The following is a 72,089-nucleotide window of genomic DNA, read 5'->3' as shown; positions in this document are numbered from 1 at the left end:
ACGAGCACATAGAATTGTAGCGTCAGAGTTGATCATACTACATAGTAATGTTCCCGGAAGCAAATTGTAATAAAGATCGGCTAGTGAGACATATTTCTATTATGAATTATGTTTCTGAAACAGGTACATTTTGCCATTTTGCGATTGTCATAGATTCCAGATGTCATAGATTCCAGATTCCAGATGCCAACTGACAGATTTTTTAATCGGCAGCTCCAGCTACTTGTGAACAACTGGATGTGTTTGACAGTTTTTTGGGACAATCGGCAAGGGCAGATATGCCCTTACGCTGTACTAGCGATTAGGAGCAACATAACATCCTTTACGGTGGTCTAGCCTCAAGTTGATGCACAAGCCCTGGAATCCACTGAGCGACCCAAGCGTTTCTTTTATCCAAAATGAACACCTTGTGTACACAAAAGAACAACGCGTGACTCATGATAAAAATTTTGGATTGCGAGCGAAGAAAGACATTTCAAATTTGATTGAATATGGCTATAGTCGGATGTTGTTGGAGCGTTTATTGTGAAATAAAAGTACTTTACAAATTGTACAAGCTTGTTGTTTCTTTTTAAAGTACGGTTTAGTATTCCAAATTGTGCTGTGCTGTGTTGTGAGAAGTTGTGTGTTGATTTTCGGGTTCTGCGTCACGTCACGTAGGTGATGACAGGGTGCATTTGGGTACACTGCTCAGGAACGTCACTGAGAAAGGCAGACAACATCACTAGGTTTTGTGATGTCAGACTCAGGGGCGGGGCATATGATTAAGTGCCGTCAGTGCAGTTCACCTTAGGCCAATGGTCTTCAAACGTTTTTGGCCGGGGCCCCCCTGAGCAAAATTTGGGCAGGTCGGGACCCCCCAGAAATGCCAAATGACAGTATATATTGCGCTACGTCACCTGCTCTCATCAAAGTCGCTGGGCTCCCTCATCCCACTCCTACCCAGTCCCTGGTCTCTGCGCACCCCAGCACACACCCTGGGCTCCCCCCACTCTGCTCCCACCACTATCCCATGGTTCCGCCCATTGTGCTCCCACCATAGTACGTGGGTTCCCCCCATCCCGTTTCCAACACAGTCTGAGGGCCAGTGGCGGCTGGTGATTTTTTAAGTGGAGGGGCATAACTATTTCCCCCAAAAATGCCATAGCGTCCGAGCATAGTGAGGGAGCCAGAACCAATACAGGTGGGTTGGGGGGGGGGGTTTCCCCTTGTGAATGTTTTTTAAATAATGGGTTAAAATGTTGCATTGTAGAGCATACTTTTAACAAAAAAATGGGCAAATAGCCAAACAGTTTGCAATTGGTGCTGGGGGTCCAGGGGGCAGGCATGACATTTTTTACTGGACGTCCAGTAAAAAGATACCATCCCTGTCCCCTGGGCCCCACTGGGCCTAACACAATCAACATGATTATGTGTGTATGCAAAGCGCTGCACATTTATACAGCAATCACTCTATCATTGGCTTGAGCATCCATCACCATACATTCACTCATAACATAAGCATACACGCATCCATACACATGATTAAATGAAAACAATGAACATAAACGTACCTTCTGCATTGGCCTGCATGTGGGGGATGAAACGCCCTGCTCCAGGCTGCTCTGTCCGTATGTGCGAGGAGGCGCAGGAGCTCCTCCTCGGACATACAGACATGCAGTGCCCCAGCGAGCATTATCAATGAGCTATGCAATGCTGGCGAAGCAAAACGCCCCAGCACTTGTATGGCTCAGTGAGCATGTGCGGCTGGGGAACTAAACTGAACTGTCAAGGGAAGCAGTTTTCCCTTTGACAGTTCGGCCAGCCCAGGAGCACTCCATCAGCTGGAAAAAAACATCTGAGGGAGGGCTCACTGTTTCACTGGGCTGGCTCCCTAGCTCCTCCATAACGGATGAGATGCCAGGCTCGGACTGGGCTATAGGGGAATGCCTGTACCAAAAATGTAAAATGCTAGTGTGGGCCAGTCAAAATGTGCCACCAATTTGGCCAATATGGACCAGTTTGATGAGTTACTTAACTATGCAGTTAGTCATTTTGACCATTGTTGCTGAATATATAACAATTTACGTACATTTTAACACAAAGCACCCCCTTGGGTACTATTGAAACAGTGGGCCTTATTCCAACTCTGGCGGTAGCTGTGCCGGTAAAACCGGCACGCCTGCCGCCGGAGTTGCATTCATGTCCGGCACCCGCGAATGGGCAATTACCGGGTAATGTCGAGTTAGGCGGACCTGATAATTGGCCTTTTGCGGGTGCCGGTACCAGTAGATCCCCATTCCAATTTGAGCCCCATCGGATGGGGAGCTCGGATGCACTGGCACCGTTAATGACCTGGCAGGCCGTCCGGCACCCGCGAGCACGACTTTTACTATGGCGGTACGTTAGTTTACTGGCACCGTTGTTACCGTACCGCCATAGTTGTAATGAGGCCCAGTCTGTGACTAAAGGAATTAATATCCATTTACAACTTCAAGCCACTTTTTCATTGTTGCCTAAGATAGTTTCATGCTTCAGCCCGAACATGTGAGCTCTCAGGGCACCCCAGTGATGCACCCGCAGACCCCTGGGGGGGTCGCGCCCCACAGTTTGAATACCGCTGCCTTAGGCCGATGCAGCAACGGGTAAGATTAGTACAAGATGGCTGCACCCTGTTGCCAGATTTCGCATGTGTACAAAAGAGGAAAACTAAGGTAAGGTACATTGGAAATGTTTGTGCGATCGATCAACGTATGTATAAAAATACATGCCTGAACCCCTCGGAACAATAATATTTTCTGAGCATTGCTCATCTCAAACTTATCAAATAATCTCTGAGGAGGTGAGGGGTGATGAGGATGAGATGGTATATTTGTGACTTAATTGCAAATGAGTTTCCAAAGTTTGGTGGGATTCTGTCATGAGGGGGGAAAATTAGAACGGGGGTCCCAAAATAATGTAATGGCTTATAAATGAGGTGACATTTGATGGAACTAAACTTTTTTTGGTTAACTGATAATCGATCTAGATATATATGTTTTTGCAAATTTTGGTGGGATTTTGTCAAGATGGGGCAAAATTAGAAGGGGGTGCCAAAATAATGTAAAGGCTTATAAATGTGGTGCCATTTGACAAATCTACACAAAGGTTTGGAAAAAGATTATAGATCTAGATTTAAATGTTTTCATACAGTCTGAATGGATTTTGTCAAGTGGGGGCGAGGTTAATGATGATTGTGTGTGCATCCATTTGACACTTTTGAAAAATTAAAACAAGGGTGGATTTGCAGCAAACTTGCGTAAGGAGCATTCGCAAGGACCTACAAGCATGGTTTTGCCAATGTGGCAGTATTTTATTATTTGCCAAGTGTCATAATGTAGCTATAAAAAAATAGCAGTATACCTTTAGTGAATAAGGGGTAGCCTGTGGCAATGTGCAGTGGCCAGATTGTCTGGTTAATGGAATAAGGTCATGATCCAGACAATCTGGCTACTGGCTATGACCACAAGGGAGAAAACAGAGGATTAATGTGGCCATGTCCACCTGGGACTGGCTTTGTGGAGAAGTTATTCGAAATTAGGATAGATCTGAAAGAGAAGACAAATTTGATTGTGGTGATATGGTAATAGGGTTCTCTTTTTGCCTTCTGCAGGCTGCCATGGAAAGCGAAGCCAGTGCACAGTTGTGGCGGAATTTATGGTTGCTTACCTTACCAGAACTAGCGAATTTCAGGGATTTTTCGGTTTTACTTTGAACCATAACGTCCCTTTAACAAAGTTTTTTTACTGAATTTCATAGGTTTTTAGTAGCAAAACTTAACCATAACGTCCCTTTAACAAAGTTTTTTTTACTGAATATATATGTTTGCAGGCTGCTCCACCTAGGCGTCCTGCTGTTGTTTTGTTTCTAAGTGCTGTTCATGTGTTGTGCATTTGTTTCTGCACGATGCATTTTTTTAATTTTTGTAAAACATTAAAGACATCAGTAATCTTTCTACTGTGTCCGGTGTGTTTTGCCCGACCATTTTTTAACTTGGCACTAGTTTATGTGCCTGCGGGAGTGCGGTTCGCCTTTTCCTCCTTCTTTTGAAATATATATATATTCAGTGAAAAAACTTTGTTACAGGGACGTTATGGTTCAAAGTAAAACCGAAACCCCCTGAAATTCGGCAGTTATGGTAACATAAGCAACCATAACTCGCGCCACCGTGCACTGCTAACACTAACACCCAGGACATCAAAGATGACATCACAAATGTCATTGATGACATCACTGATGACATTACATGTTTGGCTCTCCCTTTTTATCCTTTACTGACATATCGAAGCCACATAGTTTTCTTCAGTAACAGTCAGGAAGTAAAAATTGAAAAGGTACTATATTTGTAGACTTAGGGTCAAGTCACATCATATGAAACATATAGATAGCGGAAGACAGAGGCTTGAAAGAGAGCAATCGTTTCTGTGCATGAAGATAATCATTAGGGTTATCAGCACTTTCTCATAGTTTTATTTTTATTACTCTACCTTCCCTGTATATGCTCATATTTGTATACATTATACTCACTCTCCTTTCCTTTGGGTGCAGTCACATCATGTGATACACATACATATGGTAAGTAGCAGCTTTGAAACAGAGCAATAGTTTCTCTGCATAAAGACAATCAGTTAGGTTATGAACTCTTTCTGCTACTACTTCTGCTTTTTGTTTACTTCACTATCCCTGTATATACTCATATTTGTATGTGTTGTTGTCTCTTTGTGTTTTGTCTGTAATAATTATGTATTAAGTGGGTTTTATTATCTACTTATTACATGTTTCACAGTACGCAAAACTCTAATAAGAATGCAGTTATCATTTCAGTATTCAACATGGCAAGATTATGAATATGGAACCTTCATCATGTATGCTGCACACACTGCCTATGTTTCTGCATGAGTAGCTTAGTATACTGGATAGAACTTCATAATAGAATGCTATTTATATCAATGCATTGCTTAATGCACTAATTAGCTCATGATATTTATCCCAATGATCCTTGACAGTTTTTGGTCAACATTATAAGAATCCCTCCTACAGAGTTTTCCTGAAAAGTAAATGCACATGTGATGTCATCAGTGATGTCATCAATGACATTTGTGATGTCATCTTTGACGTCCTGGGTGTTAGTGTTAGCAGTGCATGGTGGCGCGAGTTATGGTTGCTTATGTTGCCATAACTGCCGAATTTCATGGGTTTTTCGGTTTTACTTTGAACCATAACGTCCCTTTAACAACATTTTTTTCACTGAATTTCATAGGTTTTTAGTAGCGCAACTTAACAATAACGTCCCTTTAACAAAGTTTTTTTTACTGAATTTCATAGGTTTTTAGTAGCGCAACTTAACCATAACGTCCCTTTAACAAAGTTTTTTCACTGAATTTCATAGGTTTTTAGTAGCACAACCTAACCATAATATCCCTGACTTCATATACATGTAACATAGAACATACTAACCCCCTCGTAGTGATTTTCATGTCCACGGACTACTGCCATGTCCGCGGACACATCGAAAATCTGAGCGTGGTGAATGTAAATTTAAATAGGGTGCCCCATTTCCCCTTTGAAGTTAGCTCTGAAAAGAGCCGTTTTTTTTTTTTTTACAGATGCTTGACAGACACCTCTTATTTTGTATTTTTTTCTTGTTTTTTTTTCTTACTTTACTCCTAAAATCTTCACATAACCTTCTCCAAAGCAACCCTTACATTCCAAAATAGAAAGGCATTTCCCGTAAAAGATAAAGAAATGCCATCTTCTTTAAAATTAACAGCATTACTGGCATCAATATTCTCATTGTTACAGAAGAACATACCAGCTCTAAGCATGAAGGCACACATGCCTCGGTTGATGACACACCTAGCAATGTTTTGCTGATGACAAAAAATGGAACTATTGTCCGATATTGCCCTAGGTAGTAATCCAGAAAAAATTACTTTCGCATTTGGAAGGATCTTCATTACGGCTTGAACCAAGCGTTCCAAATCAGCCAACAAAGTAGGGGCACTGACGTTGAACAAATGGAAAGCACCATAGTGCAAAACTACCACATGCGGACTGTTCATCGTGGCCATATCCTCACAAACTTGTACAATTCCCTGTACATTGCAATGAGGCACAGTGATCCACACCACCTCCACTCCTTTCACATCAAAGTTCTTTGCAACATGCCTGCATTCAGCGTACTGCTGTAAACCATGCACAAACAAATCTCCGAGCACCAACACCCTGACTTTCTCCACTTCTGCCATCTTCACCACACACAGTCTCTTTCAACACAAATCCACAACCTCGACATCTGATTGGCTGATCCGTACAGTCTTCTTTCCATGTTTTATTTCCTGGAAAAACCCGGATGTAGCACGCCCTGTCCACGAACAGCCGCGGTGTCCGCGGACGGCGTCCACTTTACTCTCTGTCCCATTCCCTCATTGCATACAGCTAAGCAATCACACAATACGAATAACGTCCTCAGAACACCCCCATTTTGTGAATTTTCGAACATTTCAGGACAATTATCATTTCATTATTCAACATATTAACATTACAAATATTATACTTTCATCTTGTACTCTGCACACAATGCTATGTTTCTCCATTAGTAGCTCAGTATACTAGATAGAATCCCATAATACAATGTTATTTATATCAATGCATCGTTCAAAGCACTAATAACGGTATGATATTTATTGCAATATCCTTGACACTTTTTTCGCAACATTATAATAAAAATCCCTAGTACACAAATTCCATGAAAAGTACATACACATGTGATGTCATCAGTGATTTCATCAATGACATTTGCAATGTCATCTTTGATGTCCTGGGTGTTAGTCTTAGCAGTGCACGGTGGTGGCGCAAGTTTTTTTTCATAGCTTACCATAATAGCGATTTTCAGGGGTCTTTCGGCTGTACTTAGAACCATAACGTCCTTTAAACAAAATTTGTTTAATATCACGCAAACAATATACAAACATGGCGTGCAAAAACCAACTTCTACAGATGGCTTTACACAGAATGTTGCAAAGTAAGAATTTATGCTCGTTCACAGTGAAGGTCAGCTGCTTCCATTTTTTTCTCGGGCCCCGGAGAGGCTCACGAAGCGGACTATAAGGTTGTATTGTGTTTTGACCTTGACAGACAGAGATTGTGATGAAAGACTTCTCTTGAAGGAGTGTTGCTAAAACGTAAGAGAAGATAAAGATGAAATTTCATCACACCAGCCGGATTTATCGTTTCTTTAGTGGACAAAAAGTCAGTTGACGCCCATAGGAAATTGTACTATTAGCGGACAAAAGGAGTGGTCTTAAAACACTTTCACCCTGACAACGAACAATACAAACAACGTTCTCAGAACACCCCCATTTTGTGTAATTGCAACCATTTCGGGACACCGCGAGTGTTCTTAGAACACATTCAACTAGACAGATTACAATACAGACAGCGTCCTGAGGACACTCCCAGTTTGTGTATTTACGAACAATTAAGTACACCGCGAGTGTTCATAGCTCATTTTTACCTACCTTGCGAACAAAAATGACACATACTCCGTCCTCTAAACACCCCATCATTTAGTTTATTTACAAAATGTCAGAACAGCCGTGTTCTCCGCGGACAAATCGAATGCAACAAAAATGTCTAGCACATAAAAAAACAAAACATTGAACCTATCTCATACTCCCCCACCCTTCCCAAACACTCTTACACACCAACACACGGCACTAAACACAATTTTTTATCCACGTTTCACCGCGCTGTACGCAGTCGACAGTGAATACAAGATGGCGGGCGCCACAGAAAATCTGACGCGCTCCACGCCCCTCGCCGTCAAATCAGCGAACACGTCGCATGTCCGCGGACATGACGCAAGGCCATGGGCCAATCGGGGTGCTGTCCGCGGAGTGACCAGGGAAGTCCGTGCGCAAAGCGAACACAGATATCACTAATATTTTTGCCTTACATTTTGGTCATTTTTTAAAAAACTACTGGAGGGATTTACACCAAATTTGCAAAAGCACGCTTTTGGGACCAGGCCGCCGCTCCTGCCGCAAATTTGGTGTAAATCCGTCCAGCGGTTCGGGCTGTAGCCGTGCGCAAAGTTTTTTCCCTATAAATTTCCCCCCCCTGGACGAATCCTCACCAAACTTTGCAAAAGAATTCAGAGTGGGCCATATACTTTTTCTGCAAAGTTTGGTGAGGATTCGTCCAGGGGGAGTGAAGTTATAAGCCGCCCAAAAAGTGCTCTTGCTATGGAAACACCAACTTAACCATAACTACATGGCCACTACCGTGGCCATGTAATGTATATGTGTATATATATATATATATATATATATTCATGCATATAGATAGATATATATTTATTTATTTTTTCCACTATGATTTTCCACTGAATTTCATAGGTTTTTAGTAGCACAACTTAACCATAATGTCCCTTTAACAAAGTTTTTTTTTAATGAATATATATATATATATATATATATTCATGCATATAGATAGATATATATTTATTTATTTTTTCCACTATGATTTTACGCTTTTTCTGACTCCTTGGTTTGTTGTTTTACTATGTATTTAATTGAGTTGGGGGGGGGGGTTTTGTCTGATTTGTTAGGTTTTTCATTATTCATGGATAAGACCTATTAGTAGAAATTACGTAGCAACATATTTGTATGGTGGTAAAATGAATAAAGTAGTTTATAAAAAATAACAAGTTGTGCTCATTTTTTAGCTCTTAGAAAAGGTTAATGTCGTTTGATGTGCTGTAGAGCTTTGGTGGGTGCATTTGGATGTTTCCAAACTCAATCTTTGTGTGTTTCTTTATGTGACGTCTTATGCATTGTATATATTGCGTGTTGAAGGAGTGCTGAATTCAGATATGGCGCCTGTTGCTGAATATTCAATGTAGTGTAGGGCTGAGTGTCCTTCATTAAGCAGGGGATATGGAATATCCTGTGTACTACTGACTGATATGTGATCAATTATCCCACACACACACACAGCTAATAGCTCCATGGCTACCGCCAAACTCGTAATGAGGCCCTATTTCTTTTAAAAATAAAACTGAAAAGGGGGATTATTAGTCACTAGGGTGCAAAACGTGGACATGGGGGACAGTGCTTCTTGACAGTACCTTGTTCTTGGTCTTAGGCAATCCAATAGCATAGAAGTGGACTTCTCAGTTCTCTTCTATTGGACAAAGTGGGTTTGAGATACGTCGAGTTGCATTTATCCAGTGGGCGAGTTGGTGTTGTGTCAGCTATGAGATGGTGCTTTGAGTCAACGGTTGATGCAGTGCTTTTCAAGAGTCCAAAATGTTCAGATCGGCAGTTGAGCTGGTCCAAGGCAATGCTACCAGCTGTTCAAGTCGGATCAACACAAGGGCCTGTTGGTTAGATGCAGTGTTTAATGATGCAATGTGTTCCATGCTTCCGCAGTGCTGAGCTGGTGTTCAAGGCGAGGTTGTAATGTGTACAACTGGTGAGAAGAGGCGTCAAGCTGGTCCGAGGATGCAGGCGAGCAGTTCTAGGATGCAAAGTGGACCAAAAGGGCCATGGCAGGGGCTGTTGGGGCAAAAGGCATTGAACATGGTTAACGCTGTGCAAGCAGGATTTCAGCTTCACTTGGGCTTTCTAGCAGCAGGCTGTCCCAATGCGGAGGCACTAGCACATGTTAAGTCCTTTTGTTCTGAACCGCCACTCCAAGGAGCTTGACTGGCACCTTTAGGGGATCTTTCACCTCCAGTGATGAACCTGGTTCCAGTGCAGCTGGCACATGGGCATGCTTTATTACCCTCAGTGTTCCCTGGGGATTATAGGAGACAGAGCTCTCCTCTTCTGTGTCGCCTCTTATCTTCACCTTACAGTTGAAGGACTTTGGAATGGACTTCACTCCCAATAGAGTAATTTTGAATTCTTCTCATCTTCTTGAGAGTCCAAAATTAATCAAGAAGGAGTGGGACACCTCTTTTTTATATAGGCCTGTTGTCAATTAATTTAGCAAGTGACCCTTGCCTTCTTGCATCATACCCAGAGAGCCATTTTCTTCAGGGAATGGAGTGACAAGATGGGGAAGAGCCCTAAAAGAAAACCAATATGGTGTATCAATTTCTCAGGTCCACCTTTCCCTCTCTGAATATATTAACTCTGCCCCTTTTCTAAGCCTGTGGACATCAAATACCATCTGGTGGGCAGTACCCTGGTGTGAGGCTGGCCTTCGTAATATGCGTGCCCCTTAGAAATCAAGTTCCCAGGAGATTTCATGTTGAGAGCCCTCTGCCTCCTCCTGGGGACACAAAGAAGAGCAGCATCCTGCCTATTGTCTCAATTGCACAAGTGAAGCCAGCCAGAGGGTCATGAATATACATTGCCCTGACATAGAAGGTCTGAGCCCACAGTGTTGACACTTGTATGATATCATTGTGTTGTGGCTTTAATAACTGTGTGCTCTATTCAGTCACCACCCTATAACAATGCATGGCTTAATATTAGAGTTTAATCTGCCAACAGATTGCAAAGGCAACAATTATTACATTTTGAATCAGAAGTGAAGAAATTGAAATGGCACTTCTGGCTGTAGTCACAGCAGGCGTTGGGAATCCACATGTTAACAATGAACCGGCCCTGTGACACTGAAGAGAAAGTGCTGAAGTTGTCAGGGGACTGGTGCTGCAGGGCACAGGTGTGCACTATACTTTTGACATGGAGCTGTCTGAAAGGGGGGGTTTGATTAGCAGACCGCTCTTTCTGAGATGGAATTATCACATCACACCCATCCCAGATGGCAATTCCTCATAGACACTGAATGGAACAGCAGCATCTTTCAGTGTAGGGTATTCGTCTGAATACACTTTCAGAGATGTGCCACATTGTGAGCATAGGAAATTCAAGAGTATAGGAAAGAGGAACATAGACAATATTTCATCTCTATTACTAGAGGCTGATTAACAATGTGGGAACAATCGTCTAAAGGACCACAACATGTATCAATGTAACACAAGTGTAACATTTGTATGTTTATTGAATCTTTACTTTGTTTCCCTGAAGGTGCATGAGGTGTGAAACATGTGTACATGAAGAGTTAGATTATTTGACCATTGTATTAATAATGTACCTATGAAAACCTTTGGAAGCGGTTGCATTATAGTTAGGTAGAGACTAATGCAAGGCTAATATGCACTTTCAAAGAATTATTTGGCACCTCAATCCTGAAATAAAATAACAAAAATATTTGATGGGCAGCAATTACCAATAGGCAGCAGCCATTTTTTTGTTCATCTAACTCCTCAGTGACTGGCGTGGTTTGTGTGTGGCGTGGAGATCTGGAGGTGTCACCTCTCTCCTTATAGAGGAAATCTGCTGTAGTGTAATTATTCTTCTCTCCTTTCACATTAGGTTATTGTGGAAGGGGGGCTATTTGAGGACTACGATGGGTGAAGAAATTCAGTGATGTATTTACTAACAACTTGATGCACCAGGTGTATCATACCCCCATCTAGTGGCCTTTGTATCTCTCTCTCTCTCTCTCTCTCTCTCTCTCTCTCTCTCTCTCTCTCTCTCTCTCTCTCTCTCTCTCTATCTCTTTCTGTCCCTCTCCCTTTTTCTTTCTCTCTCTCCCTCTCTCTCTCTCTCTGTCTCTCTCACTTTTTCTTTCTCTCTCTCTCACGCTCTCTTTCGCTGTCTCACCTGAACTCCCTCTTTCTCTTTCACGCTGTCTCTGCCTCTCTATCACACTATCATCCCATGTCTCTATGAATGCACATATGAGTGAGAATCATGCTGTCAGGTGTGTGCATACTAAAGCCACTCCAATTGCTGACAGCTGCATGACCAGCTGCAATAAAAACAAACATTTTGGCGGGTGAGAAAGTGGCATCTGTGCCACGAATCAAAAACAAGGAAATGATTTCATTGTGGTACTACTGGAAACTGGTTATGTTTCAATATTTACAATGTTCATTTCTAATAGTTACTTCGAGTATTTGTTTTCCTTTATTGTTTAGGTTAAATAAATCAACCTTCCAATATAATAAAATACATTCAATACATCACAACATTAGAATAAAACAATTTTCATTATTCATTGTGTTTGATGGATCTTCAGATGAAAGAATAAAACAAATTCAGTATTTAATGTTAAAACAGATAAAATTAGTGATCTGCCTAAAAATATATCCAAAACTTTGTACAATGTATTAAAAAGAAACCCATAAACCGAAAACCCCCGGAAATTCACCAGTTATGGTAAGCTAAGCAACCATAACTCACGCTACCACCATGCACTTCTAAGACTAACACCAATGACATGAAATATGACATCACAAATATCTTTGATGATATCACTGATGACATCACATGCCTGGCTCCTTCTTTTTTGTTCACTGACATATCTAGGCCAGGTGGTTTTCTTCACTGACAGTCAGAAACAGAACATTCAAAAGGTACTGTATTTTCAGACGTTCCCTTCCCATATGTTCTTACAGTACTTTCTTTAGGCTTCACTCGCTTCTTGTGATGCACATACATAGGGGAAGAAGCAGGCCTAAAACACAGTTATACTTTCTGTACATCAAGATAACCATTAAGGTTATGAACAGTTTATGATGATACTGTTTCTCGTTGGGTTACGTCATATTCCCTCAGTATGCCACAACTTTGTATACATTGTAGTCTCTTTATGTTTTGTTTGTAGCAGTACAAGTGTGTAGTAAGTGATCCATTATTAGCTTGTTAGTTGATTTTGCACAGTATGTTAATGTTAAAGGATATTTGTACCGCGCACTATCACCACCAGAGTGGTCCCCTGGCGCTCTGTATGCAAAAGTCTGATACGCAAGCATTCACCATTTTAGTATGCAACATTACAACATTATAAATATTGTACCTCTTTGGTGCATGCTGCAGGCAATGCCTATATTTCTGTATGAGTATATTGCTGTACTAGAAAGAACACTGCAATGGAATATTGTTTATATCAGTCCATTCTTTAGTGAAGTACGTGGTTCATAATAGATCTCGCAATCACCCCTCACACTTTTTTCCAACATGATACTTACAACTCCTTGTAGGGACTTTTAATGAAAAGTAACTGCACATGTGATATCATCAGTGATGTCATCAATGGTATTTGTGATGTCATCTTTGATGTCATGGGTGTTAGTCTTAGCAGTGCACGGTGGTGGCGCGAGTTATGGTTGCTTAGCTTACCATATTGGCAAATTTCTGGGGGTTTTCGGTTTTACTTGTAACCATAGTATGGATAGGTTGTTGTTAGTGCAAAGTAACTGTAATCTTCCTGTAACAAAAGGTTTTGCACTGAATTTGCTAGGTTGTTCTTAGGATAACTGAAGCATAACGTTCCTTTAACAATGTTTTTTCACTGAATTTGATAAGTTTTTAGATGGGCACTGTAACCAGAACATTACTTTAGCATAGTTTTTTCAGTAAAGGGGATAGGTTTTTAGTAGTGCAACTTAACCATAACGTCCCTTTAAAAATGTTTTTTGTTAGTGAATTTCATAGGTTTTCAGTAGGGCACTGTAACCGGAACATTGCTTTAGCATAGTATTTTCTGTGAAGGTGATAGGTTTTTGGTACCTCAACTGAACCATAACGTCCCGTTAACAACATTTTGTCAATGTTTTGTCACGGATTCCTTGGCTGCCCTCATGACAAACTTGTTGAAAGGCCCAATTCCCCTGTGTATGTATCCATTTGTGCCACCCTTTCCCTTTGCTAATAGTTTCAGTGTAACTTAGAAATGAAAGGTGTATATTTTAAGTGTTGGTGAGTGTGTGAGTGGTTTTTCTTTTTGTGTCAACATTGCATGATGAGTCTGTGCTGCACATTACTGTCTGAGATGACTGCAGGTAAGCAATATGGAGGTTTCCTACAGAGACTGCACCTGGCCAGCATATGTGCCATATCAAGGCAGGCATCCATAGGACTCCAGTACTGGCTGCATGGCCGCGTGCTCATCTGTCCGTTGCACAGCTATGCACATGCATAGGGTATCCTTTGCGTGCTGGTAACATCGTCCCTGTCGCCAGTCCTACTGATTCATACGGTAGGCTACCACATTTCAAGTAGTCCTGGCGACTACGTGGGTTGCTGTGCAAACCTACCATTTTATGGTTGCAGCACGCCTGGCTGTATGAGGCCCACTGGAAAACAAGGTACAGCAACATCCAGTGTATGGTGAGCATGTTAAAATGCATTACTTTGATTGATGTGCTGCTTGCTTTTCCATGACCCATGAAACAGACACGCCATCTCTGCACTGAGCGCTGGGACAGAAAGTGTCAAGGGTTTGCCTGCGGGTCGTAGAGTTGAAGAAAACATTTAGCTGGAAGTGTCACAGTTTGTAGTGAGTCTGCAAAATGGCAAAGCTGGTGTGGCTTGGTCACTCACATACTAGTGCATGTAAAGAGAAGTAAGCAAACAGCAGATTTTTTGGAGCATAAAGAATATCAGTGGTGGGTAGAAAAGTACTGTAGCCGCATGGGTCTCGCTGAATAATTACTTCCTGCTCCAGGTAATGAAGCTGCGTTTTCTTGTTGTTGAAAGCATTCTTGTATTTCAGAATGTATTCATCTCTGTGAATGCTGGTCCTATGGCTAATTCCGTACCATGAAGTGTCCGTACTGCATGTGATAAGAACTGAAAGCAAAGCACAAGGGACCAGCGGGCACAGTACTGCCCTTCCAACAATACAGTAGGGTAATTTCATGTACAGCATTCTCCACATCTGCTGTGGCCAACAACAGGGCCAGTCGTGTAGGGCAGCAGATCTTTCCAACATCCTTCCAGACCATTTGAAGCATTGCAGATCCTTACGGGGCAAAGGGCATTGTATTGTGCATGTACTGTGATGTGCTACTCTACAAAGGGAAGGTACTTGGAGGGGCTTGGAAAGGGTTGGTTCGGGAGCATGACAATGACTGCCGCCTATTTAAGTGAAGACCACCCAACATTTCCCTCTCTTTGCACATCCCCTATGTTATCCCTGTGGGTTCAGCCACTTTCATACTGGCCCTTGCCTTCCGTTCCTTCTGTGTCGTGTGTTACAAGACCACAATTGCTACAAAAATTCTTCCTGTACTCCCAAGAAGGGCAGCAAGGAATTTTGGATAGTGTGTGCAGAAATTGGAATGGCAGGAATAGCAAGATGAACACTATTTTTGGGAATCTTTCTTCGTGCTGTGAAACGTCATATTCCCAACTTGTGAAGCATATGTCGTAAAAAGGCAGAAATAGACTTCTTCACAATGTACTACGCTTTCTCCATTTCCGGACCAAAGGAAAAATAATGCAGCCACATCTGTGTCTGCGTAATGCTATAAACAATTATGCAGGAGATCCGAAACAGACGCATGACCTGGGCAAGTGCCTACTTCATCGCAAACGGCACTGAAACTCATGTAACATGTTGTGACATGTTCCCTCCACAACGAAGAACAGTAATGTCGGCATAATCGTGCATCACCAAAATCTCACAAAGACAAACCAAAATCAGCCACTTCATTGTAGGTACTCCATAGCAGTACAAATCCACGTGTAGAATCCAAAAGGAGCAGTCACTGCACAGTGTTTTCCATTCACTTTCAATATATGTATTCAGAACTCCCCCAAAAACCATACGCTGTGGCTTGTTAAACACACAGCCATAACCACATCTTCTGCATTTCTGTCGACAAATACACTGTGTACCACAGTCTGTGCGTACAAACCACACCCAGTAACCTTATTGAGCAATCCCATAGCCTACACAGGTCCATTTCTGTGACCGCCATCTGCAAAAGACCTGTATGTGACAGCTGCAACCAATCAACAATCGCAATGTCCACTGACTTTTCGTGCTGTGGATGCGCGGTAGTGAGGGAAAACAAGTCAACTAGGGTAGGGGACTTTGTTAGTAGTGGTGGCTCTGAAAAGAGCCTTTTTTTAAGTGCTTCCATAGAAACACCTTTTTTCAGTTTTTATAAGTATTTTTGTGTTTTGTAGTTCAGCTCACATTCTTACAATAGGGTCTTCAGAGCAGCCTGCAGATTGTAAAACAATATATCTTTGCCATCGGTCGACAAAGAAATGCCATTTGCATTGAAAAGGTGTATATGTCGAGAACCAATGTTGTCATTCTCACAGGAGAACATCTCAGCAGCACTCAAGAAGTCACATATGCTTCTGTTGATAAGACCCCTTCTGACCTCTGGCTGGCGACAACAATCATTGGTATAGTCCCATACTCTTCTTGGTGGTATACAGGAGAAAAGTACTTTGGCAGTGGGAAAAATGTGCTTCACTGCTTTCATCAACTTCTTCAGTTGACGGTACACATGGGAACAAGCTATGGAACCCAAATGCAACGCTCCATAGTGCATGACAACACCATGTACAGTAAAGAAAGTGGCCACTCGTCGAAACTCTGCGAACAGAATGGCAAAACTGCACACATCGCCACAGCACCACAAAGCCTCCACTCTCTCCAAATCGAAATTGTCATAAACGCCTTTTTCGACAGCCATAAAGTCATTATCAACTATCAAAATAGTGCATCTCTCCATCTCTGCCTGCCACCCTCACTACACAGAGTAATGAAAAAAAAAAGTTGCTGCCTGTTCCTGTGACGCACACCCTGAACACCTGATTGGCCAATCCCCAAAGTCCCATTTCCATTGGCCAGCATGATGAGAAGCACAGAATGTGGTGCGTGCGCTTCCCCAAGTACTGCGAGGGCCACGCCCCAGTAAAGCAGGAGCAGTCCTTCTTCTCTGTCCACTATTATTTGTCCATCGCTACCTCATTGGATACTGTTAAATAGTCACACACGCATCCACCAATGGCATACAAGACGTTAGCATCTAACACTGTCACTTCTGTACAACACTTCATATGTACCATTGCACATTAAGCCTCCAAGAGTTGTGTCATTGGAAAACACATCCAATAGAAAGTTCAGTAAAAGAATACAAGATTTGTGCATCAAAATTCATCCACATGAGCACTCATGAACACAAAGTGGAGGTATGAAAACTTTTTTTGCAGTATGTTTACAACTACGTTATAAGTGCCTGTGCACACGGTATCTGCCAGTGAGTGTCCATTATGTTCTTAAAAAGGTTACTGTTTTTTTCTCCCATCCACTACCGTCAAGTGGTACTTCCATTGTATATGCTTGCAACGTTTTAATTCATCACCCATTGTAATATCGAAACAGGAACTCTCTTCTTTCCTTCCGACAACACTACAAATGTATTTCCCCACTAATGCATCTTCTACATAAATTGTAAAAATATGGCACCAAAACCAGCACTGAATGTATGTTACCAATCTAAAGCAACGTCCGTAAAGCTCACTGTCCCCACAGCTGTAGATCTCTCTAGGCTAGACTATTGCAACAGGCTCATTCTAAATGTGCCTGCTTGTACTCTTTGCCCTTTGCAACTCATCCAGAAGAAGGGTGCGCGAATTGTGCTTGGCCACAAACCCAGGGATCGTATCTCTCCAGGACTGAACTGTCTGCATTGATTCCCAGTAGCTGCGAAGAAGAAGGTCAAAACCCTCTGCATTATTCACAAGGCCTTCTGGGCCCTAGGGCCTCAATACCTGCAACTCTCACTTCCAAAATATCTCCGCGCTGGAGCTCTTCCCTCATCTGCCTCCAACGCCCTCAATGAGCAAGCAACCAGCTGGTGGGGCCGCCCTCTGCAACAGCCTCTCTGCCTCCCTAAAAACCATCGCCAGTTTCGGAAGCACCTCAAAACCTTTCTCTTTGCCGCTGCTTTTTCTCCTCCCATCCCCTGCTGACTTCCTGGCTGAAACTGATTCTGCCCTGGTTACCTGGCCACCCTCTGATCTTGGGTCCAAGCAACCTCCCCCCGGCGGTCGCACCCCTGTACTGCCTTTCTGGAAAATCCTGCACTTGGGGACTGTTTTCTGTATCCCTAACAGTTCCAGCACCACCTGATGTCTGCACTTATCCTTGCACTTGCCACCATCGGGCAGTATTTTTACTTATTGTCATTGTTTCTTCTTCCCATGTACTGTACTTTATCCTCCCCCTCCCCATGCACTTGGGCAATTTGAGTGTCATCTGGCCTTGTAGGTTTATCTGTCTCCACTCTGTTCCCCCTCTCTTGCCTCGGTGCACCTTTAAACACTTGTGTATATGCACAGTATAAATGTCATATCATATAATATGACATCATATGATATTATATGCACATTGCATTCATTACAACAGGATTCCTGGCACACTTCACAAAAAGAAATTCCACAGCACCCCACTTACTGCAAACGTATGAAAGATTATCGCAGATAAGCAACACTAAGTGTATGTTAGCAACTTCAAACAAGTACATACAGTGCATGCATACACACAGGATGCCTGCCACTTAACTTGCACACTTCCACCATAGTCTTCTGCATTTCTCTGTACAAAGAGACCTTCTGCCACAGTGTCTCCATACACACCACAACCAGAAGCCTTATTGAACAATCCTGTTGCCTCCACAGTCCCATTTCCATGGCTACCATCCTGAAAAGGGCCGGATGTAGAATGTTTAATCCTGAAACTATCGTGGAATCTGCAGAGTTATCATGCTAGGAAGGAGAGGCGTGGAGGAAAGAAGTGTGAAACAGGTTAAGGTATGGGTCTTTATTGGTCCATCAGAAACAATGTTTTTTTGTTTTGTTTACGTGCTTACAAAGAATCCTTTTTGTTTTTGCTCTTTATCTGAGTTTGTCTTTTGATTGCCTCCTTAGATTGCTATAGGATTGTCTTCAACACTTTTTGCACAGTGTAAAACAAACCAGCATTGCCAATGTTGGTTAAAAAAATGCCATTTGCATGCAACCAGTGCAAATTTTGCTCATTAATGATGTCATAGTCTGTGGAGAACATCCCAGCAGTGGACATAAGCTGACACATGCTTCTGTTAATGAAACACCGTCCGACCTCTGGCTGGGGACACATTACACTGACATGGTCCCATACTCCCCTTGGTGGTATGATTGAGAAAACCACCTTGGCAGTGGGAAAATTCTGCATCACTTCTTCCATCAACTTCTTTAGGCAACGGAGTAAATGTCCACATGACATGTACCCCAAATGTAGAGCGCCATAATGCAGTACGACAACATCAACAGTACCGACAAAGGCCACACATCTGCAAAGGTCAACCATACCGCCAAAACTGCCCTTATAGACAATGCCCCAGAAAGCCTCCACTACTTTCAATACAAGGTTAGCAGCCATGCCTCTTTGCACGGCATACCTGTACAAACATGTCACCCACTATTAGGACTCTGTGTCTCTCCATCGCTGCATGCTACCCTCACTACAAAGACTGATGGGGAAAATTAGTACCAGCCCTTCCTGTGAGGCACACTCTCAACACCTGATTGGCTAATTCCCACTGTTCCATTTCCATGCCCACCATGCTTAAAAGGGCAGGATGTGGCACGTGCGCTTCACCCAGCTACAGTGAGTGCCATGCCTCAGTAAAGCAGGGACAGTCTTTCTTCACTTTCCACTCCAGCCATGCATCCAAGGAGCTAGGCCCTCATCACAGAGAGCACACCGTAGTACACACTATGTTTAAATGCTCATGTCATGTGAAATGCACTCTCCATCTGCAATTGAGCCTGCCACTTTTCACCCTGGCCACTTATTTGCATGGATGGCTGCATACCGTTGTGTTGGGTGTGCTGAATGGTATTTAGCTGTCTGTGTACGTTGGACATATTTTACATGTGTGCTGTTGAGCACTTCCTTTCATGCTGCAATATCTTAAAGCACTTCCTAAAGCAAGGGTCTTATAATGGCCTAACCATAGCAAACACAAATGATCACATGTGGCTCCCTATGGCTCCATATGGTGTAACAAGGGCAAGGATTTACACCATATGCTAATCTACGCATAGCAGCTCACTTCTGCTGTTCTACCAAGTCTAGAAGTCCTCCACAACGATTGTGTAAAAGTCACCAACTTCAAATACATGCAGAGTTACAACTACATGCCTGCATTATGTTGTGGTGGCTGTGCTGAAGGCCTAGGCTGTTGGGTGCATAGCCTAAATCCTATGGCCTTTGGCCATGCACCCAACAGTTTAGGCCTTGCCCACACCACCACAACATAACAGAGCCATGCAGGCGAACATGTAGCCAGGTTCCAGAATTCACAAAGGCAACATAGGCAACGGCACCTCTACCCAACCGCATACCACACTGGTTGGCACCCTTACCCACTTCCATTCAAAAAGCATTCTATTACTGCCACCAAACAACAAAATCTTGACAACATTGGTCCTGCTCCCAACACTCTAGTAAGTGCATAGAAACAATACTGCATAGTGCATGACAACACTTACTAATCTGCGCAATGCAGATTACCCAAGGACACATAAGAACCAGTTCAACCGCACCTCCTTCTATATGGACACTATTCCAACACTGCACCCAGTGGACATGCTGCAGTTCTGCTCACTGCAGCATCTCCACTCCATGCAGCAACAACTGTAAGAAGTAACTGCATACAAGCAATAGTGCAGAGTACAGTACAATACTTACTAATCTGCTCAATGCAAACTACCCAAGCACATATTGCATCCACTTCAACCGTACCTTCTTCTATATGGACAGTATTCCAACACTACATCCATTGGACATGTTGCAGCACTGCTCACTTCAGCATCTCCAGCCATGCAGATACAACTGTAAGATGTTGTAACACGCACCACACCCATGGAACCAACAGTGTATGCAATGCTGCCAAACCACACACACAAAGCAACAATGTCAAACCTACTTGCAACCAGTGGACATACTTGTTGTTGCAAGGGCTCCAGCCACGCATCCAATGCAACATTTGAAGGGTCTTATAAAAGGCAAAACCTAGCAAACACAAGTGGTCACATGTGACTCCCTAATGTGCAACACTTGCAATGACCTATACCATGTGCTAATGTACGCATATCAGCTGACTTCTGCTGTTCTACCAAGTCTACAATGGTGTAACGCTCACCTGGTATCCAGGGGGACGTCACTGAGCCTGTTCTGACCTCTACTCGACTGGAGACTCGGTCTGAAGCACAGGATTGGTAGAGTTTAACTCTCTATTGTCTCTGCGTGCTTGACCCCCTTCTTTCCCGGGGCCCAATCCTTCCCCTTAGTCCACACCTCACCTTGTTTTCTTGTGTAGTGTGCTCTCCGTCCTGCTTTCGGCGCAGGGGTGCGTTGATTGATGCAGGTTTGAGGCTGCCTAGTTACTTCACTGGCGAGAGCCCGACAGTAAATATAACGAGTCCTGTGATCAGTTCTCTAACTTTCGTTCCTTTCCTTCCTTAGATGTTGGCCGGCGTCTGGGGATGGTGGCGTGCTGCTGAGGTGAGCAACACTGAAGGTGAGTGAGAGCGCGATGCACGGTACGACCTCTTCGTACTTATATTGCACTGAGTTTGTTTTTCTGTGTCTTTTAGGTGCCGCAATGTTTTCAGCATGGATGCCAGTTAAGAAAAAGAAACGCGTTGAGTAAGCGTGATATGCAGTGCCTCTGTATGCTTTCCACACTAACATGGTTTGTCTTTTCCCTCTTGCAGATTGACGAGGAGCTCTGGAGAAAAAGATCCCCCCAGAGTGGCTTGGATTCAGGTAAGCGTTTGAATCTAGTACAGTCTTTAAAGTAAGCGAAGATTTGCAGAATGTTCACTAATGTCTTCTTTTCTGTTCTTTTCCCTTTTCTTAGGGAGCGGCGTGCCGAGATGAAAATGACACTGCCGTAGTTGCCCGCAGAACTGAAGGGGCGATGGATGAAGAGCGGAAGCTCTGCTAGGTAAGGCTATTCTTAATGGTGTTCTTTTTCTTGCAGGTGCTGGGTGCAGAAGAAAGGTACAGGGCTTTTGGAGACCGATCCGAACTCGGTGAGTGTCATGCTGCAGGTGCAGAGAAACGCAAAGTGTGTTTCTCGGCCTGGGCGTGGCTTAAATAGTCTCTGGGTATCCCAGGTGTCCCTGGACTGAACCACACCCAAAAGGCTAGACTGCATATGCAGTTCTAAGAACCGGAATATGTGGGGGCATCCATCTTGTCCCCACCTATGCACTACAAGTCCAATGCTCACTGCCATCCTATGGGAGTGTGTGAGTCTGGTGCCACAAGCGTCAAGTCTGACTCCAAGTGGGTCTTTGGAGGGATGGAGAGGCCCTTAAGGGCCATTTAGGTGATTGTGGCCTGGCTCCAGCATGACATCTTGGAGGGCTGGGGGCATGAGTGGCAGGAATCATGACAAATGTCCTCCACAACCATTGTGTAAAGGTCCCCACCTTCGAAGATATGCAGAGTTACAAATGCATTGCTGCATTATGGTGTGGTGGCTGTGGTGAAGACCTATGCCTAAACTGTTGGGTGCATGGCCTACGGCCTACAGCCTTCACCCATGCACCCAACAGTCTAGGCTTTGCCCACACCCACCACAACATAACAGAGCCATGCAGACAAACATGTAGCCATGTGCCAGAATCCACAAAGGCAACATAGGGACCAGCACTTCTACCCAATTGCCGCACCATGAAGCATGGATGCAAACACACATTTTCCACTTACCATAATGCACAAACATACCACAGTGTTTGGCACCACTACCCACTTCCATTCACAAAGCATTGTATTAATGTCAACCAAACACCTACATCTTGACAACATTGGTCCTGCGCCCAACCTGTACTACATGCATAGAACCAATACTGCATAGTGCACTACACCACTTACCAATCTGCACAATGCAGACTACCTAAGCACATATAAGAACTAGTTTAACCATACCCTCTTCTATATGGACACTATTTCAACACTGCACCCAGTGGACACACTGCAGGATTCTCACTGCAGCATCTCCACCCATACACAGACAACTATAGGATGTTCTAACAATCACAACACCCATGCAACCAACAATTTGTGCAATTCAGCCAAACCACACATAAAAAGCAACAATGTGACACCTACCTGCAACCAGTGGACATACTTTTTCAACCAATGGACATACTTTTTTGTGCAAGTGCTCCAGACATGCATTGAAGGGGTTACAGATTTACCACACACAACACACCATAGTAAATGATATGTTTAAATGGTCATGTCATGTGGAGTGCACTCCCCTTCTGCAAATCAGCCTGACCCCACTCATCACAGAAAGAGATCGACACTGGAGCTGTCATGCCATAACAAAGGCTGCCTGCAAACACCAAACAAGGTTGTTGCCTGTTGAGGTAAACACAAATCGGCGTAGTATGCATGGATACTGCTGGCACACCACCGTCTTCTTCTAATGAGATATACCAGATGAAGCACTTCTCACTCCCCCACCCTTTCCATCCCTTCTTCCCACCCCCAGATGCCGTAAAGTATGTTTTCCAGGCCCTTTAACTACCACATTGTCCTCGGATACAACATGCCGTCGTTATCGATAACTTATGACGCACATCACGTCACCGCACACTGCAGTGCAATCAAGTTCTTGACCGCGCAGCAAACAGGGAAATGGGAAGCCGGAGCACAGCCAGATATGACACATTTTAGTGGCCACACTGTTACGTAAAAGAGCCCCAGCCATTCACATAATGCCTTAGGGGTTTGGCACACACACCACAAAACTATCCTCTGATACACCATGGCAGCGTTTCCCAAAAACTTTGATGCACAGCACGCTTCCCTCCAGCCAACCACCGGCCATGTCCAATGTTCACCGACATCACTACGTACTGCAAGCCAATGACACTTCTGTCTTCGGAGTGAACAGGGAAATGGGTCCACAGAGTGGAGCCAGATATCGCTAATTTTTTGGGGAGTACATTTCAGTTCTTTGCAACAAAAATACTGGTTGGATTTCCACCAAACACACAAAAGCACGCTTTCGGACCAAAGCCCCGCTCCATCTGCAATTTTGTTGAAAATCCGTCCAGCCGTTCCGCCTGTAGCCATGCGCAAAGTTTTTCCCCTTTATGTCTATGGAAAAAAACATGTTTTGGGACCCCGCCCCTTAACTTTGCCCCCCTACACGAAACCTCACCAAACTTGCCGAAAGTTTGGTGAGGATTCCTCCAGGGGGAGCAAAGTTGTAAGACACCGAAAAATTGGTCTTCCTGCGGGTTTAGCAACTTAACCATAACTACACGGCCGCTACATAGGTAGACCACTCACGATTGACTTTTAAAAGTGCTATTGTAGTATTATGAATGTAGTTAGATACTTTTTGGTGTATTCTAACTGTTGATGTGCTCCAGTTTAGTGGGTACATTTGGGTTGAAGGAATATTAAGTAGTTATATGTTAGGTTTACTGGTAACCTATGTTTTGGAGTAACAGAGGTGTTGTTACATTTGAACAAAGCACTTATTATTTTGACATAAGCAGTATAGTGCCCTGAAGTGGTTGTGGCACCAGTGCGGTATATTATGCCTAATATTGTGAAGGTTTATTTGCTAAGAGATACTTGGCTGAGTTTAAAGCTAGTGAGCTTACAGTTATTTTTGGTACCATCTGCATTGTATCTTAGAAGACTTAGTATGACATATTGGGCCTCATTACACGGTAGGCGGTAAAAAATGTGATTTACCGTCATGGCGCTATTAGCGCGTCCGCCATCGTAGGAGGCCGCTAATAGCGTTCCATTACGAGTTAGCGGACACGCGCATAGGGCCATGCCGGTAAATGACCCTACCGCCATGGCGCAAAATCACCTTACCGGCTCCGACCAAAGTGCTGATAGCACCTCCGCCCTCATGCTGCACGCTATTAGCGGTCACTGCTATTAGCGGTCACCATAAAACACCGGAACCGGAAATAGCGTCATCGCACCGGAACGGGAAAGAGCCCGGCGGCCATCTTTAAAAACACAATCCATTGCCATCCCCTGCACTCAGGACCTGCAGCAACACCACGACTGGCAAAACCACATCCCACAAGAACAAACAATGCCCAAGGCCCTAAAGAAAGCCGATGCGCGCCAGCGCAAAGAACGCTTCTCAAACGAGGAATTGAAAATGCTGGCAGACACCCTGGCTGCAAATGCAGACGTAGTGTTCGCTAGCGACATGCGGCGCCCGGCACTCCTGAGAAAAAAGGAAATCTTGGCTGAGGTGGCGCAGAAAGTCAGTGCGGTGGGCTCCACCCCCCGCACCGTAAAGGACGTGCGCAAGCGGTGGGATGATCTGCGCCTCCGTGTACGCAGCATTTTATCGGCCAACAGGAATCTGGCCATGGGCACAGGAGGCGGAGGTGGATCCCCGATGAAGATGCAGGAGTGGGAGGAGACATGTGCCAGCACCGTTGGCATAGAATCCATCGAGGGAGTGGGCCGAATGGAGTGTGGTGTGGCAACAACGTCAGGCGGAGGTGAGTGACCACGCAAAACACAGCAATGCTAAGCATGAGTCCCTCCCCCAAATGTGAAATGGGAATTAGCTAATGGATGGGGTCATCACACACACATGTACACAACCCTGCATATATGCCCTGCACATCCCCACACAACCACATGCATGCAGCACCTCACACACGTGTCACCCTGACACATGTCCGGATGACCCACCCATCTGGCCAACAACCTGCAGGCCCAAACTAGATGTCCAAATCCAAAGAACTGCAGCAACAACAACATATGCATGATGCACGTTGACCCATCACTGATGTTATCCCTGTCTTGCTCCCCCACAGGGTCACAATCTGACAGTGAGGAGCTGGACTCTGCAACGCAGGCCCCACCACCCAAAAAGCAGGCCAAGGGAAAGGATGCAGGCACCAGGCCCAGTACATCGAGGGGCACTGGGATATCTGGAGTGGCCCAGCGTTCCAAAGCCACACACTCAACGACCACACCAAGGGTCGAAATGCCATCCGACACTGTGGCAGCCCCCCCACCACCCACCCCCACCACTCAGGAGCCAGTGCCAGAAGGCACGCCGTCCGCAGCCAATAGCTCCATCGGGGAAGCAGCAGCCACGGCACCTATGAGTGATGTGGACGACCCATGTCCGACACCGGAAGGGCAGCGTACACCCAGCACCCAGCTGTCCCCACTCCACAGCCCATGCAACACATCCAATGGCAGCATCCATGAGGTGCATGCCGGAGATGCAATGGATGGGTCATTCAGTCCCGTGGCGAGCTCACCTGATGTCGGCCACATGCAGCAAGCTGCGCCGAGGAGTAACAGGGGCAGGGCCGCAGACGACACCATGAGCCTGATACGCCAGCGCCAGGAGGAGCTCAATGCCCTGGTTGCCCGGCAAGTGAGCGAGGCTTCCTCGACCAGGGAGGAGATCCGGGTGTTGTCAAGGGACATGAAAGCTGCCATGGACAGCAACACGACGCGCCTATGTGACGAGATGGCCGCTGTGAGGCAGGTCCTAACGCGCATTGCTGAGGCGATGGAGAACATGCGTCACTCACAGGGAGCAGATGAACCAGCCACCCCCTCGTCTACTAGCTCCGACCAGACAACCATCCTGCGCAGGTCCAGCCGGTCCTTGCGGCGGTCAGACTCACAACCCCCCAATGGTGGTAGTGGAGGAGGGAAGTAGGGCCAGCCTGTCCCTGTTGACACTTGGGAACTGATGCAGCACTGATGTGCACACCATGTTCGGTGGAGTTGTGGGGGGAGGGGGGTGAGGGTGTTTGGGGGAGTTGTGGGGGGAGGGGGGTGAGGGTGTTTGGGGGAGTTGTGGGGGGAGGGGGGGAGGGTTGTTGGGGTGGAGGGTACATGCACGTTTGAATGTCATAATGCTCAATACACACGTAATGGCATGGATAATCACATGACTGGACATTGATCGTTGTGTATGTGTGCTTTATTGTTGAAGGGTGCACTGTGTTTATGTCTTCCATACACCCCGTGCCCTGAGCTGAACACCAATTGCACCCTCCTAATCCATGTGCATCAGAAACAATGGTCTATCAGGTGCTGCCGCACAGCACGTCCCTCATGGGCATCGCCACCTGCATGACCTGCAGCCCCCTCTCCTCCATCCTCATCCCTGTCATCATCCTCAGACGGTGGTCGCAGTTCTATGTCAGGGGGCATTGGCACATTCCGTCTGATACACATATTGTGAAGCATGACACATGCCATGGTGATCTTGGCCACCTTCTCATGCCCGTACAGGAGTGCCCCGCCCGACCTGCTGAGGCACCGGAAGCGTTCCTTCAATAGGCCGAATGTCTGCTCGATCACCACGCGGGTACGGGTGTGTGCATGATTGTAGTCCTCTTCGTTGCTGTTCTGTGGGTTCCGCACAGGGGTAAGGAGCCACCTCTTCAGGGGATAACCTGCATCACCTGCATGGGTGCAACAATGGGTATGTGTAAGTGTCTACATAATGTGGAGCGTGCACATATCACACAAACAAACATTGCATATTCAACGACATCCACAGATCCAAGCACGCATGGCAATCAGGGTTACTGCAATGTGGGAAGGTGAGGTGGTCCTTGCAAGTGGACATGCACCATGCATGCATACGGCAGGGATTGCCATGTCCCGCCTGAGTTTAAGTGATTTGTGTTTCCTGGCCCTGGCAACGTTAGTGCCACACTGCTAGTACACTGCCATTCCTTAGTTGATGTCCCCATGCTTTTTGATGGCAATTCTGTGGTGGGGTACGGGTGTGCCTCACCACAATGGCTACAGGGGATCCATTTGTATGCACTCATGTGCGCGGACCATTTCTGATGTTGTTCAGCGTACATTTCAGTTGTGATTTTGATATGCATGTTGCTGATTTGTGTAATTGGGGGAATGGTGTGTTGTGCGGTGTGCATGTTGTTTGGAATGGCCTGTTTGGCGTTATGGATTGATATGTTTGTCGTGGCACTCACTTCCAGCATGTGGTTTTGTCTCTGGTCCATTGTGGGCTGCCTCACTGTACAGTGATGCAAATATGTATGTCCATTCTTCTCATGACACCAGTTTACGCCCAGTTGGAGTATGCATCTCCCCCCCCCATTCACGCCCAGTTGGAGTATGCATCTCCCCCCCCACTCACAATCACGCCCAGTTGGAGTATGCATCTCCCACCCCCATTCACGCCCAGTTGGAGTATGCATCTCCCCCCCCACTCACAATCACGCCCAGTTGGAGTATGCATCTCCCCCCCACTCACAATCCACATCACACTGACATGTGGTCGGCCTGCTACTCACCAAGTAGCCACGAACGTTGTCCAGCATGTCGCTCCATGTATCGTGGTATTGTCGAGTTCCGCAGGACCATTGCATCATGGGTTGAACCGGGATATCGGGCACAGCAATGTGTGATGATCTTGTTGGAGTCACATACCATTTGGACGTTGATGGAGTGGTATAGCTTTCTGTTACGGTACACTGCCTCATTGGCATGTGGGACCACCAGTTCTACATGGGTACAGTCGATGGCCCCGATGCAACTTGGGATGCCTGCCAGTGAATGGAAGCCAACTTTGGTGTTGGAGATCTCCTGGGCAGTCCGTGGCATGTATATGTGTTGACTTGTGTGCTGCAGGAGGGCATCGAGCACCTGGTTCAGTGTGCGTGAGAATACTGGTTGTGATATGCCATGCATCTGACCTACCGTATGCTGGTAGGTGCCTGTGGCCAAGAAGTGGAGCACTGTTACCACCTTCAGTAAAGGGGGGATGGCAGTACGGATGAAAATGAGACTCACAATGTCGTTATATATCATGTCTACTATGGTGGTGATGGTATCCCAGTCCAGACAGTACAGGGTGTGTATCTGCTCAGGGGTTAGGTTGACTGGACTGGCTCTGATCCTGGGAATTGGTGGCTGCCTCTGTGGTATCACTAGGTGCACTGGTGGTGCTTGCTGCGCCTGTCTTGCCCTCCTCCTCCTCCTCCTCCTCCTGCGTCTCCTCTGTGCTGCCTGTTGTTGTAGCTGCTGCACTGCAATCATGTCCTCTAGCCCATGTAATGCTGCTAGTATTGCATCCATCTTGGTGTGGGAATGGGTGTGGGGAGGGGTGTGGTGTGCTCTTTTGTGCTGCCAGTCTCCATTGCCTCCACCTGTGCTGATTTTGTCCACCTGTGGCAGGTGGGAACTCTGCTGTGCTCTTTTAACGTGTGGTTCGCGATGCCGGTATTAGCGCCTTGCCGGTAAGGGTTCTTTGGGTCTACTACATGCCGGTATTGCCATGTACGCATGGCTCGTGATGCCCTGATATTTGCGCTATGCCGCTATTTCCGGTCTGAGGGGCGCGCGCTCACGGACTTGCCGCTAATAGTGCCACCGTACTTAGCGGTGCCGCTAATAGCGGTATGTCGGGGTCGTGATTGGGGAGGGGATTTACCGATACCGGTAATCCCTTACCGGTAACGGTATGTCCCTACCGCCTACCGTGTAATGAGGCCCATTGGCTATGTGAGTTTATTTGCATGCTAGAACGATTGTCTGAATTGCAAAAAGGTCATAATATGCCATGATTTGCATTCTGCAGAAGCTGGTGAAATGGAATGTATTCGCAATTTGGTATGGATACATATGCAAATGGTTTGTTAGGGATGTGCTCTTGTGAAACATGGTTGCAGAGAGTACATGTATGTTTCCACATGTATGAAGGGATTATTTTGGTTCCAGTACTTGTAGTAAAAACATAAGGAATTCATAAGGATCTTCTTGTGTGTATGTGGTCAATTTTACCATTCCTGCATATTAGTCCAATTCTTGCCTTATAACTGAGACACTGTAAGTGATGTCAGGATTATTTGTGGCATTTCTACGAAGGACGAGCATTTTCAAACACAACTGGTCTGAGTCGTTTAAGTAAATGTTGTGAACAATTGGTGGCAATTGGAAGAGAAGATTGATTGTTACATTCGTATAGCAATTTACTCCAGTTGTTTTGCTGAATTTAAATGGACCAGAGAGTTGTGTCTCTGCATCACTTGATGGGCCCGCAGATTTTCTTAATAGAAGAGATATTTGTGTTTTCTCTACTGATGTACGTGCAGTTAAATTTGAAGTAGACAGTTTTGTGGTATTATTATTTGATGGAGAAGCAGTTAGCCATTGTTTCTCTAGAAGTATTTTGGGAGATCTGTTGTAGATTCTGTTTGTATTCATTTTCTTTTTAAAGGTTCTATTTTTGAGGTAAAGGGTACAAATCTAGATGGGGTGTACAGTGCACGTAACCAGTTGAATTATAAGATGCAAGGAATGTCACTGTTGACTTTGTTTGCAATAAAGTTAACTAGGAATAGACCATTGCATGTACACAGACATGAAAGTGCTACGTAACTCATACCTTCTTTAAAGACTGTACTGCAAATGTCAATTAATGCGTGATCTAGGGTTAGACCTTGCAATTTGTGAATTGTGACAGCATATGCAAAAGACAGAGATAATTGTTCTCTGTGTATGTACATATCTTTGAAAACAAGGAAACGTTCTTTTGGGCAGACAATTTCTTTAACTTCTGCAAGTTTGTCAAAGTTGATGTTAACAAACTGAATGTTGCTGTCATGTGGGATTGTTTGGAAGCCAACAACAGTACCAATTGTTCTACATCAAGGTTACATTTTATAATGACTCTGCAGTTTAGGCACAATGTTAATCTTTCTCCAATCAGCTGCTTTGGAGATAGATTTTTTAAAGCTATTTAGTCATGATGTTGTTTGTTGACACATAGGGAGTGTCATGTTATACAATTCTATTCTGTCTGTGGAGCTGATTTGCAGTATGGGTTGCATTTCCTTTTTTAACAGTGTCTCATTGAATTGACTACAGCTTGCTTGTTGGCATTAAGGACATGCATTTTATATTTTGCTGAGATAATTGTTCCATGACAGGAGGAGCATGGGTGTTTCGCCAATATAGTTAATGGATTACTCTACTATTTAAGATGGATTTTGCAACTTTAACAAGCAAACCAGTTCTAAGGATTTTAAAAATGTTAGCATAGGTGAGGTCTGCAGACTGAGGCATGTTTTAATTAGTTCTCTGTGCTGGAAATGTTGCCAGAGATTTACATTTCCAATGCTGCTGAGCATCTGGCAGCATTGTTTGTGTCCAAATGGTATGAAAATACATTGACTTTTTACTGGTGTTAACTGTAGGAGGTCTCCAAAAACAATAATGTGTTTTCCTCCAAAGAGTTCATTGTAGTCGGTTTTTAGGACATCTTGCATTCTGAGGAGAATTGAAACCAACAAGAGGTTGGAAGCTATAATTATTTCATCTACTAGGAGCACTTTCATTTGTTTCAGAATTCTACATACTTCAGTAGCAGCTTCTGCAGGTAATTTGTAGTATTCTGATTTGTTTTGGTGTTCTACTGGAAGGAGCGGTAGTTGGTGCGCACCTCCTGTGTTGTATGCAGCTAAACCTGTGGGGGCTGTTACAACAGCCAAAAGGTTATTGTTTCTTACATTTTGTAGCAATGTGCTGATTATTTTTATTACACATGTTTTACCAGAACCAGCTTCACCACTTAAATACAGGAGCAGAGGTGTATAACGTTTACAGCTACAAGTTTTATTTTCATGTTTAAAACCATGTTTCATTTCTTTAGTGACTTCGAGATACATGGTGAGTTGTTCATCATTTAGCTGTAATTTGAGTACTGATAAGTCATCTTCAGATTCTTTATACTGATACATGGCATTTTCTATCTCAGTCATGGATATTCTGCTTCATTTAGAATGTGTGGTTTTCCAGGTGTTTCTTGGCTTCCTGTGAGGGAAGGTTGACTGCCCCCAGGAGTGCCTTGATGTAGTTGAACTTCAATGTCTTCCTCTTGTTAGTGTTCATTGTCCAAAATGTATTTGCATTGTTTGAAATTTACATGTGTTATACTGCTTTCATTTGATTTGAATGCAACTTCAAATTAGTCATAGTCACCTAATAATGTTTCTTCTTGTCTCCAATATTTAGAGCCATGTAATACAGTTGTCTATGTTGCAGAAATGTAAGTGATAACGTTATATGACTAATTAGGCTGGGTTTGGTAAGTTTTACTAGGCTTCTTTCACAAGTTTGACATTGTTTTTGTTGGAGTAGTTGTTGTAGTTGCACATGTAGTAGTAGTACATGTTTTGCAAAACAGTACCTCTGTTTGAGTAGTATATGTCAATTGAATTGTTTTTTAAAATGTCGTAGCTGTTTGCATCAATTGTGGCTATTGCTTCTATCTATTGGTAGGATTTTAGTACTCCTTTTCGGGATGAATCTGGACCAAGGTTTAGCCAGCCAATGTGTTCAGATTTGCCATATAAAGCTGTACCTGTTAATTGGTCTGCAGCTTCATAGCACCTGCATTCTCTATGCAAGAGCATTTTTATACCCAAGCTGTACAATTTTGGTGACAGTGTTTTGTCAGATGATAGTTCATCCCAGAGGTCTTTTAGCTCTGTTTCTCAGCTTTGGCTGTGACATATGTTGCAACCGCATTGGATGTGTCTGCAATGCATTGTATATCTATGTTTTCATTCCACAAGAGGGCAATAATTGCATTATAATAATTGATGTATTTGAATGCTTCATCCCTTTTAATGCTTTATGTGTTTTTAGGGGATGTGCCTTTTACACTGTGTCTAACAAAAGACATCAAGCTATTTACTTGTCCTTTATTGCAAACTGCTCCAGGGAAGCCAAATTGACATTTGGTATAGTATTTACTTTTGTTGTTATACCTACGTCGGCAAAATTTGAAACACTTATGTTTATGGAAGCATAAGATTTGTGTACGTAGGCCGCTATCTGTGGTTTCTGAAGGGATGTCAGAGGTCATGTATTTTACAATAAACTAAAAAAGTGGCTTCACTGTCATGGGCAAATTTGGGAACATCTTCTATCCATGTGGATGTGTGGTGCTCCTCTGGATAGATATTATTTTCTCCAAAAGAAGTGTTGCACTTCTTCGAGCAGAGGGGTCGTTTAATTGCAGTTGAAGTGCAGTATGGCAATGAAGTGATGGTGAAAGTATCTTGATACATTGACATGGTCAAGAGAACACAGTTCTCCTGGTGTTCTTATATCTATTTCATCTTTATTTTGGTTTGCAGTGCATAAGAAGTCATGCAAGTCCTCCCATTCATACTCTGCACAACTTAAAGTAATAAACCATGTGGTTGGGCCCAGGCTGCTTAGCATACAATTTACATCAGCATAATGTTGGGGAACCAGTATTCCTTTGTACCACGCATGTTTGCCAAGAGATTTGTGATACTTGACTGCAAAACATCATCTTGGTCTTTTATTTTTTAAAGCAGTTGGGTAGCGGGCATGTTTGAAAAATGAGAGCCAGTTTTTAACGTGTGTGCAGCTCCATAACATAGAGGTGCTAGTTGACTTTCGAACAGGAGTTGGAAAATGTATTCTACATTTTGTCTGAATCTGGGGTATTGAGAATACATTTCTAAAGTGCAATATTCTAATACACTCAGTTATGTGCACCTTTCATCATATCTTCATCCTTTTCCTGTAGGAAAGAATAGAGGAAAAGAACATGCTTCTACACCTTTTTTTCGATATGCTCATTGGGGATCCTTTGGCTTGATGCATTTGTTATATTTCTAATGCATCTTCAATAGTGTCCTTGAAGTGTAGTGGGTGAATTGTATACTGGTCTAAAATGTTGGATGCAGTAACAGGATCTATAGTTGCTGGTGAATCTTGAATTATTTGGGTGGTTTCTCTTAAGTTTACCTCTACGTTTATATCTTTGTAGTATTCATTGTATTCATTCAGGTATTGTAGGGCTTGTCTAACTTTGTTTAAGTTGACTAGTTGTTGCCAAATGTCTTTATCTTTTGTTGGTACACCATTAACTAGTATAATAAAAGATTGATCTATTGGTCATTGTACTTCTAGAGTTTCTACATTTTCTTTAAGATCTAATGGCAAATATACTACTTTGCCACAGATGCCCTTTAGTAACTCAGTTGGAGGTAATTTGTCTGTTTTCGGTTGAAGGCATATCATAACTTGAAATGGGTGTACTGTTTGGATTATAATGCTCTCATACAGGTTAAGTTGTTGGAGAGCATTTGGAAATTAGATTATTTTTAAGTTAATAGAGATAGCACGTGGCACATTTGGTTATTGTCAAGCTTTGTTTTGTGCAAACTATTGGTGAATCGTGACAGCCATAGGAAATTCAAGCAATGAATTTCTAAACACTTTTGAACCATGTGATGGATTTAGCTGAAAGTTTGCAGACCATTTTGTACACACATGTACCCCCTGCACCCTCCTCCCCCACTGCTTGAATGTTTGGGAATGATTCATTAGAAAATAAGAGATATTAATAAAACAAAACACAATTGATTCCATTTTATGTTCAGAATTTTTGGGGAAACAGCCTGTTATGGGATTATTTTATGCCTTAAGTGTAATGCAGTCAAAACGCTTGAGATCATTGGGCGTTGTACCAAAGTTGCAAGGAATCATAGATTTTGCGGTTTTGCAGTGAACTAATTTTGGAATCTGTTTGCCACCTTCTGTTTGACTGCAGTGCAATGACAGGACTTTGGCTAAAAGTGATCAAAGTCTTGTGCCTTGAGACAATAGCAAACTCCAATGAGCTATGGGCCATATTTATGTCTGGGAACCATGAGGGATGCATTCTATACTTTACTAGGCTATGGAAAGAAATCCATGCGATAATAGCTATCATTGATGCATGATTGAGTAGACTTAAGACTTAAGGTCGATATACTGATATCAGTGATATGATACACTTTTCTTTTTTATGATGTGATGTATGTGATTATATAGTCAAAAGTCATTAATTTAACTATACAATCACAAATTAAAAAATGTTTGCTCCAGCGCACCGTGAAAACCACACAATGGATTAGAACCAGGTCTGAAACATCTTGTGCATGAAGCATTGACTCACAATCCTTTTGCAACGTGGGGTTGTTCTGTCCAGTAGTTGAAAAATAACCTTTAACAGAGAAGGGGGTAGCCCTTCTCTCAAAAAAAATGTGATATCCCCATGATGCACTGGGGGAGAGAGACTTTTCAGAAATGAAAAATCACCATCTTTTTTTCCCACGAGAGGGATAGACGTGGCTATAGCAAAGAATACTGTAAATCGAAAATCAGAAAAATGACATTTAGAGGTGGGAAAACAGTGAAATGGCATCAGGCTAGGAGTGGGGGGCGCCATGTGAAATTTGAGAGTTGAAGGTGGTTTAGGGACCGAGTTTGTAGCACAAGCTTTTTCCAGTAGTCAGGGTTATTCGGCCTAATAATCACAGCTCCCAAAGAAAATGAGATTGGCCAATGAAAGTGCATTATATGGAACAACAAGTGTTTGAGTCGGTACGGGAGAAGGCTGGGGAGGCAAATGGGAGTTTGTGGGAGTGGAGTTGAGGGGCACTGGGTGAGTGAGCGGAGAGTCACTGTAGGTATTTTCACATATTTAGACAACCCTTCCTTTCTACATATGTAATATTAGCATTTTTAAATAGTACATAACAATGAGTACATTGTATAAAAAAGTAAGCAGCTACACATGCATCATATCACTACTAGTGAAGCTTTCCTTTCTAGAACTTTAGTAAAAGATGATATGTGAATTATAAATATGTAATATTTTACAACCATGTTTACTTTCTTTCATAGCAATATAGTTAAACAAGTACGCTACTTAGAATGTTCTTGTGTGCGCAAAATATATGTAAGACATGATCACTAGAATATAATATGTATATCCAGTTACAAAGTAGTTGAAATAAATATAAATAGACACATGCTGAATCTGAAGTGCATTAAAACAAGGAACAATTCTGTATTAGGATATATTTTAAGATTTTCATACATGGGTATTGAGAAAAGAGATGATTGATTTTGATGACATGTTCCTGCTTATCTATGCGCAATGGGACTTGGTAATGTATATACTGTTATATCATTGTTTTACAATGGTTTATGTTACCCCTGTGACCTATGCCCTTGATCCCATATGCTTGGGTATTGGTACCTTAATGCTTATTTTACAAATTACTGTACCATGTGTATATATGATTTCATTTTTTGATATTATAACATATTTGTAACACACAGAGCTTTGCCTTGAAAAAGACCTGTGGAGGTCGAAACACGTGTTGCCAAATTACTCTGGCAATTGAACGCAAATAAAATACCCATCCAAGTCTCTTTTGAGAACCACTCTTCTATACTGTCATTGGCATTTGTGATATTAGGAATCGTTTACTAGTCATGCTTGCTTTTACCTTTGTGAGCTAGCAGCGCATCCAACAGGTGGAACAATTACTGTTCTTTGTTTCATTTATTTTGAGTGTAAGCCTTTTAAATGTCCAGTCATACTATTATTTCAAATAATAGATAGACAGTAAAAGGTTCCCTGACCTCCCAACCCTTATATACCCTTACCAACAACCCTCCATATTATTTGAAGAGTTTAAAACAAAATTGAAAAAACCCATCGAAAAAAACATCTGATGAATGAACATCATACCCTTGGGGAGTAGTTATTCCAAGGGCCTAGATGAGACATATGTGTTGCCCATTGAGTGGTGCTTGACTATGGCGGCCATCTTGTTCCATATTGCTGATATGTTACAGAATATTGTTTATCAACTGTTTGTTTTCTTTGCTACATTATTTGAATTCAGGCAATAGTCTGGCTATTGAATCCCCTATTGTGTTGTTTATTTCAGTGATGGAGTTGATCTTGGTTGTGAAGGCCTTTGTTGCACTTGCAGGCTGACTAGAATATAACGGCAATGGAGCGCCCCGAAAGATAGGGTGAAATGCTTAAAACATTTGTTCTCTTCATTAGTCGGGCATTATGGTGTTGTAATGCTTTTAGTGATGCTAAGTGAGTGTCTGTATTTATCAATGGGCCTCATTACAAGTTTGGCAGTAGCCTTGCTGGTAAAACTGGCAGGCTGCCGCCAAACTTGCAATTTTTTCCGGTGCTCACAAATGGGCAATTACAGGGTAATTACAGCCGTGCCGGACACGGTAATTGCCCATTTGCGGGCGCCGGAAAAAAGATGCTTCCCATTTCCATTCGGTCCCATACGGCTGATTACAAATGCGTGAGCACGCATGAACCCCCATGCCGGTAATGGCCAGACCGCCATGCCGCTAAAAGCCCTCCAACCACCCCCAAACGTGGCAACACGGGATCCGCCAATACCGCCTCCGCCAAGGAGCAACCCCTTAATACCAACCCGGTAATATCATCATGTAAATACCGGGCTCGTAATACCGCACCCGGAAGTAACGTCATCGCGTCGGAACGGAAAATGCACTGGCAGCCATCTTAAAAAACACAATCCATTGTAATCCTCCCAATCCACCAGTGCTGCAGAGGAGAGACCAGGGCCATTGTGTACATCATGTCCAAGGCTACCGGTAAAACCAAACCCCGCCTGCACAAGAAGCGCTTCTCTGATGAGGAGTTAAATATGCTTGCAGATACCTTTGCTGCTCGTGCCGATGAGGTTTTAACCCATAACCTCAAAAGGGAGGTGCAGCTGAGGAATAAGGAAATATGGGAGGAGATAGCACGCAAGGTGTCAGTGGTTGGCACCACCCCACGCACAGTCAAAGACTGCAAAAAAAGATGGGGCGACCTCTGCCTCAGGGTCCAGAACATCCTGGCCAGCAATCGTAGGGAGGCCATGGCCACAGGTGGGGTGCCCAATCCCCGGTAAAACTCATGCACTGGGAGGAAACCTGCAGCACAACCATCCAGATGAGGTCGATAGAGGGCTTCGGGGAAATGGAGACGGGTGCCACAACATCTGGAGATGGAGGTGAGTGACCCTGCAAACCCCAGTAGGCCAAACCATGACGTAGCACAAGTGATGTGAAAGTGAGCCAAGCCAAGGCAATGCATGGCCCATCATACACACATTTACAGATCCATGTCCAGACGGAGGCCCAAACCCTGCCACACTGAAATGCATGTGGTCTGCCAATCCCATTGCCAACAGACACCCAAAACACAGGAATAATTTGCATGTCATACATTACACAAACCCCAATACAATGGCATACCACCTGGCACGCATCAGTGCCGAATTGAGACGTCACGGCTAATGCCAATATGCCACCCCCTGAAACTACCCTGTGTGATGCATGAGAAATGATATACTGTGCAGCACCATCTCATGCATCTTGCATGTAACACCATCACTGATGCCCTGCATCTCTTCTTCCCCCCCAGGCACTGATGGAGAAGGTGGGAGTCAGGACCCTGCCACAAGGCCATCTACGTCCAGGGCCAAACCGCTGGGCACTGGCCAATCCACCTCCGGGGCAGCATCACAGCCCACAGTGCAAGCCAGGGCAAGTGCGCAGGCCATACAGGCACATGAGGACCCCACAGCAGCGGATGAGACTGCAACCACAGAGCTGCCAACAACAGCTGAAGGGGAGGCTAGTGGCACCCATTCCGCTGCCACAAGTTCAGTGGGTGAGGCAGCAGCCACAGCCCCACTCAGTGACTTGGACGTAGGAGCGGAGGAGTACTTGGACCTAGAAGGAACAATTCATGTGGCATGTCCACACACCCCAAGCCCCCCGTCCACCCCTCAACACACCACTCAGGCCTCTCTCTCCAGCCCCATGCCGGATTCTGCAGTCCTACTGCACAGTTCAGACATCACTAGCACCCCAGAGGCCAGCCCTGCAATGGCCCACCCAGCAGCAGCACCATCAACCTCAGCAGCCCACACTGACATAGAGGCACGCCTGTCAAGGGTGGAGGCAAGGCAGGATGCAATGATAGAGCTGGTGTGCCAATATGTGGCTGACGGTGTGGAAACACGCAGGGAGATCCGTCAGGCCAATACTGCGATCATTGCGGCAATTAACACCAATGCAGATATGATCCGTGACAGTTTGGGGGCCGTCACGCAGGTCCTGACCAGCATGCTACAGCACATGCAGCGCCAAGAACCAGCACCGGCGGTGGCAATACCATCTGCATCAACGCCCTCATCCACACCTGCATCCTCCACCCCCCTCCAGCCCTGTGCGGATGACAAGGCGGAGTGCAAGGCAGACCAAAATGCTGCCCCTGGACACTAAAAAAAAAACGCAAATAGCGTGGGATGACATTGGGGCAGGTGGTGTAGGTGGTGTAGAGGGGGTTAAGGGGTTGTTTATTGGGGGTATGGGATGTTCATTGGGGATTAAGGGGTTGTTTATAGTGGGTATGGGGTGTTAATTGGGGATTAAGGGGTTTTTTATTGGGGGTATGTGGTGTTCATTGGGGATTAAGGGGTTATTTATTGGGGGTATGGGGAGTTCTTTGGGGATTTTGGCTGGAGTGGGGAGGCCGTGTGAGTGGTGGAGGGAGAAAGCACTGTTTTGTGAATTACCTTAATACACCCGTTGTGTTTGAAATCATTTAATGCCTGGACATTGTTCATTTCGTGTGTGTCCTTTCAATTCATGACAGCGCACAGTGCCCAACTCCTCACACACCCTGTGTCCATGTCGACACGGCCCCAGTGCTCAGTGTAGCATTGACACATAACCATCAACGTCCCTGTGGTTGAAAAGTAATCGTCAGTCAGTGATTGGCGTACAGCATGGCCATCTTGTGCATCACGTACTGGCAGGGTTGCTGCTTCTCCGCCATCATCATCCTCACCCGGTGCATGCAAGTCAATGTCAAGTGGCAGTGGTACATTTCTCCGGATGAACAGGTTATGCAGCATGACACAGTCCATGGTGATCTTTGCCACCTTCTCAGTGCCATAAAGGAGTGCTCCACCAGACCTGCTTAGATATCCTTCATCACCTGCATGGGGGCACAAGGAGGTTTGTGTGAGTCAATCTGAGCTGACACCCTTAGGAATCACACCATGGCCACAGCTATATGGTGTTGACATGCACATGTCCCTGTATGTATGCACACAGATTGGTCTGATGCATTGTGTACTGCAATATGGCCTGCTTGCGTGTCTTGCATGTTGTCAGTGATGCACGGCATTGGTTTTATGTATGGCATTGATGTGTCATGTTCCGGTTGGGATGTTCAGGTCAACAGTGTTTAGCTCTGAGTCCATGGTCCACTCACCGCCCAATCCCACCCAGGTGGAGTATGCATACCCCCCCAATCCCACCCAAGTGGAGTATGCATTCCCACCCCAATCCGACCCAAGTGGAGTATGCATCCCCCCCAATCCTAACCAGGTGCAGCATTCATCCCCCCACCTCACCACCACGATGCACTGACATGGCCAAGTCAGGCAACTTACCGAGCAGCCAGGCACGTTGTCCAGCATGCCGCTCTATGTGATGGGGTAGCATAGAGTTACGCAGCACCATAGCATCATGTGTAGATATGAGATATCGGGCGCAACAATGTGTGATGATCTTGCAGGAGTCACATACCATCTGCACATTGATGGAGTGGTATTGCTTGCAATTGCGGTACACCGCCTCTATTGCATGAGGGACAACCAATTCAACATTGGTGAAGTCGAGGACACTGATGCAATTGGGCATGCCTGCCAGTGCATGGAAGCCAACTTTAGTGTCGGCAAGCTCCTGGGCAGTCCGTGGTAGGGATATGTGGGTGCCAGTGTGCTTCAGGAGGGCATCCAGCACTTGGGTCACCATGCGTGAAAAGAGTGGTTGTGATATACTATGCAGCTGGCCCACTGTGTGCTGGTAGGTGCCTGGTGCTAGGAAGTGGAACACAGACCCACCTTTAGTAGCAGGGGGATGGCAGTGCGTATTTCTGTGAGGCTGACAATGTCGTCCTGTATCATGTCCACTATGGTGGTGATGGTGTCCCGGTCCAACCAGTACCGGGTGTGTATCTGCTCAGGGGTTAGATTGAATGTACTGGGTCTGATGCAAGAGATTGGTGGCTGCCTACGTGTTACCACTGGCTGCACTGGTGGAACTTGCTGGGCCTGTCTCACCCTCCTTTTCTTCCTGCGTCTCCTCTGTGCTGCCTGTTGTTGTAGCTGTAGTTGTTGTTGTTGCTGTTGTTTCTGCAGTTGTAGCAGTACAGGCATGTCCTCCAGCCCCATGATTGCAACAGCTAGTGGTATCATTTTGGTGTGGGAAGGGGTGTGGTGTGTTTGTGTACTCCTTTTGTACTGGGACAGGCTCCATTGACTTCACCTGTGGTGATTGTGTGCACCTGTGGCAGTTGCCTACACTGCAGGTTGCTATTTACGAGTGGTCCGCGATACCTGTATTGCCACCGTCGTGCAGGCCCTAATTACTGCCTTCGATTCTCGGCCAGGATTCTAGCCGCCTTGTCCTCGGCAGGGGCATGGCAGCCCCTCAACCAATGAGGAGGCTCGAAGCGGGGCCATCCCGCTCCGAGCCTCCCCACGGCTGAGAGGCTGCCTTGGCCCCCCTGGCGGGGACTCGGGTAAGGCTTTTTTTCTTTTTTTTCCCCTTTCCTCCCTCCTCCCTCCTCCCTTCTCCCTGCCCTCCCCACCCATTTACCTTCTTGCTCCTTCTTCCCCGGTGGACGATGGCAGCCTCCAACCGTGTGGAGACTCAGAGCGGGGCCATCCTGTTCTGTGCCTCCACACAGCTGCAGGCTTCCATTGTGCCCGGCTGGGGACGCAGGTACTTTTTTATTTTTTATTTTACTTTTTTTCTTCCCCTCACTCCCCCAACCCCACTTACTTTCTGCTCCTTTTTTTTCAGGAGTCGACACGCTGGGAACAATTCTGTTTCCAGCACGTCCGATCCCGATGGGCACCATGGAAAGGGAAAACAGATTCCGTTTTCTCTTTCCCGGAGGCCATTTTCTTGGTGGTTTCTTTTTTTTCTGACCCGAAACACCGCAGCGTTTCAGAACAGAAAAAAATGCTGTTAGTGCCCCGGTCACGCAGATATTGCAGGCCGGCGTACTAATAGCAATATGCCCCTTGCGGCGGGGGCATTACCGACTCAGGTAATGCCCCGGGGACTTTGTTAAGGCCCTTGCTTTGCTCAGGCCTATAACTATGGGCCCCGGGGATTACCTGAGTCGGTAATGCCCCTGCCGCTCGGGGCATATTGCTTAAGTAACAACCCACGTGAAGACAACAGTGGCCGATGCAGAAACCAGTTGCAAGTCATTAAGTGGTTCGGCATAAGGCAGATCCGACACTCCTCTTGAGGAGCACTACACGGCAGAAGAAGGCACCTGTTGGCTCCAGAGAACCAGGAGGTGGGTGGTGAAGCACAGAAGAGGAAGAAGGACTCCAAGGTGGGGAGAGCACAGGAAAACCCAAAGGTGGGGAGAACAGAGAGAAGCCCCAAGATGGAGTAACACAGAGAAACCCAAAGGTGAGGAGAGCTCAAACAGACCCTGTAGTGGGAAGAGACACAATTCTTCCCCAGAGCATAGAGAGAAAGTAAGAGAAAGAAAAGCCCCGCAGCAGGGAAGGACCCAAGAAGCCCCAGAGGAGGAAGAGAAAGTGAAACAAAGACAAGAACCAGAGCAGTAGAGACCGAGAAGCTGCACAGTGGGGAACAAGAGTGAGACAAGTCCGACAGTGGGGAGACCATAAAGAAGCCCCAGAGTGGGGGAAGAGAAAGATGAAATCCCCAGAGTGGGGAAAGCATAGGGAACACCTCAGAGTGGACACCAGAAAAGAGACAAAGCCTGGTGTGGAGAAAGCATGAAGGAGAGCGACTTAGGAAAAACCATGGGAATAAAACCATGAAACTCCAGAATGGGGAGCGAGAAGGGGTAGAGTGATGACTGCATGTTTGCGACGGTGCCCATGGGAAAGAGGCCTATAGTATAGAGACAAGGGTGGGATTATAAACCAGCAGCCATCCCTTTATTCAGGCAATGGTCCAAAGTATATCTTGGTTGTACTTGTGTTTTTCTTTTCAGAGGTAGGGTAGAGAAACTAGGTTCTGGACTGAGGACTTCATTTATGTATGACAACCTGACAAGCACCCTTTTATTGGTTTCTTTTTAGAGTAGAACTCAGAGTTTTAGGCTTAGGGAAAGATTAGGTCTTTTTACCTTAAACAAAGAATAAGATTTCATATAACATGACGTCTTGTCTGTCTCCTGATTTTGACATACCACAGGTCCTGCATAATTGAATTAAGCAATATAACCCGAGCGTCGGGAGCAATATCGATTCAGGTAATGCCCCGGGGCCCATATGTATAGCCCCCGAGCGAAGCGAGGGTCTTACCGAAGGCCCCAGGGAATTACCTGAGTCGGTATTGCCCCCGACGCGAGGGTTATATTGCTATTAGTAGCCCGGCCCGCAAAAACTGCAGACTGGAGCACTAAAAGCTTTTTTTTTTTGTCCCAAAACGCTGCACCGTTTCGGGAGAAAGTAAAAAAAAAGAAGAAAATGGCCGCTGCCATGGAAAGAAAGGGAAAACGGAGTCAGTTTTCCCTTTCCATGGTGGCCATCGGGAGCGGACGCTCTGGGAACACCGTGTTCCCAGTGCGTCCACTCCCGTAAAAGGATCAAAAAGAGTGCATAGTCTCCACACGGCTGGAGGCTTCCCTCGTCCCCCGCCGGGGACGCAGGAACAAGAAGGTAAGTTGGGGGGGCGGTGGGAGGGAGGAAAGGGAATTAAAAAAAAAAAAAAAGACTTACCCGAGTCCCCGGCGGAGGGCGAAGGCAGCCTCTCAGCCGTGGGAGGCTCGGAGCAGGGAAGGCCCTGCTTCAAGTCTCCTCATTGGCTGAGGGGCTGCCATGCCCCCCGCCGGGGACAAAGGCCGTGGTATCCTGACGGAGAGATTCCCAGCCTGGTAATGAGTCGACGAGGGCCACTCAGAATGGCTCTTGCATTTTTATTGCGTCGTCGCCGCCTATTAATTGGGCATTGGGCACACAGAAACAAGTATTCTGACAAGTATCTCTTTGGGTATTCATAGGAAAAAGTATTTCATAAGCAATATCAGAAGCCTTTAAACCTGAATAATTGAACACCTCAGATTGTGATAGATACTCGATGGCAGTGCATGGTTTGAAAGAACACAAAGACAAAAACAAAGAGGATATTCACTTCTTTGGCCCCCAGCATGTGAGAGTGGATGGAAGAAAGGGCAATTGTGAAGCTCGCCCCAGACAAGAGGAAGCGTGTTGGATTTTCAAACTGCATCACATTGAGTATGAATTGAATCTTTCAAATAAATCAATGTTTTTTGTTATTAATCTTAAAAGATGAGCTTGTCTGACAAATTGATGCAACGTTTATCACATCTATACATGTTGTAGAACTGCTAGTTGGTAAAATATTAGATGCAAGTTAATTTTCAAGTGTCAATAACAATAAGGACATTGTTTGTATCAAATATAAATATATAGAGTAGCATAAATCTAGAAAGTATTTATTATGATAAATATTACTTTTATTGTCGAGCACTAGCCCAGTTTTGAAAAAGACTTGTGCATACAATGCAAATGAGATAACAATGGTAACTTGGCTTAGTTGATTTAGTTTTACTGACAACCTTTCAGTCAATTCACAGGTGTGGGCAGTAAACAAAACAGAAATAGATAAGGATCTATTTATTGCTTTGAAGAGTCAGTTAAATGGATCACCAAACGACATCAAAACAATGAGGAAATATGCTAAGTGAAGCTGTATACACAATAGCTTCATCTAATAACATTGCACACTCTTGACTAATAATTGTTTATTGTGTCAAACATGGCAGCCACAATGGATCTATGTTCACATAATAACGGATCAGCAAATACAAGATGGCACAGACCATTCTTGTGAACGTTCACCACGAAGCACGAGAGGACTGCTAGTAGCTAAAACTGGGGGAACCTAGTACAATGTACTTATTGTGTTATTTGAGTTAAAATGAAATACTCAGCCTATAATATCCAAAAAATTTAATTTTGTTTCTGAAGCCAACATCACAAAATGATTACGAAAGGAAAAGCAGTCTTATGTTAGCAATTAGGCTTTCTATCCTTAACCCAGTGCACAATTATTTCAAAAGACAACACATTAACTTTTAACTGATCTATTTTAATCAATCCTAAATAAAATTGTAAACATCATGCCCTACCCTTTTCCTATTTTTATTTGATCGATATGGTTATTGAAAGGGTAACAAGGTAAACAAATCAAAGGTTTTTCTTCAGGATTTCCTGAATATGTAAGGTTGGCTAACAGTAGCTTTCATTATGTCCAAATGAATCCACATAGGACAACAACCTATTTCTCCATATTGCTACCAATTACAATCTACAAACAAAAAGAATCCCAGGTCGTTGGTAAGTGGTAGGTTATCCAATCAGCTTGTAAGCTTGCATAAATGCCTATTTTTGTGTTTTGTTTGGAAAAACAGCTCGTTTTGCTGCCTTTTGCGGGGTTGCAAAATCGCTGCAAGCTGGAGGGTCTTACTACAGCACAGCCCCCTGGATATGTGCACAGCCGCTTTGAGACCTGCTCATTCCAGAAACAGAACATCTAAAAACAGCAGATCCTATGCTCTAGTTTTAGATGCTCCATTTTTTGAGGGTCTGGCCAAATAAATAAAGAAATCGTCACTCAATGAGTGGGAACGGGGAGAGAGGAGGAGCGATAGGCCAGATGGGGAGTGATGGGCAAGCGAGCAGAGGGAAAGCAGTGGGTCAGAAGGTGAAGCAGTGATCAAGAAAGCAGAGGGGGAGCATTGGGCCAGAGGTGGGCTGGTGGGCTACAAAGCAGAAAGGGAGCTGTGGGGTGGAAATCAGAGAGGGAGTGGCAGGCCAAAAAGAGGCAGTGAACTGCAGATTGGGAGAAAGGATGGGGGAAGAGTGTGATAGTATGAGAGACAGGATGCAAGATGCAGAAGGAGCGAGAAAGAATGAAGGACTGTAGACTACAGGAGAAACTGGGGAGTGTAGTGTGTGAATTGGGAGCATGGTATGGAGTGTGGCAGGGACTGGCGAGCACAATTTGTAATTTGGCAGTATGGCAGAACACGTGAGAATGCACATGACTGGGAGAGTGAGGTGTGAGTGCTTGGAGGACATAAAAGGAGAATACTTTTACAATTACAACTGATAATGATCAATAAAGTTGAAAATATTAAAAAGGCACACACATCAAAACATCAATGTAGGGTGAAGCATACACTGTTCTGGCAAGTCTGGGATATCTTGGTCTCTTCCTATTAAGTTGATACAAAGGGTGATTACAATGACGATCTGGCTCTATTGTAGCCTCACACATTGCTTCTTTCTTTCAACCTGCCAATCTTACACCCTATACTCAATAAAGTATGTGCCACAAAAATTCCACAATAAATACAATTTTGTGCCGCAAAACATGCTTTATAATGCTGCAGAATTATCAATTAAATTCTGCAATATCCGTAAGGATCTGTGCAGTGCAAATGATGTGCTGGCCTGTAGCATCGTATACGTTAGTGCCATGAGCACTCTCTAGAGACTCATGTTGAACAGGTTCCCAGTGAGTTTCACTGTGACAGACCCACAAAGGGCCTGCCAACGTAAAATGTGACAGAAAAAATATTTCTATCCCGTTTGAGGAATAGAAATGCAAGTGAGATAGCAGCTGCTCATGGTGCTTCTGTCACACTTTAAAACAACTGCATGACAGGTCTGGAAAGACACTGTTATAAAGTGCACACCCTTTTGTGCCTATTGCAGGCAGCAGCATGGGATTGCCTTAGTCATTTTTACCTTTAAAAGCACATCCTGATTGTAAATTCGGGGTGCGTTTTGTAAATCGGAAGAAAAGCCTGATTTCCGCAAATGCGCAAGGAGGTAAAAAAGCAATCTAAATGTGCACATATGAAATGCTCCCTTTAAGATGCACTTTGTGCATTGCGCCACTCCTTTATTTGGTACAAGTGGTGAGATGTTCTTGCGCTTTCCATTACATGGCCCAAAAAAAGATTTGACAACATGGCCCTTTGTTTAATTGTTTTTAAAACTGGCATTCTGTCAAAAACTGCCTTTTCTCTGTTGTTTTTGCAAAAACTGCAGTTTTCGTGCAATTTATTGAAACGGCTGCTTTGACAGAATTTGGCCGGATCACAAAATCGCTACAGGCTGGAAGGCCTGCTCACAGTATAAAAGTAATGGTGCATAAGAATGGCAAAAATAAACCTGTAAAAATAAGGTACCATTGCCATCGGCCTGCTAGGGCTACACTAGTTTTTTTAAATCTTATTTTTTTTTTTATTTATATTGCGCTGAAAGAAAACCAAACACGAAGGAGTCAGAGAGCTAACAAGAAAATATAAAGAAAGAATAGAAACCTGGTATTTTAGGGGCAATCAACTAAGACTAAAAATATCTAAGGAGGAGCTCAAGGCACTCTTAAAGCAGTCCAGCGAGACACAAGCCCTTAGAACTGGAGTTAATGCATTCCAGAGTTTAGGTGCTGAGTAGTGCAATGCACTTTGGCCGACCATAGTCAGTTTTGTTCTCAGCACTAGCAGGGGATGGGTGTTGTTTGTTCTCGGGCTCCTTTGACAAGGTCACCAAGACAGCCTTTCTGATATATAGGCCATACTCTGGCCAAAAGGGCATCTATGTATCAGGGAGAGAAGGCGAAGGGAGATCCTTGCTTCCACAGCAACTAATGGAGCTTTCTCCTGGCTTGAGAGATGTGTTCTCTCTTCTTGATGCCCTTAACTGCATGCTCAGCACTATTTCGAATGACGTGCGGTTTAGCTAAGCCACCTTTCCCAATTCCCTGAAGCAAACTTCCGCAATAGTCGAGTTTGGCACCAACGATGGCTGTAGCAATAAAGGCACAGCTCTTCTTGGTCAGGAAAGGTCTAAATTGGCTAAACTGCTTAATCAGGAGGAAGAGGCAACCTAGTTGTTAGCATGCACCTTCATATTCATCTCGATCAAAGAAGATCCCTAGGGTTTTTACTTTAGGCAGTGTAGCAATGGTACAACCTGCTATCAAAAAGTCTGTATAGTTCCAACCAAGCTTCTTTAATTGATCTGCTGTACCTGCTTTAATCAGCTTGGTTTTAGTATCCTTCACAGCCAAACCATTGTCTACCATACTTTGCTAGACAAGAGATTAGACCTTGTTTATGTTTTCAGTATCTATATCGTAGTTGCCTGAGAGTGGAATCGAACACTGAGTATCATCAGCATAGCTGGTGTATATCATTCCTCTTACATCTAGCAACTCGAACAATGGTTTAGTGAAAATATTATACAGAGTGGGGGATAGGCATGCATACTGTGGGACCCCACATGGTACTTTGCACTCATCAGAAGAGGTTTCACTGCTAAACACTCTAGCTGTGCGATTGGTCGAAAAGGAATCAACCCAGTTGGCTGCAGAGGCTGAAAAGGAAGCAGAGTGTATTAACCTGTTGACAAGTATCGTGTGAACTACTGGATCATAGGCCACAGATAGATCAAGGGGCATGAGTAACACAATGTTAACATTCTCCATTTCCTGCAGGATATTGGCCTCCAGGTCTAGTAGTGCAGTCTCTGTAACATGTGCCGATGTAAAGCCAGGTTGTCGCTGGCCTAGAATACTATTAGCAGTTAAGTATTCCCCTACTTGGAGATAGGCCACACAGTCTGGGATCTTTAACTGAAAAGGGATGTTTGTAATTGGCCTATAATTAGCAGGATGATCGTTGTCCAGAGTCGACTTCATTTTTACTGCATTCTGGATCCACCAAACTTCCCAGACTTTTAATAGATTTGGGTAAATGAGTAAAGGTTTGCACACTCACCTGGCTATACAAAGGGAAGATGCTGGAGCTCTTCAGCTGTCATTGGGATTCTTTAACAGAGGCAGGATGGCATTGTGGATTGCTATCTGTTGCTGTTGGAGAGCTGGAGCATTTTGCTTTCGTTATATGCTTCTAAATTTCATGTCTATAGAGCGAGACAGAAAGAAGAAACATTTAAAAGGAAAGGAATCTTTAAGTGTCTGTTGCAGCTTGAGAACTGGAGCATCTTCTTTTCATTTTTCGATAGGGTTTTTTGAACTCGCTCAACATAAATTGAATTTCATTTAATTGCCACAACCTGGTGGGGTGGTAAGAAATACATGTAGAATTGTTAAAGGTGCTGATCACAGCCAAGGGGCATGAGTGGCAGATTGGCTGTGATTATTTATTTTTAGATTTCTCTTTCTTGCCAGGCATCTGAACAATTCATTTTACACATACACACGTGGGCTGCATTATTGAACACTCACTCGCATGCAAGAGTTTTAATTGAATTAATTTGCCACAACCGTTCTACGTTATTTCACCAACCTATTTTTCATCGTCAGAATTTTCATCGCCAAAAACCCTGTTTCTTTTTATTCTAGGGGGGGTTCCCGCCCCTGGACTCCCCTTACTATTATAATCATACCCCAACCTCTACAAAACACCCACAAAAAATAAAAAATTGAAAAAACTGGGTTTTTGACGATGAAAATTCTGACGATGAAAAGTCCCACGTTGAAAAATAGGTCGGCGAAATGCGTGTATACCCTTCGGGAACAGAACACATTTGGGGGTGCTATAAAAATTGTTGGGCATAAGCGGCAGGTTGTTTGGCTTTGTGATGAAACATGCCACTTGCTTGAGCACAATGAGTATTATGCCAGAAGAGGAATTTGAACTCGCACCCTCACACAAAATACAAGCAGTTTGATTGTTTTACGGAGAAGACAATTTTTCAAAAACCCCCAAAAAATGTTGGACGCAGTGGACAATTAGTGGCACGGTGGTTAGCTTTGTGATGCAACACCCCACCTCCTTAAACACACTGAGCAGTAGATTATTGGAGACGGTGGCCAATTAGTGATTATTGATTAGCTTTGTGTCCCAGTATACCAACTGCGTAAGCATAATAAACACCTTGTTTACAGAATATTTTGCATGCAAAACACCTTACAGCTATTCATGAAATGACTTTCATGCCTTTCAGTGGCTTCGCACAGGCCTGTCACATCTTTGCGTGCAGTCAAGATCTGTGTGCGACGCTCCACGCAAAGTGTGGGACGAGGCTATGCAACAAAATAAACAGGGGGTGGAACATGCATATTTCCCATTTCCCAAGCAAAATGGGGAAGAACAATGAATAACGTGGGCGTATTGAGGGACGGGCCACGCAAATAAACTACACGCTTGTTGAAGTGCAAACATAACCGAATGTATGGATTTCACAGTGCAATGTCACGTCTGCAAAACTCATGTGCAAACCTCCTGATCTGACTACAACATGATAGTACACGCAAAGAACAATGCACACAGGGAGCAATGTGTATTAAACATGCAATGCACACCATTAAAACATCAGTCAGCCACATTGAATGCAGGTATACTGGAAGCCATTGTACAAGGACACAGAAGCAGGAGGAGGATGCAGAGATCCCAGATTTTACCAACACACACAACGCTAATGGGGATGCCAGATGACCAGGTGTATGCAAGGAACCGAATCCCACCACACATCATACATGAACTGGTCCGGGGGTGGGAAGAAGACCTTGCATCCCCCACCATCTCCTCCTATGCCCTCAACCCCCTGGAAAAGGTGCTGACAGCACTCAATTTCGAAACCACAGGCTCCTTCCAGTGCACCACAGCCATTGTTTGTGGCATATCTCAGGCCACGCTATCCCGCTGTCTGCACCAGGTGTTTGCCTGCATAACATCACATGTGTGTGTGCATAGGAACATATACATGCCGTGCACACTTCAGGAAAGGCAGAGAGTGTATCAGGAGTTTTATGTGGTTGCACACTTCCCACATGTACTTGGAGCCATTGATTGTACACATGTTGTGCCATGTCACCCCAATTGATGGAGCACATTTCCCGCAAGTGGAAGCATTGGCATTCCATCAATGTGCAGGTCATCTCTTATGCAAATGGAGTCATAAGGAAAATCATTGCCAATTTCCCATGAAGCACATATGACAGCTACAGGTAAAGCCAGTCACCACTCTATCGGCCTCCAGCATCGGGAACCTTTGGCAACACTTGGCTCGTTGGTGAGTATCAACAGTTGCATGAATGCATTCACGTGACACAATGAACAACAGATCATGACAATAAAAGCCAATAACAAGCACCTACTTATTTGCAGGGGACTGTGCTTATCTGTTATCAAGACTCCTGCTCACACCATTCATGAATCCTGCCACACCAGCCGAGGTAAGGTACAATGCACCACGTATAGCTACTGGGGGCATAGTGGAGCGCACATTTGGGGTGCTTAAGTCATGTTTCTGCTCCATTGCCCACTGTGGTGGGATATTGCTATATGCCCCAACAGTAGGATGTAAAATCATCAAGGCAGCATTTGTCTGCCACATTGTTGAAACACAGGGTGGCATAACAGTCGATATGCAGAAGGGTCATTGCCCTCAGCCACAGGCCCCACCCTTGTCCTTGGTCAGCCAAAGGACACAGGAAGGGGCTGTATGCAATCAGCTTATGCAAACATACCTCTCATGAAAATCAGCCCATGTGGAGCACACACAGTGAAACCACATCCCTGGTTCCAGTCAATGATGACATGGAGCCAACACTACGTGCCCATAACAACACCCTGAGAATGTGTGCCTAGGTAGGATAAACTGTGTGTGGCCATAGCCATAAAATCAACTGTAACGGAAACTGACACAGTCACAGCAACTGCAAACAACAGTTTCCATGTTGCACACACCAAAGCACACAACACAAGCAACAAAATCCCCAACCACTTTCACATGGCCACCACCAACAAAAGTGCACGCAGACCCCCAACAACACACAGGAGAAAACAAGTAAGAAGGCACAGCACAAAATGCAAACCACAACTAACACTTGTGTGGGCTGCCCTGGTAACCCTATACGTGACTCACAAAAATATGCAGCTTGAGTGGCCACCCCATTCCCTCACAACAATTGTGCCCACAATACACATTTACATTGAAATAGCCATACAGAATGCGATTAATGACAGCTTCAGTACAAGAACGATGCACATCTCACGTCACTCCTTTCCCCTTGTGAGCCTGATGTACGCTCATCCTGGAATCAATCCTTTCTCCGCTCCTTTGGCTAACAAACCAGCCTACTCTGACGAGGCATTGCGTGCAGGCATACAATAGCACTGTACTCCAGTACATCAGCAACCATCTTCCCTCGCAGAATGTTACAAAAACAACACAGGTAGAGGATTGGTGGGTGCTACTGCACACAGGCGAACAAGTCTCCATTACACGTGCTTTACCTGCATATCTGAAGGAAGTATTTTGTATGCTGGAAAAAGAGGATCTACCCCAGATGGAGAAATAATTTGCACTCAATATTATTCGTGGTTCATTTGCTCTTTCTTTCATTTTTGCTTCGGTTAAATTGGATGTAACTAATGTGTATATAGTGTAAGGTTTTACTTTCTTTAAATCATGACTAATAAAGAGATTTTAAAAAACAACTCAGGGCCAGAGCAGGTAACACGTCCATGCGCCCAATGACACTGCAACATGGGCCCCCCTGAGTGCCATGCAACAAATGCATGTAGCCACCAACCGACTAAGAAACTCCCACCACAACTAGACAGGTAACGTCAAGTCGAATAAAACACAAGCGACACCCATTAAGACAGAATCAAATACCCCAGCCAATTCGAGCCAACTTCACCACATAACTGCTACCAAGTCCAACACTATTATAGGGTTCGCTATATATAAGCAATCACCACACTCAAACGGAGTTGTGGACTTTAGCAAGTACACTGTCCGTATGAGTGGAAAAGGAAGGCAAGTAAGATTTATGAAGGAAGTTGACGGAAGGGGAGGCCAGATATGAACGGGAGAGTGGGAATACCAGACAAACCCAGATCAGGACAGAGGTGCAGAAATGCCCTCACACCCTATCTATGGAGATTACGCAAACCCAGAGCTTCGCTTCGAGAGAGAAAGGCCAACTAACCAATCCACTAACAATTTCCCCCTCTGCATACACCTCTCAAACTCCAAACCAAACACAACCACAAACCTACAGCACAACAAACCACACAAACTTCACTACATTGCAACAACAAAACAAAATCACACATAGACTCGCACAACAGTACACAACGACTCCCGGCCGCAAACACCCCAGGCCCAGCCAACTGACCCGTTGGGCTGAGGCTGCCAACAGCACATCACTGCTCTCTTGCACTTTCCCAGCTTCCTCCCACTGACTCACCCTCCCTTTCCCCTCTTTCAGAGCAGCCAGAGCGCCAGGGGACCACTCCAGTTGTGATAGTGTGTGGTACAAATGTCCTTTAACATTAACATTAACATGCAGCCAGGGCGACCCACCTCAGGCAAATGCCATTAAAACACCCAACACTGTGACACCTTCACCAAACACAACACCTATGCTGCCTGCCCCCCTGAGTGCCATGCAGTGAAGGAACATGCACCACTTACCCCTTGTTCTAGTGAAGGGTCATTGTGAACACTCTGATCCGGCTAGAGTCAGAATGACACTAAGAGGACACTCATATAGAGATCACTGAGATGCTGGAAACCCAGGATCCCCTTGGGAGCACTACCAATGCCACACTATGGCATCCCTTGATTAATGTATGTAGCATCAGGACAGTGCAGAAAACACTGGCAAGGCAGCTGAAGATGGAATGTCAAAGATGACAGAATGGAAACATCTCATTGATTGTAGTGAAGACAGGAACAGGCAGAAGGCAGGTGGGCAAACAGGCAACAGTCATACTGGAAGGCAGGGCAGAGAGGCAACTGGCATAACAGTGACAAGCAGACAATAGAAAGGAATGAGAAACAGAGGTCAAGGAGACTGGCACACAAAAGGGAGCAGGGAGAAGGGAACAGGCAAGAGGAAGATAAGGCAGGGTTCAGAGGGCCTGGTCTGAATGGGGACCAATGAGCTGGGTAATGTAGGGAGCTTTGAGATGCACTGAAGAGCTGTCAATAGGTAGCAGAATATCTGCTGTTGTACCATGCATGGTACCTGTCCCCATGGTAAACGACAACACCAGCCCAATGGCGTGTGCCTGGTGGCGGGATGAACTTGGCATCCCCCAAATGTTATGTTATGTTAAGTACATTTCTTAAGCGCACGGCCATCCGAGGATATCTTGGCGCTAAAGAGGTGGACCGTGTAAAGTCCAGATACCGGAGTGTGTCAACTGATACCTAGAAGAGTGCAGTTTTGAGCGCCTTTCTGAAAGCCAAATGGTTAGATAGTTTCCTCAGTGGGAGTGGCAACCAATTCCTCAGGTTGGCAGCAACAATGGCTAAGGCTCGGCCACCCATCCTTGTACGTCGAAACCTGGGTACAATAAGTAAATCTGTAGAGGAGGATTGCAGCAGGCAGCTAGGGCAGTAGCGACTGAATTTCAATTGAAGAAATTCAGCGTCCTGAGAATGGAGAGCTCGGTGAACTATGCACAGGGCATTGAATCTGATGCGCTGGCCCAACGGAAGCCAGTGCATTGATCGTAGCACCGGAGTAATATGGGCTCCGTAAAGAGTGCCAGTTTCCATCCGAGCTGCTAGATTTTGTAGGCGTTGTGATCACTGTGTGAGACCCTTTGGCTGGGCCAGATACAACAAGTTACAGTAGTCTAAGCGGGCTAAAACCAGAGCTGCAACTATCGGAGGGCAAAGATGCTCCGGAATCAGACGGAGCACCTTCTTCAGAACCTTAAATTGATAGTGGCCTGCTTAGCAGACTGCTGCGACTTGGTTTGCCATGGACAGGGAAGCAGAGAGGCCTGCAAATGGACTGCATTTCTGTGCTGTGTGTGGAGTTGACTTGGGAAAGCACCCCCACAAGGGGCTGAAGTACCAGGAGTGGACGGCCAGTGTGGGTAGGCATGCCATGAAAAGCTGAGAGAACGGGATGCCGTGCGGCAGGCAAGACACATGCAAAAACTGCAAGCGATCATTTTCCATACTTCCATCACCATGTGTCCCAGCTCCCAATCAGCTAGACCTGCTCACTTCAGGATAACTCAACAATAATTGCCCCAGAGTGGCAGACTACTTCACAACAATCACCCTGCAACCAGTGCCCCCTGATTGCTTTGCAAAAACAGAAAGCATAGACTCACCAGCCTGCCATCAACATGTGTCTCCGCACCCATGAAGATGAACCCCCTCACCTCAGTCACAGGCAAAACAAAATCACCCCACACAATGCCAGCCTCCCTGTCACCACACCATATGACTCCTTGAGTGCCTTGAACTTACCTGCACAAGATACCCACCTTCCTCGCATCCACCGCATTCCTCCTGAAACAACATTCTGAGCTTGCAAAGACATGAATTTCATTAAAGTAAAGAAACTGGACAGCCTTCACCACTCCTTTATGGAACAAGGTAACCACCATGGACCATAAGGTATAAATGTTCGGAAGTCCAAATAACAGAGCATGAGCAACTATCAACCTCACAACATCAAAACTCATTGACAGAGACATCACTGGCAGTGAAGCAAACATACAGCATGACATGCACTCTGGAAACAGTTGTTAGTCATTCCCAGGATGCTTGCACAAGTCGGGCCATTGATTCTAGGCATTCAAGTTCTACACACCCACTGTCAGGGGCCATTGTGCCTTTGGGTCACCCATGGATGCCGGGGAGAAAAACATTCCAAGTAAGGAGGTGAAGGTCTGGGGAGTGGAAATACACGTGTGGGAGCTGATGTGAAGATTGACAGAGGGCAAGAGGGAGACAGGACCCAGAGTAAGGAATGTGTTGCTGTGGAGTAGAGAGAGAGAAGGTATAGGGGAATCGTGGTGCAAGGAGGAGTCTGGCTGCTGGTGAGATGAGGTGAAAGATGGCAGCCATCAGAGTGGGTGAGGGCAGAGAGAAATGGTTGAAGAGTGGAAGACAGAGACAGTAAGACAGAAAAAAGAGGCCTGCACTGAAAGCCTGGAAGGCACATTGATGGGAAAATAGCACATGTTGGGGTCCAAGAAGGACAATAGGAGGTGAGGGAGAAGGGCAGACTGTGAAACAAAGGCCACCTATGAAAGGGCAATCTTCTGCTACTCATCACAAATACAGCATGCTCAACCCACCATGGCATGTAAACCAGAAAACCAGAAAGTGACCCATGTCTGCAACATCCATGCAAATAAGTCCTTCAACCAAAACTCCAAACACTGCACCAACCACCAAACCCCCTTAGATATCACAGGAAATTGACATGACAACAATCCCCAGCTATTGTCTCACCTGCCAACAGACCACACATCCTGAAGGAGGCATTCCCATGAAGAAGGTGGGGATCATAGGGTGCACTGGCAACACCTACAGGGACAACAGATGAACAGAAGCTGGGGAAAGTGGACAATGTACCACCCACATGTACCCCCAATGTACACACACATACTGTGCAGTCACTCACAGTCCAGGATCAGAACAACAAGTAAAGGAAATAAAAGTCATGCAATAGATTCAGTAGGAGAGTACCGCACAGAAAACAACATTGAAAAACAAGTGACTTGAATGGGGAACACAGGTAAAAACAGGTAAAGTCTGTCAGGGGTCCACATGTGCAAACCAGTACAAACCTATATACACCAAGTGTGGAAACCCTGTCCTGTGTAGTCAATGGAGACAAAAGGGCAGATCTGTGTTACCAGAGCAAGGCCATGTGGGAGGGGGCAGTTGAGGATGTGTAGACCTGTGAATGGATGTGTGTGTGTAAGATGTGGACTTGTAGGAGGCAGTTTTTCTGAGTGGATACGAGTGTGGAGTGGGCTCTGGCACAGGTCAAAGAGTAGTGTGGACAGAGAGTCTAACCTCTCACCCTGGCTCTTCAACCAATACCTGGCAACTCTCGCCCACTAAATTGCCATTTTCTGCTCAAATTTCCAGTGCTACGCTGATAACACTCAACTCATTTTCCGGCTGCCCTCGGCCACCTCCTCTCCCTCTCTCATGTCTGACTGCCTAACTGCCATTCAAGATTGGTGTGCCGGCAATGATCTTTGTCTGAATGCCAGCAAGACTGAGATCCTCATCGGCACACAATCTCCATCCTTTTCCCTCAATCCTGGCCGGCCTCCCTTGGCCTTCCTCCCACCCCTACCTGCGAGGCTAAGAACCTCGGGGTCATCTTTGACTCCAGTCTTTCCCTCTCCGCCCATATCTCTGAGGTCTCTAAAAAGTCAAACTTCCTACTGCACCTCCTCAGAGGTACTCTGCCTTTTTTCTCCTTCCCTCAGAAGCTCACTGTCTCCCAAGCTTGGTTCTCTCTCGGTTGGACTTTTGTAACAGCCCCTTTCTAAATCTACCTGCCTATACTCTCCGCCCTCTACAACTTATCCAGAACAGGACTGCGAGACTTGTCCTTGGCCTCACGCCCTGGGATCGTATCACTCCAGCTCTGAAATCTCTCCATTGGCTCCCAGTGGATGCAAAGATTAAAGTTCAAACCCTCTGGATTGTCCACAAGGCTTTCTGGGGCCTGGGTCCAAAATACCTTTAGTTATCCCTCCGCAAATACCTCCCCTCTTGAGCTCTTCGCTCCTCTACCTCTAACTCCCCATGGGTCAATCGTTTTTCAAAGAAACAAGCTGGGGGTAGATCTTTATCTTCGTCTGGGGCCTCCCTCTGGAACAGCCTCCCTGCCACTCTAAAACTTGAGGAGAACCATCGCCAGTTCTGGAAGCACTTCAAGACCTTCCTCTTTGCTTCTGCCTTCACTGCCCCTCTCCCCTGCTGATATGCTCTCTCTTGGCACTGTGCACCTGGCCACCCTCTGTCCCCTGGGCTCAGGTACCTGCTCACCCTGCAACCCTCCTGCACTGCCTGCTGGCCACCCCTTGCACTGGGGACTGTATCTGTACCGATACAGCCCCCTCCCCATTTTCTTCTTTTTCTGTACTTACTATATCAATCTTACTCAGTCTGCTGCCTGAAACACAGCACTTGCCACTTGCTGGCTGCACTACCACTGTTTATTGCCTCCATTTTCATTTTTTTAATTTTATTTATTATTATTTATCTGCTCTCCTCTGCTCCGCACTTTCCACTCTCGCCCTTCCATGCACTTTTCCCCCTTTTCCCTTTCCCATGCACTTGCACATTCTCAATGTCAGTGGGCCTAGAAAGATTGTTTTTGTGTTGTGTTGTTCTCCCCTGTTCCCCTCCCTTTGCTTGGTCGTGCCCTGAAACACCTGTGTACGAACGTGATACAAATAAAATATCATATCATATCAGAGTGCACCTGCAGGACCCCGTAGGACACATGGGGAGAGTGGAGGTGAAGGTCGGCAGTAAAAAGACATCACAACGGTCAGTGAGGCAAGAGGTGAATCAAAATCAAAAAGCAGCGTCCAGTTGTACAGAGAATGCAGGATGTGACTGAGGATGTTGATGTGGAATGTGGAAAATACTTCCAATGACTCAAGTGTGTTAAGTGCTGCACATAACTATTATCTGGCTGTCCATTGTGGAAATCCAACCTGAAAGAAAATGCACACACATGGATGTACAAGGGTACAAACACACATGTGCACTGACATTAATTGTGAGAAAATAATTACACTCGCAGAAAATCAAATGTGTGAGAATCCATGCAAATATTGTGATAGCCACTAATACAGATATTACATGATTGACGGTTCTTACTGAAAGAGCTGCCCTGATGTGAGTCCCTCATCACCTTCACTGGAAACTGTACCTCCAGATCTGTGAATGGAGGGCCAGTGCCTGGCGGAGGGCATGTGAACTATGGAGGTGAAAGGGTGCAGTGCGGACTTCTCATGGAGTGCAGTCAGTGGATGAATAAGGATCACTGTAACAACATGGGACATTGTATTTCACCTGACCAGCCAAAATAACAAATAATGCCAACTCCCATCTCGGGAGGATAGCTCAGCGGCAACACAGGTTTGATCCCTGGGTCCGTGCTTAGAAACCTCTGGGTATTAAGCGCATTATAAATAACCTATCATGTCATGTCATGCACGTATGTTCAATAAGACTATTAACCCATTGTTAACTGAAAATGTGATCCTTTTGTAATTATGGCAGTCATGGCACTTCGCACTACTGTGCATTGGATGCATCTCTGTCAAGGTGGGAAAGAATATATCAAAACAGTCCATCTCGACGGGGGGGAAAAAGTTATATGCTTCCATCCTGGACATGGGTATTAGAAACAGAACAATGTGTCCATCCCGAACAAGGGGGGGACAAATTCAGACCACCCTGGTCAGGTTCAAAGCACACAAATAATGTCCATCCTGGACTGGGGGTAAAGAAATGTTCAACCTGGAGGGGTTAGGGTGCACAAACATCAATACCAGAAAAAGAAACCCCATGGGTGCATGGACATCACAGCAGAGGTGGTTGAGGTGGCGTGGGTGTGCTGGGAGAGCTATCCTGTGGTGGATCATCAGGTGGTTGTGGGGGTGGCAGTGGATACAGTCCATGCAGTGCCAAAGCCTGGTCTTCATTGGCACGGGCCAATCATGACACGATGTATGCACCAGCAACTCAAATGTGGTTAGGTCATGATGCGATTCATCCCAAATGGCCACAGTCTGTATGTGCGCTCATTCATGATGCCTCAAGTTGCTGGGACAGTGTCTGCCTCAAGGCATCCATCTCTTCATGGAGCTGTGTTCTTGTGGCTGAAACTACATTGTGCAGTGAAACCCTCAAGCTCTCCATCTCACAGGAATTGGATTTACTAGATGCCAACATCTCACGCCCCAGGGCTTCTCTATGTGCCTTAGCATCTGCTTGCAGGGAGTCCTGCCGACATTTCAGAACAGCCATCGGCCCTTGATGTACGCCTCCATGCCAAGTCTGTGGGAGAGCCTTGAAAACAGCTTGAGTCTGTTATGTTGCTCATCCGGGCCGCTAGAGTGAACATGTTCTCAGCCAGGTGATCTATGCCCTCTGTAAAACGATTCAACATATCACAATGCCGGATGGCGGCATGCAACCTTTGCTGCTCCCACACTGTCTCTCCAGAATGCACACGTCCACCACGTGTGTGGGACCCACAGTGGTGTGATCCAAGTGATAATGCCTGTTTGTGGTGCCCCTGTCAATGGCTGCAGGTCTGCAATCCGCCATTGGGCATCAGCCCCTGAACCTGACACCAACTCATGGGTGGGAGGTCTTGCAGCCGTGACCATGACAGACATGGGTCTCACAATTGACTGGCCTTGTGTAGCTTGCTGCACCAGTGCAGACTCAACTGCCCGATCTGATCTGCCCATTAGGGCACTCACCTTTTCCCTCAGTGAGTCATCCACTTCTGGTTCTGCATCCGAATCACAAGAGTCAGAAGAGTCTGAAGAAGCAGGAGAAGATTTGATGATCGCCTGTAGCATAGCACCTGTGGATTTTCCTCCACTGGTGGACTGACGCATCATCTTCTCTTCTTACTCCACCTCCTCCTCTACATCTGCTGCATCATCACCTGCACATGGACAGACAACAACATTTTGAGTCATGTGTATCCTCACAAAAAGGCACATGTGCATAAAAGTGCTTTCAGAGTGAATATGACTGGACACCCATACATCAGACATTGTGACGTGTAACACTGTGAGCAGTACGCCACAGATGTATGGCTTTTGTTGACATATGCCTCCTACTGTATGATGCCCATGCAGTTGGTGTGGTCATAGACATATAAATGTGGGCTACTCATGACTGATAGGCCATAAAACAGGCAGTTGAGTACACAACTCAGGGAGAAGTACTGAACATGGTTCACAGTAGTGCTGAAGGCCAGCAGAAGGCATCAGTTAGCCAGCCAAATCCACATATACTACTAAGAACAAAATATGTAAGATAACATGTGATTGCAACTATACACTTGATAACCATGTCATGTTGATATCCACGTGAAGCCTGTTCACACATTTCTCCACATTGCCGCACATGCGGCATTCCTGAGAAAGGCAAACTGTTATGGACCTGTCAGATCAAACTGAATGTGCTACTGCAGCTTGATTTGGACAGCAGGGCCCATTGTGTCATTGTACAGACCGTAGTACATGTACAGCAAATGGAGTGATATGTGTGCAGCAATGATGACTGTGCTTGCAAAATCACAACCCTCACAGTAAAGCCCTTCCTGTCCTGGGCAGAAATGTGAATAGACATATGACTGTTAACATCTGATGTGTCACATTAATGATGACACCAGTTCTACCAACTCCCTATGTATGATTGTATGTGTGCAAGTCCCCTGCTGTATGTCTAGTGAAGGCACCAACCTCAAACACGTGTCCCAATAATTACACACACCGGCAGGGAATAAGACCAAAGAGATAGTTTGTAAGGAAAAGAAAGTTTATATAATATTAATATGCCAGCAAAGAACTCTACTGCCCAACAGTGCTCTGCCATAAATTACACGGGTAGCACATTAAAAAGGGCAAACACATCATCAGTGACGATATAGTATAAGGCAAAAGTCATGACGCTGGTTGGTGGGGGAAATATAGCGGGGCCTGCTCAATATGGATGCCAGGCGCTAATTAACAACTGCTTCCACGTCGATCTTGGTGCACATGGGTCAGCTGGGCTCATCTACGCTGTGAAGGCTGGGTCATGTAAGCAATACATTCTAACTAATCTTAGCTAAACAACAGCAACTAATAAGTCAATGGAAATAGCAAGCACCTGAAAATCATAATAAGATAGATCTAATAAAAGGGACACCATTTATAGACATATTGGCCCTCATGTTTATGGTGTTGTTAATACCACAGGTCCCGCACCTGATGTTCTCTGCCGGGGAGTTGATCTTACGCATATCTTACCTAGTGCCTTGAGATACGAGAAAACGTGTGTTGTTAGTTGAGAGTGATATACAGTTGCGCAGGCTTTAGATCTTTGGTGGGTAACCTGTAATGGTGAGAATCAGAGGGGCGAAGATGCATTGGTATGTGGAGAGATGGGGGGTTAGGGCAAATGGGTTTAGTGGGCTTTGGTCTGGTGGGGTGGGGTCAGGAGTATGCGGGCAGTTTAGTGGAGATGGACACAGTGCTTGGGCCTGGTACTGTCTCACGCTCTTCGCAGAGCTAATTTCTGACAACCGATACTATGTATTTGTAACATTGAAAAGACAGGGAAAGGATGGACATCCTTGGGAACAAGGCTTGTGTGGAGCTGGGCTTGTGTGTTGATGGCTTGGTCCCTCTATGTGAGAGACTGGAAATGCGAGTACTGTAGCCTCACAGAGTGGTGGTTTTTGGGCCTACTGACAAATGGTGTCTAGGCCTCATACAAAATGGAGTCATAGTCCTGAGGCGGTGGGCGATGTTATTAATCTAATTCTCTATGGTATAAGGCTCTATACATGTACTATGGGGGTGGGAGTTCTTCATATCTTGGCTTTGATGGGGTTTACTCATTGTCCTGTGTCTAGGGGTGTGACATAGGACCATTTCCTTCCCAACACTAACAAAATTCATGTATATGCAGTGTCCATGCAAATTATGTGTGATGACAGCACCCTCCACATTAGACATTGTCATGTGATGTGTCATGCAATGACTGTCAATGAGTGAGTAACTGACAGTCATTGAGTGTCTCATCGAATGGCACTTTCATGTAACAGTTGCTGTCATGTCACACAATGTGCAGTGGCATTGCACATTGTGTGTTTTGGCTGGGCACCATCTGTGCCATGGCACAGTGTGACCGCAACAAAAGCAGTCCTTTGATCCAGCTGTGTGCCACTTCTACACACGACAGTGCACTGTGAACATTGACATATGCAGCTGCTACGAGTGTGCCATACTGTACCCGCACTCAATCACATGAATCAATCACACAATTCAGCACAAATGCAACACTTCACTGTACCAAACCCACATACCACACTGCTATAACATGGTATGCACTGTCTGAAGGACAACACTACTAGTGACACTATTGCCTGCACTGTCAATGGAAGCATGGTCCTGGTCTGTTGTGCACGTATCACCCATGAGGTGTGCATAATGGTGAGTTGGCAGTGTCACTGTAAAGGTAGGTCCATTACAATATGTCAAGAGCAGATATTGTCGTTCATAATGTAAAAGCTCATTCATGGACTGGGAATCGAATATAAGTGACACATTCTTCCCTTACATTCATGCATTGTGTATGTGTGATTTTGTTGGGCCATTGGTCCCTGTCCATGAGCAGCATCCTACAAAGATGTGACAGTATTGTTTAGCAGGTATGTTTTGAGTGCGATTCAGCACTTCATCATCTACAAATCTCATGACACGAGGAGCAACAGAGGTCTCATGCCACATGCACGAGCATGTATGTCTCAAGGACACATTTCTCAGTCATGTATGAACTGATAACGACATGCAGGCCTAACATGTCAAACTGGTGATACAAACTTGGAACTGCATCATCATATTTGCTGTTTGAAAATGCACATACATGACATGCAATGCAGACAGCCACACTCATTGGCATGACTCAACTCCATCATCTTTTGCATAGGCTATCTACAGACATATCAACGGGAGAGTACCAGACTGACCACCGTGACATGATGACTCGCCATCAGCTGATTCCACCTAGGAATTGATTAGTGTATGCCCTTGCAATTTACAAGTTAATTTGTCTGACGCGCAGAGGCAGTCCATGCAGGGCCAAACTACACTGAGGAGGAAATAGATGCATGACATGATTGGCATTTGGCAGGAGGAGAGGAGGCGGCTCCACCATCATCTGGTGTTCATACAGACACATTTCCAGCTGATGGCATAGAGTCAGTGGACTAGAGAGGTAATGATTGCAAGGGCTAGGACTGAGGTGCCAGAGCAGTAGGCATTAGGGCAGGCTGCAGGGATGCGGAGGAGGAGAGGAGGATGATGGAGGGCCTGCAAGACTCGAGGAAAGAACAGAGACCCTTCTCCAGGAGGAAGACGCAGTATGCGACTCTGCCCTGGAAGACCCACTGAAGTACCTGCCTGTGTACATGGTTCTTAGTGTTAAGTTTCGTTTTGGATTTTATTTGCGTTTCAGCCCTGGACATTTCACCTTTCCACATGTTTGTTTTTGTTGCATGCATTTCCTAAAACAGATTTATGTTTCATGATCACACACTTGTTGCAGTCTCTTTTAGTCTAGCTGCAATATTACTTTTACTATGTTTCTGTATTGCATTTCGACTATAACTGTCACATGGGTTGGGGACTCACTGTGGATGTGTGTACTGGACCCATCACTTGTACACTCATTCTTCAGTAGCTGTATCCCTCATATGTCATGGACTCCCACCCGCACACATCTGCAATCACCCACAACCTGCTCTCACATCATGCTGCACTCCAGGCCTCACAATGTACGATTCTGTGATTCTTAATGTATTAGTCTGCTTGTGCACATTGGGCCTCATTCCGAGTACGGCGCTAACCATTGACGCCGTACCCGGACCGGCAGCGCCTTGGTGGATGGCGGAATTACCGCCCCATTCCAAGGTTGGCGGGGCAGTAATTCCCCAATCCCCATTTACCCTTCCCCATTCCCATTTTTGCCCCATAGGGCATAATGAGAGTGGGGAAGGCGTTAATTACGCCACCGTAAATTACGGTGGCGTAATTAACATCAAGGTCCCTTAGCGCCATGGATTTTAACACCTGCTAGAAGCAAGTGTTAAAACCTCCATGGCGCAAAGGGAACTCGGAGTATGGCGGTAAGGGATTACCGCCACCGCTCTCGTTAGCAGTGGCCGCTATCCCTTACCGCCATACTCGGAATGAGGCCCATTGTCCATCTCCTTGACTCGCACACTCACAGACAGCCTTCACATCACCCAGCCAAATGCCAGTTGGACTTGTGTCACTTATGGGGGCTTTGCCACCCCTGAAAGCCTACCTTACTGACTTCCTTCATTCCTTTGTGTGGGCTACCTGGCATAGCAGTTTGGGCTGGGCTGCTAGCACTGGTGGCAGTACGTGACGTGTTTGCATATGGCTGGATCCCTTTTGAAATGGTGCAGAGGGGCTAAAAAACAGTTTTGTGGAAGGTTGCCCAGAGCAGTGCCAGTGGTTCAGATTTATTCAAAACCTTCCACGCATCACTTTTTTGATTGTAGTTTGCCTATGTGAGAGAGGGTATACCCAGACTTGGGTTGCTTGCTATTGTGCCATAGGGAACCAAGCTGCACATCACTGAGGAGGCCCAACAAGGCTGAAACATTTCTGGGGTTGCTTGTGTTTCCATGCAGAGGGGACCTGGCCTAGCAGTTCAGGATGGACTGCTACCGCTGGTGTCAGTACCTAACTTATTTGCATATGGCTGGAACCCTTTTGCAATGGCGCAGACAGACTAAAAAACAGTGATGTGGATAGTTACCCAGAGGAGTGCCAGTGGTTGAGATTTATTCAAAACCTTCCACCCATCACTTTTTTGGTTGTGAGATACTATGCCGACACACATTACATGTGATGCAGTACAATCTGCGATGTCTCAGACTTGGGGCTTCCACGGGCATTCACATACAGTGCTTTGAGTCCATTGCAATGGCACATGGGCAGAATGATACGTTCATTGCATTGCATTTTATTAGAATGTCACATTTACATGGTGTGGTCACAGTGTTGCTGGTGCAACATTATGTTGTCTTGTTGATCTGCAGATGAGTGTGATGCACCAGGCAGCCATGTGATGAGCTCCGGACATGGACTCTGCAGCATTGCTCCCTGTCATTCAAGTTAGAGGGGGATATGGCCATTGTACTTCATGTTTGCTACAGGAAGGTGTCATTGAGGTGAGCTGTTTGTCAACATTGGACTGGTAGGTATGTTGATTGGCAGATCTCAGGGTGTGGGGTGGTGGTGTTCTATCAGGGGGCTGACAGAGGTAAGGGGGCTAGTGGGTGGTGTCAGGACTTGAGGGGGCTGGCTGGGGGTAGTGGCGGAGGTGAGGGGGGTGGTGAGTGGTGTCCGGACTTGGGGGGCTGCCTAGGAATAGTGGGGGATGTGAGGGAGGCTAATGGGTGGTGTCAAGACATGGGGGAGCTGCCTGGAGTGGTGGCAGAGGTTAGGGGGGCTTCTGGGTGGTGTCAGGACTTGATGGGGCTGTAAGGGTTAGTGGCAGAGGTGAGAGGGCCTAGTGGGTGGTGTCAGAACATGAGGGGCAGCCTGGGGGTAGTGAGGGGGTGAGGGGGACTGGTGTGTGGTGTCAGGACTTGAGAGGGCTCCCTGGGGGTACTGATGGAAGTGAGGGGGCTGGTGGGCGATGTCAGGAGTTGAGGAGGCTGCCTGGGGGTAGTGGCAGCAGTGAGGGTGCTGGTGGTGGTGTCAAGACCTGAGGGGGCTGCCTGGGGTAGTGGCAGAGGTGAGGGGGGCTTCTGGGTGGTGTCACGACTTGAGGGGGCTGCCTGTGGTAGTGGTGGATGTGAGGGGTTGGTGGGTGGTGTCAGGACTTGAGGGGCTCCCTGGGGGTACTGATGGAAGTGAGGGGGCTGGTGGGTGGTGTCTGGAGTTGAGGAGGCTGTCTGGGGGTAGTCGCAGCAGTGAGGGTGCTGGTGGTGGTGTCAGGACCTTAGGGGGCTGCCTGGGGTAGTGCCAGAGGTGAGGGGGGCTTCTGGGTGGTGTCACGACTTGAGGGGGCTGCCTGGGGTAGTGGTGGATGTGAGGGGGGTGGTGGGTGGTGTCAGGACTTGAGGGGCTCCCTGGGGGTACTGATGGAAGTGAGGGGGCTGGTGGGTGGTGTCAGGAGTTGAGGAGGCTGTCTGGCAGTAGTGGCAGCAGTGAGGGTGCTGGTGGTGGTGTCAGGACCTTAGGGGGCTGCCTGGGGTAGTGCCAGAGGTGAGGGGGGCTTCTGGGTGGTGTCACGTATTGAGAGGGCTGTCTGGAGTGGTGGCGAAGGTGAGAGGGGCAGGCGGGTGGTGTCAGGACTTGAGGGGGCTGCCTGGGGTAGTGGCAGAGGTGAGGCGGCTGGTGGCTGGTGTCAGGAATTCAGGGGGCTGCCTAGGGTCGTGGCAACAGTGAGGGTGCTGGTGGTGTCAGAACCTGAGGTGGCTGCCTGGGGTAGTGGCAGAGGCATTGTGGCTTGTGGCTGGTGTCACGACTTGAGGGGGCTGCCTGAGGATAGTGGCAGAGGTGAGGGGGTCTGGTGAGACATAAGGGTATCTGCCAGCAGTTTGGGTGCCTTTTGAGTAGGGGGAACACTTTGCAGTTTTCACAGGGGTGCTGCCTTTACTTATGGGGAATGTTGCACCATTTCGCAGAGGTGCTGCCGTTACTTACGGGGGATCTCATGCAGTTTCGCTGGGGAGCTGCCGTTATAGGGGAACTTGTGCAGATTCCCATGGGTTCAGCTGTTGCTTATGGGGTACCTCGCACAGTTTGGCTGGGGTGCTGGATGGTGGGTCAGAAGATGGATGCTAAGGTTTGCACAAAGGTTGGTCTTTGGCAATGGTTTCTCTTTGTGTGGGGCGTGTTGTGGGCATTCCTAGAGCAGCTCTGTTTTCTTTGCAGGTCGGATCACTATGCACTTTGGATTCCATAAACATGCGGTACGCACAAAGGGAGGTTCACGTGCAGTTGCCTGCAAAGTTGGTGTCCGCACGAAGTACTTTGCAGGAGTCTATGCACTTATTCTTTACATCGGGCCCAAAGCAGTAGGCTAAAGGAGGGCAAACTAACCCATAAAACAAGCACTTGAATAGCTTTGGGCTCTAGAACATTTTGGGGTTTGTAGAAAAAGTGTTGGAGGCAGTGTGGGCAATTAGTGGCTGGGTCATTGGCTGTTTGACACAGCACACCACCTGTTTGAGCATACCGATCAGTAGGTTGGATGAGGATTTTGCACTGGGCTAGTTTGTTTCCATACATGCAAATACTCAAGCAAATGAATTGCTTAGGGAAAGAGAACATTTTGGTGATGACCGAAAAATTGTTTGAGGTATTGTGCAATTAGTGGACGTTTGATTGGCTGTGTGATGCAACACAACACCTTCTTTAGCAGACTGAGCAGTAGGCTGAAGGAGGTATTGCACAGGGTCAGCTTGTTTGAATGGGTACATTGACACACAAAACAAGCAGTAGCATTGTTTTGGGGAAAGAGAACATTTTAGTGGTGCCACAACAATTGTTGGAGGCAGTGTGGGCAATTAGTGACAGGTTAATTGGCTTTGTAACACAACACATCACCTGCTTAAACATACTCAGCAGTAGGCTGGATGAGGATTTTGAACTGGGCCAGTCTGTCTGCATGCCTGCACATAGACACACAACACGCAGGTAAATTGTTGTAGGGAAGAGAGCGTTTTAACAGAAAAATAGTTGGAGGTGGTGGTGGGTAATTAGTGGCAGGTTGATTGGCTCTGTGGCACAGCACCAGCTTGAGCACACTGAGCAGTAGGCCATATGTGGATTTTGCCCTTGGGCCTCTTGTTTTAATTAGCACATTCATGCAAAAGTAGCAGTTAAATTATTTATAGGAAGAGACCATTTTGGGGTGATGGAAAAATTGGTGATGGCGGTGGTAAAAAAGCAGCAAGTTGAATAGCTGTGTGACACAAAACACCACCATGTTCAACACACTGAGCAGTAGGGTGAAGGAGGTATTTGCACTTGGCCAGCTAGTCTGAATGTGCACACTAACACACACAACAAACAGCTGAAGTGCTTTGGGGAAGAAAACATTTTGGGGGGTTATAGAAAAAGTGTTGGATGTAGTGTGGGCAACTAGTTGCTGGGTCATTGGCTGTGTGGCAGAGCTTAGCACCAGCTTGGCCACACTGAGCAGTAGGCTGGGGGTGGATCCTGCACTGGGCCAGCTGGTTTCCATGCATGCAAATACATATAAAAGAAGCAGGTGAATTGTTTTGGGGAATAAGACAATTTGGGGGTGACGGAATGTTGGATGTCATCGTGGGGAATTAGTGGCAGGTTGGTTGACTGTGTAACAAAGCCCACCATTGGCTTGAGCACACTAAGGAGTTAGCTGGAGGAGGAAGTTGCACTTGCCCCGCTTGTTTGCAGTGGCATACTCACACACAAAACAAGCAGTTGCACTGTTGAGAGGAAGAGAACATTTTGGGGGTGACAGACAGATTGTTGGAAGGGATTTGCAATTAGTGTAAGGTTGATTGGCTCTGTGACGCAACACAGCACCTGCTTGACCACACTGAGTCGTAAGCTGAAGGAGGAATCTGGGCAGGATCGACTTCTTTGAACAGGTGCAATAAACATAAAACAAGCAGTTGAATTGTTTTGGTACAAAGGAAATGTTTCCATTTCTCAAAAAACTGTTGGAGGTGGCAGTGGTGGTTATTTATTTATTACATTTTTTTGTACTGCACCGCATGCCCTTAGGCCTCAGGGCGTGCAGGGTTGTGGTGGGTGAGGCCAAGCAGTGGCATACAGCATTACCTCCTTTTGAAATAGGGGTTGTAAGTTCCTGTAGGGTTTTTGGCAACAAGCACTACAAATTAAGATGTTCTCAGAGTCAAAGGCCAAAGGTGGGAGTGGGAGAGGAAGGTTCCATGGAAATGTTGTATGGTTGACTGCAGAAACAGTATGTGGCTGGAATTGCTGGGATGCACGATTCTTGGGTGTTAGAATCGTACAACGTTAGTCAATTACCACACGTTGTGCATTAATCAATGCCGCCCAAGTACTTCAAGCATTCAAGCTCCAGTTGTGGGGGTGGCGCCAACCCTCCCAAAGTCATCTCTTGCTTCACTGTTTCTCCCACTTCAGTGCAGCAAACACACGCCCAAGTTCCCTAGCATCAGAGCCTGTCACATGTCGGGATGTATAAGAAGTTTCCTTGTTGCAACTGACCAAAGTACATGTCCAATGTCTGCAGGGGTCTGTTGAGGTTTCAGCAGAAGATGATGCCACTGAATTGCTGTCAGGAGCAGCAGATGTTCTTGTGGGTGAGGGTGGTGGATATACATCTTTCAGCAGTAGAGCAAGGCAAGCAGTCTTAAACCTGGACTGGGGCTGCAGGTAAGAAAAAGAAAAGATGTTGGCACCTATGTATGTATATGTGAGTAAGCTTGTATGCATGCATGCCAGGGTTTGTGTCCGTTAGTGCACATGTGAATGAGAGAGTATATGTCTGTGCATGAGTGAATGAAAGAGTGAGAATGTGTACATGTTATATGGGAGCATTAAATAATGAATGAGAATGTAAATGGTATATGGGTGGGCGGGTGAAATAGAAAGTGACCGTGTTGGAATTATATGCTGTATGAATGTGTGTTTGCATGGGGCAGGCCTCTGATTGCGGGGGGTGGTTCCATTTCTACCCAAGAAATGTTTTCTTACTTTGACATGACATTTGTAAAGGGCTTCAAGGGCAAAGCCATCATGATGATTGTTTTTAGTGGCCATACCCGCCTACATCGCTCTCAACAGTATAGACATATGTTCTGGCATGGCATTTTTTTATGGGCTTCAAGGGTCAAGTTAGCATGATGAATGTTCATACCTGGTCATACTGGCCTTCATTGGTGGCACCAGTCTGGATATATATTCTTACTGTGTCATGGCATGTTTTGCTGGGCAATAAGCACAAAATCTGCGTGATGAGTGTTCTTTAATAGCGATTCTGGTCCATTATGGTGGAGCCAGTCAGAACACGCTTTCTTATTGAGGCATCAAATGATTTACTAGCATCAAGGGTGAAGCAAAAGCGTCAAGTGGTATTTTGTTGCAAGATTGGCCTGCATTGGTGCAGTGAGTTTGGATATAATTATACCTGTGACATGGCATATATTGCTAGGGAAAACCAAAATGGGATGGCTGAAAGGTTTAGAATTATTCTTAGGCATGGGAACAGATCTGGGCAACCCTCCAGACCATTGTTTTTCACCCTGCCTAGCCACTACTGAAGGGGAAAGACCATATGGAAACCAAGATTGGTCCCACCCTAAAAGGGGCAGTCCAGCCAGAATTGCTAGGTCAAATCCGATCTGTAGGAGACAAGAAACATTCCCAGACATGTTTTGGCCTCATTGGTCATCATCCGTGAGGAGCAGCTGAGTCTCTAGGCCCAGCATGCTCAGGACTCATGTCGAGGCATACCTGTACTACTTGGTGTGACAAAAGCAAAACCAAAAGGTGATGGGTGTAAGGTTTAGAAACAATCCTAACCACAGGCACAGTTCTGGCCAAACCTCCAGACCACTGATTTTCAGCCTGACAAGCCACTACAGAAGGGGTAAGACCATATGCAAATCAGACTTGTTCCCACTCCAGAAATGGCAGTCCAGCTCGAACTGCTAGGTCTCATCCCTTATGCATGAGACCACAAGCATCCCCAGACATGTTTATGCCTCATTGGGCATCATCAGCATGGAGTAGCTTGGATCTCTAGGCCCAGCAGGCTCGGGACCTACGTCTGGGCATACCAGTCCCACTCGGGGTGAAATAAGCAAAACCAGACAAATGGCATTCATTACTGGCAGCAAGGGTACAGCCGACATGTTGAGTGTTCATAAGTGCCCATACTACATACATTGGTGCAGCCATTCTGGACAGGTTTTCTTACTTAGGTACGAAATTGTTCTACTAAGCATCACGGGTAAAGGAAACATGATAAGTGTTATTACATGTCTACAGTACCCTGTATTGGTGCAGAAAGTCTGGATATATTTCTAATTGTGGCACAGCGTATCCCTGCTGGCATCAAAAGTAAAGCCAAGATGATGGGTGTTCTTCTTTTGAAATACTGGCCTACATTGCTGTACACAGTTCGGATATGTTTTCTTATTTTGGCGTTATATTTTTGTGTTGGCAACAATAGTAAAGCAAACTGTTGTTTATTTATTTTTAATTTTTATAATGCGCTGCACGCCCATAGGCCTTAGAGTGCACAGAAAACAGCAGAGAGACAGACAAAAGAATCGATCGAAAGAGGAGCATTGTAAGGAGCGGGGTGATTAATCAAGGGTAAAGTGTTATGTGGCTAAACTTTCCTACATTTGTGCAAGCAGTCTAGATATATTTTCTTACTGTGGCATGGCATATTTTGCTGGGCATCAATGATGAAGCATGTATGGGTCAGCATAAACATGTTTTAAACTGGAACATATTGTGGGCAAAGACATCATACAAATGTGACGTGCATCTATCTAGTGGGTTTGTTCATGAGTTACCCTACAAAACCTTTTGTAAACTGTGGCTTCTTACCCATTTTTTTACAGAAAATGTGATGTAAAATGCTCAATGT

The sequence above is a fragment of the Ambystoma mexicanum genome, chromosome 11 (assembly GCF_040938575.1).
Source record: "Ambystoma mexicanum isolate Mex_15411 chromosome 11, UKY_AmexF1_1, whole genome shotgun sequence".
NCBI classification, from domain to species: domain Eukaryota; kingdom Metazoa; phylum Chordata; class Amphibia; order Caudata; family Ambystomatidae; genus Ambystoma; species Ambystoma mexicanum.
Note: the sequence above shows the minus strand (reverse complement) of the source record.